Source organism: Terrapene carolina, unplaced genomic scaffold, assembly GCF_002925995.2.
Source record: "Terrapene carolina triunguis isolate 2854851 unplaced genomic scaffold, T_m_triunguis-2.0 Scaffold58, whole genome shotgun sequence".
In the NCBI taxonomy this organism is placed as follows: Eukaryota; Metazoa; Chordata; order Testudines; family Emydidae; genus Terrapene; species Terrapene triunguis.
Window position 1 is genome coordinate 99,547,156 of NW_020664409.1, and position 72,089 is coordinate 99,619,244.

A 72,089-nucleotide genomic window follows, 5' to 3' on the forward strand; every position below is an offset into this window, starting at 1 on the left:
GGCTTTTGATACTGTCTCACATGACCATCTCATAAATAAACTAGCGAAACACGGCCTAGCTGGAGCTACTATAGGATGGGTGCATAACTGATTGGAAAACCGTTCCAGAGAGTAGTTATCAGTGGTTCACAGTCAAGCTGGAAGGCCATATCGAGTGGGGTCCTGCAGGGGTTGGTCCTGGGTCCGAATTTGTTCAATATCTTCATCAATGATTTAGATAATGGCATAGAGAGTACACTTATAAAGTCTGAGGACGATACCAAACTGGCAGGGGTTGCAAGTGCTTTGGAGGATAGAATTAAAATTCAAAATGATGTGGACAAACTGGAGAAATGGTCTGAAGTAATGAAGGATAAAATTTAATAAGGACAAATACAAAGTACTCCACTTAGGAAGGAACAATCAGTTGCACAGATACAGAATCTGGGACCTTATTTAAGGAGGAGCGGGATGTTAATGTCATTGCTTTGGAGCAGGGGTGGGCAAACTTTTTGGCCAGAGGGCCACATCTGGATATGGAAATTGTATGGCGGGCCATGAATGCTCATGAGATTGTGGGTTGGGGTGCGGGAGGGGGTGAGGACTCCGGCTGGTGGTGCGGGCTCTGGGGTGGGGCCAGAAATGGGGAGTTCAGTGTGCGGGAGGGGGCTCAGGGCTGGGGCAGAGGGTGGGATGCGGGTGGAGGGTGAGGGCTCCCACTGGGGGTGCGGGCTCTGGGGTGCTTGGGGTGAGGGCAGCATGCAGAACCCCCTGGCTGCCCCTACATAGGGCTGGAGTGGGGACATGCTGCTGCTTCCGGGAGCCATGCAGAGCCATGGCACACATGAAGTTGGACAAGCCCCAGACCCCGCTCCCCGGCAGGAGCTCGAGGGCCAGATTAACACGTCTGAAGGGACGGATGCAGCCCTCAGGCCGTAGTTTGCCCACCCCTGCTTTGGAGCCTAGATAGAATCTGAGGTACGTTGTGATTTACCACTTGCTAACCACTTTGTTCCATTTCACTGTGAGACACATCTAGAATAATGGATAACTGAGTTCAAAGTTGTACTACTCATGCAGGGAGAGAAGTGAGGAGTGGAAGTCCTTAAACTACAGGACTGATTCAAGGTCTGGAAAACATGCCTAACAGTGAGAGTTAAGGAGCTCATCCACTCATTTTATTAAAGAAAAGGTTAACAGATAACTTGATCAAGCTTTACAAGTACATACACAGGATGAAAATATTTGATGCTCTTTCAGCTAGCAGATATTGACGTCACAAGACCCAGTGTCTGGAAGTTGAAGCTAGACAGACCCAGACTGGAAGTTAAGTGCACATTTTTTACAGTGAAGATACCTAACAATTGGAACAACTTCGATTTCATAGCGTTTAAGGCCAGACGGGACCATTAGGTCTTCTAGTCTGATCTCCTGTATATCACAGGCCATTCAATTTCAGCCCATTACACACTGTGTTAACGCCCGATAATGTGGGTTAGACTAAAGCATTTCAGTCTTCAGGACACTAAAGGGTCGTGCGCCACAGGCACAGAACAGGTAATATCAAGGTGCCACCAGTGCCCAAGGCCCCTTCAATGGCAGGAAATTGATTAGGTGGGATATATGCCCAGAAATCCCATCAGGTCATCTGTGCATCAGGCTGTGGAGGAAGGCAACCCCCCCCCCACCCCCACCCCAGGGCTCTTGCTAATCTGCCATGGGGGGAAAATCCTTCCTGACCCCAAATCTGGTGATCAGTATGACCCTGAGCATTTTAACAAAACACACCAGCCAAGCACCTAAATATAGGATTTTCTGGACCAGCTCAGAGCACTGGTCCACCCCAAATGGTGTCCTATCTCTAACTGTGGCCAATCTTTGAAGCTTCAGAGGAAGGCGGGGGAGGGAGAGAATAACCTTAGGTAGGCATGTGGTAAATTCTCCATCACTTGAGGTCTTTAAATCAAGATTAAATGTTTTTCTAAGAACCATAGCTCTAGTTTGACCCCCAGTTATTCAGCTCAAGGCAGGAATCCCTGGGTGAAATGCTATGGCCTATGTGAGGTCCGACGAGATGCTCATAATGGTCCCTACCGGCCTGAAGAGCTATGAAAACGCTTAATGGCTCTTGGCAGCAGGTGGCAAACTATGAATGGTTGCCGTCTGTTTTAAATGAGAACCTGAATGTCCTAGTCATTGTCTGTTTTAATGGATAAACATAACCAGTTACTGCTTATGCTGACTGAAGCATTCATACACACACACATCAGTACATTGAAAATATTGGTAAGGGGGCTGGATGCCCCAGGGGATTTGTAATGGGGTTACACTGGCTCTAATCCTAGCCAAATCAATAGAGACAGAAAGTTCTCACTGAAGTATGGTTACCATGTGATGACCATCCACTGGTCTGTGTATGCTGGGCTGTTGAGTTCCCAGTGAACAGTTGTCCACATCAAAAAAGCTGCCGTTACCACTGGCAGCCTCAGGAGAGATGCAAATTAATGAACGATCCTGGAGAATGAAACACTCAGGATGAATGGTCAGAGATTAATAGAATGACCAAATGCCCTGGAAAACCTATGGCCCAATATCTGGGGTCTGTCCTAACCAGCTGGTTACATTCACAAAAATGGTTCTTCTCCACACACCCCTGATTTTGTAATCCAGGATGGGGACTGGGGCTCAGTGTTGCTGTGTTTCCTGCATCGGCTCAGGACTCTCCTGCTGAATGCTGTTGGCATTGCTTGCTGCCACGTCTGGGAGCAGAAGAGGGGCACTGCTGCTGAGGGCTCGGAGGTTTGAGGAGGTGCAAAGACTGTGGGCTGCTTCTCAGACCTGGCATTCTGGTCACCTGTGTAGATCTTATCTCCTGGCCTCAGATGAGACAAGGGCTTGGGTCAGGTAGGCAGGTGGGAGTGAAAATGCAGCAAGACAAATGAAAGGAATGGGGGTGACTGAGAAGAAAAGAGGGAGTGTTGCTGGTGGATGAGAGGGAATGTGGGTAGGTGAGAGAGTGGGGCTGGCCGCAGAGAGAAGTAAATACTGAGGGGGAGAGAGGACAGATGAGTAGCGGTTGACATGAGGAATGGGAGGAGAAGAACATAGAAAATGGAGAACAGGAGGAAAACGCAGGTGGATAAGAGTCTGTAGCTAGAAACTGGTAGCAGAGGAGACAAATAACAATTTTAAAGGAGGAAGCTAATACAGTCACAACAATGAGCTGCTTCTCCCACCCCACTCTTCCCTGTGGTGTGCCTGACTCTCATTGTGGAAGGGGGAAGGAGTGTAGCTGGCTGAGGAAAGGGAGAGAGGAGAGGACAGCTATTTTTCCCAAGTCAGCGGCCAACTCATAGATGGCTGAGCTATCCCCCAGTGCACCAAAGTGTCCTAGTATTTCACAAGGAAAATCTGTTCCCCATATGGAGGGAAGCTAACAACTGCTCCTGGTCCCCATGCTCTACCTGTCCTGGCCCCATGCTGGCCATCCTGCACCTTTCATGAGCACAAAGCGCCTTTTACAACACACTTAAGTGCACCGAGGATTCCATCTCTTCCTGCAATGCCCAGATTAGGCCTCTCCGGCAGCAATGGAGATCCTGGGCCTTGTTCTCTTCTCACATATGCTAATGCAAACCATTGAAGTCCATGGCCTTACACTGGTGCAGATGAGTGGCGTTAGGCCCCATGTTCTGAGACACACACCTGTCTTCCCTGCCAGAGGGCTGCAAGTGCAGCCACACTAGGGGGATGGAGGGCCAAACGCTGCAGCAATGCTCGCATGAAAGCCGGACCTTTTGCAGCTGCATTGAAAAGAATGGCACTGCTTGTGGAGGAAGGGGCTAATTGTAGGGCTGCAGGCTCTGGCTCAGAGTTGCTATCTGGATTCTAACTCCTCTGGCTTTAGTCAGTTTAAGCTGGATCAGTAAAAGCTATTTGAACCTGGTTCATCTTTGGGGGAATGAATTGACCATGTACTGTTCTTCCTCACTTTAAGGAAGAGGCAGACTCTGAATTCACACAGGCACAAATTAGGAAGCGTGAGGGAATATTGTGCCTGGCCCTGGTGCAGGGGCATCATTGGCCGCCCCCCAGGCTTTTCATGGCTCCTCGCCAGCTGGTGCTGTAGTGTCTTTCCTGGTCCTGCAGAGGCTGCTGTGGGGTGGGCCAGGAAAGACACTTGCATTGTCAGCCCCACCCCCCACCAACCGGACAGGAAGCACCGTGGCCTGCCATTGGTGGGACAACCGCCCTGACCCACCGTGTCCCCTACTCCTCATGATAGGACTTGCCCACCACCTCCCCACCCCTCTCTGGCATGGGACCAGCCTGCTAATCTCCCATGAGCAGTAGCGGCCTCTGTGGGGAGAGGGAACTAGGGATGCTGACACAACTTTTCTCCGCCACCTCTGAATTTTTCTGAAATGACACCTCTGCCCTGAGGAAAAGAGAAAGATAACAGGGATGGCATCGCACTAGGGAGCCACCACACCAGGAGCAAATGGACCAGGGGACCAAACTCCAGGCATGGTGGTCAGTCCTATCTGGGGAGGTTTGTACCTAGTGGAGATCCCAAGGGCCTGCCTCTCTCGTGGATACTTTGGCAACCCCTAGTACAGCTCATCATGCTGATAAAATCTCACTGAATTGAAGCAGCGGGGCAATAAAATGACAGGTATAAAACAGGGCCCAGATCTCTACTTGAAATCAATGAAGCGACACCAGCATATAGCTGTGTGGAGAATCAGACCTCGGCCCTCCCCATGCATTCACATGTGGGTACCTGTGCAGGCGAATCGTGCCATTGAACTTGGCCGGTCTCCTCCCATGTGTGTCTGCAGGATGGAAGACCAGAACTTCTCCCTGACTCTCAAATAAAAAATAACCAGAATTTTTAAAAGAGCATTTTCAGTTGTGCGTGGGGTGGGGGGGTAATTTACTGCAATCAGCGAGACTATTGCAGATTCTTATGGCCATGCCACCTAGCCTGCAAGCCTGGGACAGCCATAAACGTAATGATGGGTAAACGCTGAGTATTTAACTCCCCCTGTTCAAATTATAGCTTGATGCACCACTGCATTGTAACTTTCCCTTTAAGAAACCCCTGGCTAAAGGCAATATAGTGAAATGCAGGAGGTGGGGACAAAAAAAAAAAAAAGAAGAAGACGTGAAGGCAGGAAAAGTTTCTTCAGAGGAAAAATGCAGGGTTTGTCCTTTGCCCTGACGTCAGATCTGTCTTTAATAAAATCCCCGAAGAGCCAGGAGAAAAATGCAGATCTGCCTGACTCGCTAGGCTGCCAGTTGAGGATTGCTCTGCATTCCCAACGTGGGGTTTTTGTACAAAACGGCTCTAAATCTGGGTTCAATCAATGTATTTAATCCTGGCTTCCAGTGATGAGGTGGCTTCTGCCCTGGCTTCTAGCAGCAAGCAGCATTTTGCAGGTGAGTTGGCAAAGTGGAGGAGAGAAATGTTTTCTGCAAACTATTATTGGTAGGATTTTAGTGTTCATAAATTGGTGTATGCTGGAAAATGCAAGAGCCGCCTGCTAAGGATTGGGTAGATGGGATCTGAGAGTGCCAAGGGTAAAGGTGAGATGAGGCAGGAGGGGGAATATCTAGAGAAGAACAGAGCTGCCCTTGTGACCCTAATCCTTCATCACCCCAAAATTGGGACCGGTTTTTGAGGCCAGAAAAGCAGCAGCAAATGCAAGTTGCTCAATCCTTTTGCACTGAGCGAATAAATTCCTGTTTGACAGCTTAAATGTGCCAGTGGAACATCATTGTGGGAATTGGATTAGAAGCCAGTGCGGGAACTAAGAAAGAGTCTGAGGGAATCAAGAGCAAAATGTGTGTGTCTTAGGAAAGGTCCAGCAGTAACGCTGAAGGGGGTGGGGAGGAACAGCCGGCTGAGTGAATCAAGAGATCAGAACAGACCACACGTGGCAGCAGCTCCCAGTACACAAGAGAGCAGAAGAGATACTGATCAAGGGGGGCAGGCCCAGACTGCAAGCCCTGCTGGAGGGGCCAGGGGAGGAAAGGAGAGCAGCTAGCAGAGATCAAACGAGTTTGCAGAGCAGTGTAAAATGGTTAAAGGCGCAGGGTCTGGCCTGTGCATCGTGCAGAAGCCACCTGGCTGGCAACGAGAGAGATGGCCAATGATTGAGGGAGTGGGACATCTGTGCTCTGCAGCTCTGTTTACAGGTGTGCAGGGAGTGGGCCTCGATCAAACGCTCTCTCCAGATCTGGCTCTTTTGGGTAATGTTGATCGCTAATTTGGCTCCTGAACCACTGAGGTCTGAGTGTCACTCATCTAGTGTGTCCAATGTGCCTGTGTGAGACCAGACACCAAGGTGATAAGCGTGGTATAAATCAATAGACAGACAGATATGAGGTCCACCCTAGGAAAAAAATTCGACTTGCCTGTTCATCTAAGGGCTGGTCTACACTTACCCCCCAAATCGAAGTAAGGTACGCAAATTCAGCTACGTGAATAACGTAGCTGAATTCGACATACCTTACTTCGACCTTACCGCGGTTCAGACGCGGTCCACACGCGGCAGGCAGGCTCCCCGTCGACTTCGCGGTACTCCTCTCGCTGAGCTGGAGTACCGCAGTCGACGGGGATCACTTCCTGGTTCGATTTATCGCGTCCAGACCAGACGCGATAAATCGAACTCGGAACTTCGATCCGCAGCCGTCGAACTAACCGGTAAGTGTAGACTAGCCCTAAGGCAAGTAACTTGCTCTGATGGGCAAGTAACATAGCATGAGTGAGTATTTTCCCTCCCCACTCTCATGGTAGCTGTAATGAGGACTATAGGTTTTGTACCTGCTGTAATCCACTTTCTTGATGGTGAAAGGCTCTGTATTTAAAAACACAACACAACATAAGTCTGGGGGGAGGGAGGGGCTGGCTGGTGGTGAATGTGTAAATGTTATTTGTTTACTGCTGACAACGTGCTTGGGTCTGATTAGCCCACAAAAGTAAAGCCAGTCCCTGGCCAGGAGACCTTCCAGTTCGAGGCCCTGATCCTTCAATCAGATCCTGGCAGCTGGACCCCTGTGCCTGTGGGCAGTCCCACTGAAATCGTTGGGGCTCTAGGTGGGTCTGATTGTGTGGATCAGATTGCAGGATCAGGCCCTAAAAGGCAGACCCATCAAAGACAGGCTGTATGTGGAAATCCAGAGGTGGGGAAGACTTCCTTTTAATAACTACTACTTTCATAATGCATTTGCTTCTTACAGAGAGGGTCTTGAATGAAAAAGGAAGGGGGTTTGGCAGACTGTGACAGGGAAGATATTCCCTGCATAGGGGGCAGCGTGGTAAAATGCCGGGAGCATAGTGGGACACCAAGGCTGGTATGTCAGTGTATGAGAGAGCACATGAGGATGTAGGGTTGCAATAAAGTTCTGATTGGCATGGGCTTGGGATGACTGCACTACTGATAAGAGCAGCCTCAGGTGAGCCAGTAAAGGCCGTCCCAACCGAGTGCTAATGTAACCCTCCCAGCACGCCACCCTGGATCTTAGTCGATTTTTAGCAGTGACTGTCAAGGCACATGAGTAAAGTAAGTCCCGGCCCCAAGACACCTGCAATATAAGGGCCTGGGTCTACAGGATGGACAGCTGCCTCCACATGCAGCACCCCATTGATTTCACCCGCATTGTGCCCAAGCACAGCGGACTGTCCACATGTCTCAGTTTCAGGATTGTGGCCTAAAAAAGAGAGAGCAGGGTGCTCTGGAAAATCCAAAGGTGGGCGTGATTTTCTGCTTTTAGTCTTCCTAATCAGACTAAATTTGCTGGCTGTGGGCAGTGCGGAGAACTGTTTTTAAGAAGGACTGGCATGCCCAGTAGGGCATACAAAGCACAGTGGATGTATTCTGTAAATGTATCACATTCTACTCCATCTTATAAATGTTTTAGTAAATTCTTAAACATTTTATTGGGATTATCTTTTTCTCTTCCACTTCTAAGACCAAACTCTCCTAGTACTAGGAGTGCAACTGTACAGGGAGAGAGAGAGAAAAATCTACTGACTTTAAAACTTCTAAATTTTCCCTCAAATATTGTTCTAGACATAGGCTAAAACTTCAAAAAGCACCTTAGCTACTTAGCCTCCCAACTCCCATTAACTTTCAATGAAACTGATGCTTCTAAGTGTCTGTCACTTTTGAAAGTGGGACTTATAATGGCAGGACTTTGGAGTTTGATAACATGACCCCTTTCAGGGCTGGAAACAAGTGCTGTGCTTCTCACTGGGAAACCAAGAATCTTCCCTTTCTTCTGATTCTAGCCCTGATGGGTCATGCGATTTGAATCTTGTCATTCCTGCAGGACTGAATATTTCCTGTCTTGGGCCTCAGAGCAGGGTGATTTTGGGGAGGGGAAATTCCACGCATAAGGAGAAATAAAGCAATCAAAATTGAGGGGGTGGGGGGATAGGAAGCTCTTTGAAGTTGCTCAGAGGTTTGGAATGTTAGAAGTTGTCTTGTTGGAGATGGTCAGCGGTCTCAGAGTGCAATGGTGTGTGGTCCATGCTGGATATCACCACCATGTAAGGAGGGAGGGGGTGCGCTTGGGCCTTTTTTTTCTCAAATCACATTGGTAAACAGTCCCACAGCAAAGAGTAAATGGTGCTATTGCTCCCCTAAATAAGCAGGCAGTTATGCGAGCAGCAGGAAAGATAGTAGTTTATTTGAGGGCATCATCACTTATAGCTGGTGTGGACAGCAGAAAGAGAACCAACCAAACACTGACTTTGTGGTTTTTGTTGGTGGGGAACAGGGCGTGTATGTGCCAACCTCCCTTTAAATCCCTAGGTTTTCATAATCATTGCCATGGATCTGAGCTATGGGCTGCCCTAGACCTGTGGGTAGGATGGTTTGAGAAGAGTAATGTGTAGTTTTTCCTTCTCCTTTTTCTAGGATTTACCGCCATGGGTTTAGGTCCAAGACGTTTTCATTTGTAAAATATTTGGAACGGGTGGCAGGAAAAACTGATTGTGATTTCTTGGACTCCGTCTCCAAAGGAAACCACGTTTTGACCAATCTTGAACCAAAAAAACAGCCTGGATTTTATTTTTATTTTTTTTCACTGGCAGCTTGTCTAGTGTTTAATCATTTCATGAGTTCCAGGGACCTGGCAAAACACAGATGTTAGGAGGAGGTGAACTCAGGTTGGGTCACCAATAATTTTGTATTTGGAGCTTACAGGCTGATGGTTCCTGGGACCTGGATAATTCTGTGTGGTGTATATTCAAAGTGAGGACAGCTTGATGGGTCACATTCACCCCAGAGCATCTCCACTGCCACTGCTATTCTGTCGGGGACTGTCCTTTTGTTCTGTGTTTGTACAGCACCTAGCACAATGGTCTGCTAGGCATTGCTGCAATGCAAATAATACTGCTTCAATAGTGACTGCTTCCCAGGTACATACGGCAGTTAGGCTTCACTTCCTGACAACGGGTCTCATCCTCAGCTGGTATCAATTGACAAAGTGCCATTGGGAGCTACACTGAGTCACACCAGCCGAGAATCAGGCCTAATTTATTCAGCTGCCTTGAAAATGTATGTGCTGTAGTGGAAACCTGGTCAATGGCATCCCGAAAGTGCACCTACTAACTGCACTGTGTTTATTGCTTTGGATTAAAAAGCTTTTGACTTAGGCTATGTCTACACTACAGCCTATGTCGGCATAATTTATGTCACTCAGGGGGTGAATAACCCCACCCATCCCCCGAGCGACGGAAGTTACATCGACATACGCGCCGGTGTGGACAGCTTCTCCCAGCGACATAGCTACCGACACTCGCAGGGGCTGGAGAAGTTAAGCCAACGGGAGCTGTCAGCTTAGAGCAGCTACATTAGAGAGCTTACAGCAGCACAGCGGCACCACTGTAAGCTCTCTAGTGTAGTCATAGCCTTAGAAACTCCCCTCTTGCACACCCACATGCACAAGCAAATAATTGCCCTTTCAAATGCAAAGTCCTGGAAGTGTCACTGCCTGGAGGTTAAGATGGTTCCTTGAAGTTCAATTAGGACTCAGTCCTGTTCCCACTGAAACCATTCACAAAACCCCCACTGACTTCAGCAGCAGTAGGGCTGCTTTGTACTTTTCATAACGTCTGTCGTCCATCTCCAAACTCCGGATTGTGCTGATTGCCTTCAGCTTCATTCTGTAGCAGCTGGAGCTCTGCAAAGAGTGTGACAATTACAGTGAAAGAGGGTGGGGTAGGCCTAGGAGCCAGGACTCCTGGGTTCTCTTCCCAGCTCTGCCTCTGACTACTTGTGCCTCTTTGGGGAACTCCTTCCAGGGGTCTTGAGATTCTCTGAGGAAACGCGCTAAGAGTGATTGGTTTTAATAATCCTGCTTTCACTTACCTAGCATGTTCCTGGAAAGATCTCAATGACAGTTTCCTAGTTATTGTTCCCATTTTACACATGGGTAAATTGGGTGCAGAGAGATTAAGGACAAAACTGCTAAAAGTGGCTACTGGTTTTGGGAGTCTCCATTTTTGGGAACCTAAAATAGGAGACCTAGGACAGAGTTTTCAGAAGGGTCCAGACCACGCAGTTGGGGTCTGACTTTTTTTTTTTAATAAACACTGGCTCCCCTTTAGGGACCAGAATGAATGGTCAGATTAAAAAAAAATAAAATAACAAAAAAACAAAAACAAAAAAACCCCTCAGCATTTTGAGTGCTGACCTTATTGAATCTGGCTCTATGTATCACAATGGGAACTGCTGGGTACTGAGCACACTTGTCTGCCTGTCTCTTGCTTAGGCTTTGTCTACACTAGCACTTTTGTTGGTGAAACTTTTGTCGGTCAGGGTGTGAAAAACACACACGCGCACCCCCGACACGACAAAAGTGCCGGTGTGTGTAGTGCTATGTCGTCGGGAGTGAGGCTCAGAACAGTAATAGCCCAATATAGGTCTATTAAAAATAATACATGGCACAAGAAGTTCAGAGACCCCTGGAAACACTGCCCGCACATCAGCAATAAGCAGCACCTAGCACATCTAAGAAGGAGACCCCTAGGGCTAGGATAGAAGCAGGAGGAGGAGGCAGCAATAGGGAGAAGGCTTTTCAACAGCTTTGGGGCTAGGAGGGTAGGTAAGGATCAGGGCTTCCAACTCAGAACTAGCAAGGAGATCAATTACCCCGTCCCAGATGTGGGGGGAGGGAGAGAAGGCTTGTGTGCGTTAACAGTCCACATGAGTTAGGGTTACCATATTTAAACCTTAAAAAAGGAGGACACTCCACGGGGCCCTGGCCCCGCCCCTTCCCTGCCCCCGCCCCAACCCCCAGACACCTCAGCTCTGTGCAGCTGAAGAGCCGAGCTGCCCGAGCGCTACCGGCTTCACGGTTTGCCGGGCAGCCGCCAGACCTCCAGACCCTGCGCCCCCGGCCGGGCGCTTCCCCTCCCGGGCTCCGGCTGCGGTGGGGAAGCACCCGCCCGGGGGTGCAGGGTCTGGAGATCTGGGGGCTGCCCGGCAAACCGTGAAGCCGGTAGCGCTGGGGCAGCTCGGCTCTTCAGCTGCACAGAGCTGAGGTGTCTGGGGGGAGCAGCAGCCGCCGCCGCTGCGGGGGAATCTGCCTGCAGCTCACAGCCTGCCGGAGCTAAGGTAAGCAGGGGACTGGGGGTGGAGAGGGAGTATTTTCCCGGACATGTTCGGCTTTTTGGCAATTCCCCCCGGACGAGGATTTGAGTACCAAAAAGCCGGACATGTCCGGGAAAAACCGGACGTATGGTAACCCTACATGAGTAGACAGGGGAGGGGAGTGCTCAAGCTGGAACAGCTGCAGGAGAAAAGTGACATTAAGGATACGTTTTGCAACAAAACCCGAATAATGAATTTCTAATATGGACGTTCCCCGACTTACGCAAGCGTTCCGTTCTGGAAGGCCTTGCGTAACTCAAATTTTGCATAAGTCAGGAATGTATACCTGACCATTACACCAAAAAAAAAAAAACTTTCTAGCTTACGGAACTTACGGAACTTTTTCTGTAAGTGCAGATTTGCGTAAGTCGGGTTTGCATAACGCGGGGAGTGTCTGTACTCAGGTTGCTAGCACATTCCAGCCCCATGCAGTCATCTATACATCAGTTTTCCCTCTCTCAATAGCTCCCCATGTTAGTTAGAGATGGCGTCTCTTCTATTCATCTGGGTCTATCATTATACTTAGCCTAGAAGGAGAATGATAATGGGAGATGAGCAGGCGAGGAACCTATGGTTGATGTCCTGTGGGATGTCTTGTGGCAAGGCCAAAGAAAGACTTTCGGGGTTTGTGCAAAGAAACTCTGCAGGGTCTTGAGTGCATCAGGGACTGAGTCGGCTCAGCACAGGAAGTCTCACCTTCTGCGCCAAGCTTCGTGCAGGCACAGGGGACCGTCCGCCTGGTTTGGCATCTAAGAGCTTATCGTTTTGGAAAAGTCATAAGAGAAAATTACTTACACACATTCAGTGATGGGCATGTATGGCAGAGTAATCCAGTGCCATTTATATTCAAGTGGACAAAATTTACAGCACCTGGAATGCTGTGAATGGCTTATACAGTACACATGTCAAATGTCTGCTCCTGCCGTTCACTGAATGATCACAAATATTTTAGATGAGGTTTGTCTTTATTTTCTTGGTTTATGACTAAGAAACCAGACTGGATATGAAGTATTGACTTTATTTCCCCCCACACCCAAATATATAATGATCTAACCGAATTTACCCAGGTATTCAGTTAGAGTTAGATGTACAAGACTACTGCCTACAGTATTTACTGACTTCAATACATTACTTAGGCCTGGTCTACACTGGGGGGGGGGAAGGGGGATCGATCTAAGTTACACAACTTCAGCTACGTGAATAACTTAGATCTACTTACCGCGGTGTCTTCACTGTGGTAAGTCGATGGCTGATGCTCTCCCGTCGACTCCGCCTGCGCCTCTCGCCCTGGTGGAGTACCGGAGACAATGGCAGAGCGCTCGGCAGTCCATTTATCGCGTCTAGACTAGATGCGATAAATCGACCCCCGCTGGATCGATCGCTGCCCATCGATCCAGCGCATAATGTAGACAAGCCCTTAGTTGAGCAACAACATTGTGCTTAGTTCTGTAGAAAACCCCTCAGAAAATATGTTCCTCGCTACCAGGACTGTTACAATCTAAGTAGACTAAACAATTTTGACACAAACTGCACTGAATGACTCAGAGAAGGATGATCTAGACTAAAATGTAGCAACTTTTTAATGAGCTGTGTGTGTGAGACAGCACTTTCCCCCCTCTCTAGGAGTTGCACCACCAAATCAAACTCTATTTTCTGCTTTGCTTAAAGTCTTGATTCCTTTATGTACTGTACATTTTCTTAGATTACGAATGCTCCTGTTTATTTCATGTTTTCACACTGAAACTTCTTTTTGAGTAAAAGCCTATGTAGAGCTGGGGGTGGGGGGTGAGGGGGGGACTGATGAAAATTTCTTCAAAATCTGAAAACATTTGACCAGCTCTATGCCTAGATGATTCTAGGGAAAATACGATACCTTTCACATTTAACTAATAGAACAAAATTCCTATTTGCTTTACACTAATATTATGTTGTAACAAGCTGGCTAATGTTGTGTACCACTGTCTCCAATCAGAACTGCTCAACAGTATGGCATGGCCCTATACAGCTAACTGCTGGGAGAGAGTCTCCTTCACCTTAAATGGAAGAGGAGTCTACATTTATAGCAGGAGAATCAGAATTCTAATACCAATGTCGCTGTAATGTTCCAAGAGGTCTTTGCATTCACCATGATACACTTGGTTGCCACAAATATATTAGAATATTAGCTGGTTATTTTGAGTGAGATGGTAAATGACTGTCTGTACCACCAGAGAATTTTTAAATCTTCCATAATCCTGCTGGATGTAAATCATAACTAATTAATTGTTATCTTGAATTTGAATTGTAATTGGCAAAAGCAGATCTGCTACAGCCACTAAGGAGTTTTCTGCACTCTCTAGGGTGTATTTCTGGTGTGATAAGCAGGCAGAGAAATCCGAATTCATATGGGAAAAATTAAATGCTGTTCAAGAAAGCGGGTACATGTGCTTGGCTGGCTGTGGGGAAAAAAAGAGGTCCGAGTTTGACAGAGTAACAGCTGTGGAATTTTAGTGGCTGCAAGAAGGAGTATAGCACAAAACGTGTAGCCAGTGCTACAATGCCTAGAGTCCTCAAATGTATTACATCAGGGGTCGGCAACCTTTCAGAAGCGGTGTGCCGAGTCTTCATTTATTCACTCTAATTTAAGGTTTTGCGTGCCAGTAATACATTTTAACGTTTTTAGAAGGTCTCTTTCTCTACGTCTATAATATATAACTCAACTATCATGGTATGTAAAGTAAATAAGGTTTTTAAAATGTTTAAGAAGCTTCATTTAAAATTAAATTAAAATGCAGAGCCCTCCGGACCGGTGGCCAGGACCCGGGTAGTGAGTGTGCCACTGAAAATCAGCTCGCGTGCCGCCTTCGGCACACGTGCCATAGGTTGCCTACCCCTGTATTACACTATAAACCTTTTGGGTTCCACTGTAAAGAGTTAAGTGGTGGAATATCAGCTAGGAAAATATCCCTATTCCATTAATCAGAGCTTGGCCATTAACAAGTGAGATATAGGCCTTGCCAGCAAACCTCCTGGAAATTGACTAGCTTGTTAACTGAGGATTTGGATAGTCACCCAAGGCCAGATCATACCAGAGGTGCTGGAACTAGGGGTCCTGGGGGTGTGGCAGCCCCCCTGGCTTGAAGTGGTTTCCATTATAGACAGGATTTATAGTTTGGTTCAATGGCTCTCAGCACCCCCACTATACACATTGTTCCAGCACCCCGTCATTGGCTTTAGAGTAATACCCTGTATGTTTAATCCCTATTAAATTCTATAGGGCTTTTCTATAAGGGAAGGCTCTCTGTGGATCTGGGGGCATGAGAAACTGGTGTGCAGGAGATGAGGGTGTGCATGTCTCTCCATGCCTCACCCAATTGAAACATAACCCCAGAGTCTGTATTTAATTCTTTCAGCAGTGCCCCATCTGCACATGGGGATCCCCTGCGAAGGGAAGTTCCAAGGTGCACCATCAGGCTGTTGACTTCTTGCTCATCTCTAAGTTCAAGGACTTCCCTGAACCTAGACTGACTTCTGCATTTGTAATGTGTCTGTGATACACAGCTGCTTTCAGATTCAGCTATGAAAGCTTCTGCTTCTCACAGATGAGATGCTTAATGAGCAGATATATATTTAAAAGGCCTCCTATGTAAACCTAAAATAGAGCCAATCGCTTTTCAGCAAAGTCACTATTCGTGACTTATTTTTGGTTGTGTGTGTTTTGAGGTAGATCAAAATACTTTCCATGATGCCATCCTGACATGCAAAGCTCTGCATTCTCCATTCAGGGAGTGAAGCGGCAGCATCTAATTAGATGAATGAAAGGAACATGCAGGCTGCACAGCCAAAATCTCTCTTGTTTTTTCTCTAAAACCTTGTCTATGCTAGAAAGTTGTACCACTTTATCTGTATAGGTCTAGTTAAAGTAATGCAACCCCTCACCCCCACTGTGGACTCAGTTATATCAGTAGAAAGGTGTTTATGTTGGTATATCTTATTCCCACATGGGAAGGGCAGTAAGATATATAGGCATAACCACATCCTCATTATACTGTTGGTATAAATACTGCAATAGCCGATCATACCCCTAACCAACATAGTTATACTTGTACAATTTTTGAGGGTAGCTCAGGCCTTAGTCTAAGGGTAGTCAATAGGCATACCACGGGCCAAATCTGGACTGCCAGATACTTTTGAATGGACCCCAGAATCTTTTTATTTACTTATTATTATTATTATCATCATTATTGTTATTCTTTTTTTATTATTTTACTCTGGAGTCTGGACCTTGCCTATACCTTGACCAAGAAATTTGGACCTTGACAAAAAAATAATTGACTACTCCTGTCTTAGTCTATAAACTATTAGCTGGGAAGAAACATGTTAGTCTCTAAGGCAGGGATCGGCAACGTTTGGCATGTGGCCCGTCAGGGTAAGCCCCCTGGTGGGCTGGGCGGTTTGTTTACCTGCCTCGTCCGCAGGTTCGGCCGATCGCAGCTTCCACTGGCAGTGGTTCACCGCTGCAGGCCAATGGGGGCTGCGGGAAGCTGCGGCCAGCACATCCCTCGTCCCGTGCCGCTTATCTTGGCGGGCTGCATGCCAAACGTTACCGATCCCTGCTCTAAGGTGTCACAAGGACTCCTCGTTGTTCTTGGTGATACAGACTAACACGGCTACCACTCTGAAACCATTCAGCATTCTGTCATTCCTACCTCAATACTGCCCCCTTGTGTTTAGGTGTTGTGAAATTAAGAAACAAAGTGATCTGGTACAACCAAAGGTGTCGATGCATAGACTCTCTGTTTATAATTGTGACTGCAACATGAAATGCTGAGGGCTACTGACAGCCAGCAATAGCCAATTTTACAATAAAGTTCCATGTTAAAAAAGAAAAATCTCAGTGCTCGTGTGATTGAGACGTTTTCTTTACTAGGCTAGGACAAAAACACAAGTAGCCAGCGCTGCTTGTCTGTCCCTTGGGAAAGTTTGTGAGTACATTAACCATTTAAATACTGAGATATTTCCATTCACTTGGAACGTGGCTATATAGGGCAGTGGAGAAATGATAGCAATTATGAATGTAGTGCTTTTTAGATGTCCCAGTTGAACAGTCTGAAGACCTCTGTTCATAGCACAACTGATCCAAGTGATCCACCAGTGTGCTTCAGTTCTGACCTGGAGGGATCACTTACTCTAGAGGCCAGGTCCTCAGCTGCTATAAATTCACACAGCTTGTTTGAGCTCAATGGAACTCACCTGAGGACGTGGCCCTTGGTTTTTATGCCATGCTTGTCACCATGGCATCAGAGTATTTCTTGCGCTGGGAGGGGAATTCATCTCCAGGTCCATTTAACCCTGGGCCCCTGCTGACATTACTGACCTGTGCAGATTGTGGTGGACGCATGTCTAACAGGAAATGGACTAAGCGCCCCTCTCTTCCCCCATTTCACATAGCCATCAGGGTGTAAACTTTTTTGTTGTTGCCAGTTTGTGTTGGATTTGAATCAGTGTTGTGGTGCTGAATGGCTCTAATCCATTCACCATTCAGACCCTCCGATGCTGTTTGTTTACAAGATGCAAAAATAAAACAATTTCCTCATTGTGCTGCACATAAAATTTGTGAGGATCAACTGAGTGGATCTATTTTCTGCAACTAGTAGAACTCAACAACTTAGTTTGTTAAATATGTGTGGGAGGAAGGCTGGTATTGTGGGTAAGGCATGAGAGTGAGAAATCTAGGTTCTGCCACAGACATCTGATTTCACTTCTCCGTGCCTCAGTTTCCCCATCCATAAAATAGGGGTATTTAATACTTCTTCCCTCAAAGTTAAGAGTGACACGCCTGGAAAATGTTTATGAAGTGATTTGAATTCCTCCAATGAGAAGACACTAATAAAATGTGAAACATTTTGATGTACATTAGTCACCTTTTCAGATTATTCATGCACAGACCTCTCTGGAAGGCAGTTATCCTCCTTGTCTAGTTTGAACTTCATTTTGGTGTTATCACCTTTTATTTTGGGTTGTCTGATATCTGGCATCTTTTTAGTTAAGTGCCACATTTCAGTTCTGTTTCCACTGACTTCACTGGTAGTGGGAGGGGGTCTCCAGTGCTGCTTGTCCTTTCCAACTTTGCTCCTTTTTCATGAATTTATTCCAGGTGGTATTCTAGTTTCCATTGTATTTAATCGAAAAGCAACCGTTTTGTCCCCAAAGCCACATGCAAGCCAAAGGCTAATCTACAGTTATATTTTTCTCAGTGTGTCAACTTTCATTTGTTTGGATGGTTTATATATATATATATATATTTAAAATAAATACTTGGTTTCTCTGTTGCACACAGAAATAAGATCCAAATTCAAACCAGCTCTGGGATAGCATTTGTCCTGAGCCTTTGAATTTGAAAGTGAAGGATGGCTTGACAGCCTAATCTGGCCTCTTCTTAGTTCCCTCCTTCCCAGTGTCTGTTTGTTCCTTTGCTGTTTCTGTGCCAGCTATTCAGGAACAGTCTGTTCTGTCTCCCCCATTGACTCTTCACCTACCTTTTTAAAAACAAATTATTACACAACTCCATGCTGTCTGCAACCACCAAACTGATGATTGTTGCCCCCAGCGGTGGCTCCAGGCACCAGCACACCAAGCGCGTGCCTGGGGCGGCAAGCCGCGGGGGTGGCCTGCCAGTTGCCATGAGGGCAGCAGTCAGGGAGCCTTTGGTGGCATGCCTGCGGGAGGTCCGCTGGTCCCGCGGCTTCGGTGGCAATTCGGCAGTGGGGACACCGAAGCGCGGGACCGGCGGACCTCCCGCAGGCATGCCGCCAAAAGCTGCCTGACTTCCTTGCTTGGGGCGGCAAAATACATAGATCCACCCCTGGTTGCCCCTTAATGGTGTTTACTATAAAGTCTTGTCTCTCCAGTTCTAAGGTGCAGGGGGAACGGTATCGTTTTAACACTTCCTCTGGGCATTTCGAGCGAGCTGTATGAATGGCCTAGACTTGGAGACAATGATTCTGTCCCAATAGTGATAGGGGAGCCCAGACTTTTAAACACCACAAGTGCTTACTGGGAAAGTGTGTCTGCTCTTTGCTAGCAGGGTAATAATCTATACTTACACAGGAGCTTGACAAACATTATTTAAGCTTCATGGCAAACATAGAACATAGGTTTTATTAGGGGCCAAATCCTGCTTGTTTTACTCAGTGAATTAGATTCGGTGAGGTTACCTGCCAAGGTTGCCAACCCTCCAGGACTGTCCTGGCGTCTCCGGGAATTACAGATTGTCATGTGATGAAACCTCCAGGAATATGTTCAACCAAAATTGGCAACCCTACTACTTGCCTGTGTAAGGCCAACCGGATACGGCCCAAAATCTGTCTTAAAGATGCATAAGCTGAGCAAGGAGAGGTTGCGTTGTCCAAGGACACACTGCAGAGTGGGAATAGGGTCCACGAGACCTGACTCCCAGTCTCTCCTCATTCTGATCCTACTCCCCTTGAAGTTAAACTCAGAACCCCCCTTGATTTGTAACTACTTTGAAATCATGAACTGTGAACACAAGAGAGGCACAGTAATATATTTGAACATGTTAAGATTCATCTCATTTTAATATTGATCCCTTTGTAAAAACATTTCTTCTCCTGGAGAGGCTGGGTAGGAAATAGACTCACAGTGCCATGCAATTGAGTGAGAAAATCCATATGCGATGCTGCCTTCATGATAAATCCAACAACAGCCAAGTGCATCTCTTGCCTTTCACTAAAATGTTCCAGGGATGTGTAGGTTTTAAAGAAACAGTGAATAATTACCCTCCTTACAAGTATACAAGGAGCATTACCTATTATTGGACCAACAAGTAATTTCCAGTAGAAAAGCAGAAAAAGGCTTTTGTACCCTAGAAGCTGGTGAATTACAAATAAGGATAAACTGAATTTAGACCATCTTTTTGGGAAGTTAATGGAAGCTCATTGCAGGGAGTAAATATCATAACAAAACATTAGGTCAAGTTGGGCAGGGAGGAACAGAGATCACAGTCCTGAGATTATAAAGGGACTCGGCAAAGGGTGTATGTGGCTGGGTGGGTAGGTAATTTTTATTGTGAATAAAATTCTTGTTTGACTTGCATATTGCAGGAGTCATGGGGGGAAGTGGATCTTAATGAGTGGAAGGTCGTGTCTTGGCAGGTCACTTCAATAATGGCATGCCATGCTTTGGGGGAAAGGTCCAGAGGTGGCTGTGGAAGAAATGGACAAATGGGCCGTTGAAGCTGGCATCGTTAGTAGAGCTGGGGAGCAGTGATGCACTAAGGGTGTATCTGCCCTGCAGCTGGGACCACGTCTCTGAGTCTGGGCAGACAGGCTCTCACTAGTGGGGCTTGAGCTGGTGCACTAAAAATAGCAGTGTGAACGTTGTGGCTTGGGCAGGGACTTGGGCTAGCCACCGGAGCGCAGACTCAGGGAGTTGGGTGGGCTTGAGAGCCCCAGCTGCTGCCAGACCCACAACGTCTACACTGCTATTTTTAGGGCACTAGCTCAAGCCCCATGAATCTGTCTACCCGTGCTGGGAGCCTCACTACCAGCTGTGGTGTAGACGTACCCTAAGAGTCCTAGCAGAGTGGATCATTGATGGTTTACTCTTTGGTATGGACAGGACAAAATATCATCTCACTTGGTTTTAACCTATTTGTTCATTATGTGTCTGTTCTGGGCAATGATGCTGAGCCTTGCAAACTCTGCTCCTGGTATCATATTGGCATGTCTGATACTAATCCAAATCTTCCATATTGCTCCAAACCAGCATTCATTCTGTAAGGATCTGAGAGATCTTTTCTCTTCGCCTTCCTGGGAAATGGGAAACGTTCAAATGGCACCCCGCAGAATTTGATGGGGAGCCATCAGAGAAGTACTGGTCTACTGCCTCTGCTAGTTCTGAATCAGTCGCCAGGCCAGTAAATTCCCAAAGTAGGTTTGCCTGACTGTTACAAAGCTTTCTTTCTTAGTTCAGATCTAGAAAACAGAATCCAGTGCTGGTGAGTACAGTCCAAAAGCCACAACTCTGAACCTTGGCCTCCACCCCCTCAGGGCAGCTCCAGCACAGCCAGTATTGCTGCTGAGTTTCCTGTTGAATATCTCTGTTTTAAATCTCCATTGTTAATTTTTTTAAAGGGGGAAAGAAAAGGACAATTTTAAAAATGTGGTTTTGACTCCAGAATCCATCTTCCTGTTGATACAGCTGTATGAGTGCCACTTAATATCTTAGCAAAGTTACAACAGGTCAGAAAGGGAGTTTAGCTCTTAATTCCTCTTTTTTTGCTACTTTGCGACTCTCTCATTATAGTGATTTCTTCTTTCTCTGTCCCTCCTCTCCCCTCATCCCTCTTTCCCTTCTTGCACATCCCCACACCTGTTACATCATGCTGCAGCTCAGTTTGGGTAAAACCTGATCAAAATGTACAGGATTTTCTCTTGCAGTCGATAAAAATGCTTCCGTCCTTTGATGAAAATAGCTGCAGCTCTCATTCTTTGGTGTCCTGTTCCCGGAGGAAAAATGTAATTAAATTAAATCACATTTGTTCTTTAAACAATTCACTCATGTGAGGGGGGCAGCAAGAGGCCTATGAGCTATTGAAGTTGACCTGAAGCCATGTGAGGGTTGAGGCCATATTTTGAGGACTTGAGTGGTGCATAGATCTTATGCCAATTTTAGCAGTTTCATACGAAAGGGAGCTCTAGGGGGCTAGATATTTCATAGACCTTCATCATACCAAAATGAGCTTAATTATGTAGAGCCCTGGGACCTAACTACAGCTGTTGGGTATGAGTTATGTGGGAAGAAATCTGGACCCTCTTGGGCTCAGGTGGGGTCGGTGCTCCTCCTCCTGCCTGTGGGGTCGGTACAGCAGCGGCTGCATGTCCTACTCCTGCCGGCCACCACCACCTTGCTGTGTTGTGGCGTGAGTGTGCCAAGGAGCCTCTCGCTCGGCAGCACATGCAGCTCAGCAGGGGGCAGCGGCTGGTAGAAGCAGGGCATGCGGCCACTGCCATGCCAGCCCCATGGGCAGGAGGTGACTCCAGCTCAAGGGGGAAAGGGCTGGAGTCACCTTGGTGGACTTGGGTCTGGTTCTGGCTGCCGTTGCAGTATCCACACACATTTTGTGAGCAGACCTGCCGTGGTCAGCTTGAGCATCTTACTAGAACCGACCCGTCACACTGCTGTTGCTGTGGAGCTGGGAGTGGCTGCCGTGGCCAGCGGGAACTTCATGTTTCCTACCCTGGACGAGTGTTGCTACTACACGAAAGGTTGGAATTCTGGATGGGAGACGGGAGACCTGTCTTCTGCCTAGAGCTGAAAGTTTCCAAAGTGTCCACCTTGGGTCTGCCTGCTTCTGTTCAAGTCCATTGAGCACCTTTGCAAATCACACCCTGCACAGATTAGCTTGCAAAAAACGGAATGCTGGGTCTAATAGTGGTGTCCGTGGATAAACAGAGACGGGGGGTTTACTTGTTTGGCATGTGGCCAACATAGCTTCACATACAAAGCTTTTTTTTAAATAGCTCAGGGATTCTCACTTTTTGACAGTGTGAGCGTCAGATCTGCTCATGAAAGGTTCTGTATAATAGATAGATATTACAATATGAATAGGGGTTTTGTAGGCACCTCCCCTCCTAGTCACAGTAGCAGGAGTCACCTCCTCTCACACTGGTGGTTGCATAGTGTTCCTGTGCCCATTTGTCTATTGGAGACATCACAGTCTTCAAAGAATTTGTCCTCCCAACTCCTTGGCGAGGTAGGGCAGTGCTATTATCCCCATTGTACAGATGGGGCACTGAGGCACAGAGAGACTGACCTGCTCAGGGTCACACAGGAAGTCTGTGGTGGGGCCAGGACACGAACCTGGGTTTCCTGAATCCCCAGCTAGCTCCCATCCTTCCCCTCTGCCTGAGACAGCAAAGGAACATTAAAATAGGATTTATGTGATGAATTCTTAGCTTCTTTACTGCCACTAATGGTCCACTGGCGAAAGTGGTGGTATCCTTTGTCTTCGAATACACGGATGACTTTTTTGCTTCTGCTCCCCAGTTGGATATTTGTTCTTGTGGAATATTGTGGTGTTTTCTTTCTAATTAGAGAGTCACTTCTGACATAAATAAAACTTAAGATGACCCAAAATCCTGTGCCTGTGTCACTAATAGCACCCGGTAGGAGAGGGTTCACCCCTCACAACTGCACAGATTAGAAGCTATGTACTGAGCCCCAGTTGTGTGGGTGGCTCTTTAAATCTCTTCCATTTGAGAGTGTGTATTCCCTTTTCCAGCCTCTGCAAAGACAGGAGTGGGGGCTGCTGCTCTGGTAAAGTCATGGGCAGGATGTGTCAGAGCAGACAGGAAGAGAAATATCTTCCTCACTCTTTCTGCTAAGGGGCAGCAGTGGCTCCCATTGGCTCGCCTCTGTGAAGGGGTAAATGAAGGGGAACCTGCTGAGAACTGCGCTGGTAGGGAAAGGGAGACAGTTAGTTGCTGAGGGTGGGACTAGACCCACACATGGGACGGCTCTTCCCCAGCATGGCTCTTCATCGACAGCACCAGGCTGCCTGTACCTCTGTTCCACTCCCTCCTTCTAGTTAACATCCGAACAGGCCCGTCTAGTGCGATACTCAGCTAAGAGAGCAAATGTGATCCTGCAAGCAGGTGCTTGGGGCAGCCAAGGGGAAGGGGCGGCACGTCGGGCTCTTCAGCGGACAGTTCGGCGGCGGGTCCCTTGGTCCCTCTCAGAGGGAAGGACCTGCCGCCGAATTGCCGCCGAAGAAGAAAGCAGCGCGGTGGAGCTGCCGCCAATCGCGATCGCAGCTTTTTTTTTTTTCACCCTGCCGCTTGGGGCGGCAAAACCCCTGGAGCCGGCCCTGGATCCTAGGATGTATAAACAGGGGACTATCAAGTAGGAGCAGAGAGGTGGTATTACCTCTGTATGCAACTTTAGTTAGTAAAGCTGAGGGAATAACTGACTTTTTTCAGTTCAGTGCCTGACCCCTCCACCCCAGCCCCAAAAAATCAGTTAGTTTTTAACCAAAAGTAAATTATTATTTTTTTAGGTTTTCTCGCCAAAATGAAAAACCAAAAAAAAATTATTCAGGTCAAATGTCACTTCAAATGATGGAACAAATTGCACTGCAGAACGTTGTGTGACCCAAAAACTTTGCCCTTCCAAACGCTCCCCTCATAACCAAGTGCCCTTTCCCAACTGAGATGTGGAGGAGTTTTTTCTTTAACTGAGAGACAGCTAATAATGACATTCAGAAGTTTCATAGAGAAAATGGAGCTTGATGTTCTTTCCCTACTGTCAGAGCTGTGTCTGTGTTTCATTTTTTTGCAAAATGATGGCCCCACAGGGCCTAGAAAAAGAAGCAGGAGTATTTTCCTTCATGCTCTAACTACCCAGACAAGTCATAGGCTTTAATGAGGGATCGGTCATGGAGCCGCCTTCCAAAAGGAGTAGTAGGGGCAAAAAAGCTAGCCAGCTTTAAAATGGGATCTGATCGGTTTAAGGACAGGATTATACAGCATGGCTGCCTGTATTAGCAGAAGGCTAGACTTATTGACCCAGCAGATCCCTTCCAGTCCTACGTTCTTATGTCAAGAGGCTCCTATGGTTAAGGCATTGGATTGGTATTTGAGAGATCTGGATAAAGAAGCCTAGTTCTACCATGGACTTCCTGTCACTGTGGGCAAGTCATTTAGTGTCTCTGTGCCTTAGTTCCCCACCTGTACAACAGGCATAACACTTCCCTCTACCTCCCTTTGTCTGTCTTGTCTATTAGACTGTAAACTCTTTGGGCCAGGGCCTGTCTCTTACTACGTGTCCATACAGTGCCTAGCACAATGGGACGCTGAGTTTGGTTGGCCTCTAAGCATCCCTCACAATCACCCCCTTATGGTTACAAAACTGTTCTGTAAACAGCTTAGGGATGTTGCCTGCTACAGAGGAGGCTTTAGATAGCACAGTTCTCAGAAAAAAAAAATCACTGTCCATATGGCTTTAACCCACGTGACTTCCACCATAGTATGTATGGACACACTTCGTGCAGACCTCGCAGCAGGAGACGCATAAATCTCAACACACTTAGATAACAGCCTCTCTTAGTAAGGCCATTTTAGTATTAAAAACTAGGACCAGATAAGCTCTGTGGAGGGAAATAGAATCACGAGGGAGGTGGTTTCCAGTTAGTCATGACAACCACATTGAAGTTAGTGGGTTAGTTTCATAATCAACTATGTTTGGATCTCATTTTAATTTCTAACTTGTTCCAGCAACGATTCAGTGTTTCCATAGTTGCCTTGCCAGTGTGGGCCGGAGGAATATTTAGGTTGATTTGATTTCCGATGTACCTGGTGAAAGTGAGAGCAGAATCTGGTACAATCAGGTTTTGAATAATAACTGGGACACCAGATGTCAAAGTGCATTAATTCCACAACTGCACTGTGGAAGGAATAAGCAGTAGAGCAAAAAGATAGGGGCAGAGGATGTCTTACCTTGCCCAGTGCTTGCACCAGCATTTTCAGTGGAACCTCAAATCAGAAAATCTCTCCCAGATTCCATTGACTTGACCTCTTTTATGTTTTCATGAGTCGAAAGGCAAAGAACTCAGCAGACTGTATGCTTCACATTCTACAGCTTGCTGCTTCCCTGTAATATCAAAGACCGGAGTCACATGGGGCTTCATATTTCCTTTTTAACTCTTTATTTTGGCATGTACTAAAACAGGGTGACAAAAAAATTAATTAAATCCAGCAGCAGAGACTTTAAGAGGCAGGGGTTCGACATCGGTATCCTTGTAGTACAACAGAAAGCTTGTTATGAGATCTAGCCGCACAGCAGATTGGGAAGATACATTGCCAGGAAATCAAACAATGCATGTTTTCAAGGAAGTGGTTAAAGCAGCATCCACGTCATGCCATACCTTCTCTATACTGTTTTATGGATCATTGAATCTTCAGCGGGTTCTTCTAATGTAGCAGATGCACAGGGATTCACAGAAATTGGGAAATGGGATAGAAATACTCAGCAAGGCTCTGAAAGCTGTAGGGAAAATTTACCTGTGGCGCTAAGTTAGAAAAATGTGCAGTCAGAAGGAATTTAGGACATGGAGCCTTATGGAACCTGAGTAGAAAGTACAGTAGATGTAGGCTGCAACCTTTCTGCTCCAACATCTAAATGAACCTCCTGGTTAGTCCAGAATAATCATTCTGCCCATAGCAACACAGTCATTTTGTTCTCTTAGGACTTGATGCAAACCCTAAAGGTCCTTTGGAAGAATCTTTTTTCTCTCCTGTTACCAGGCATATGTATCTGTGAAGGGATTTTTAATGACATAGAATTATATGCATCTTTTTCCTTCTTGAAACGTCTAATTTGGTCATCTCATCCATCCCCATATCACATATTTTACTATCTTAGACTAGTCTAGTTCTAGGTGTTACCAGGCATTGCAGCTTCTATTGTTTCCCTTGGGAGACTATTCCACAGCCTAATATTCTCAATGCCTGGAAGTATTTCATGCTTTTCGGCTTACGTTCTTCTTTTGCTTAATGGAATCCCATCACTCCTAGTTATACAGCCTTTTAATACCCTACATACTTCCTCTCCCTCCTTGAGCTTTCTCCTTCCAAGTTTCGGTAGACGGGACTGCATAGGCATTGCTGAGCCAAGGGGTGCATACTGTATACAGAACTTTCAATCTTCCTCATCAATTTATCCCCCCAGCCAATCAATCGCTTTGACTGGTTTTCACTGAACTCCTTCCCGCTTGTCAGCGGACCTGATTTGAACTCACAGTAAGGCCCCTATACCCCATTGACATGCAGTTTGAGGCCCCTTTACATTGCCAGAGCAGTGTAACTGAGAAGCAGGCCTTATATGGGGTGAGGGATAGCTCAGTGCTTAAGCATTGGCCTGTGACGCCCAGGGTTGTGAGCTCAATCCTTGAGGGGGCCACTTAGGAATCTGGGGCAAAAATCAGTACTTGGCCCTGCTAGTGAAGGTGGGGGCTGGACTCGATGACCTGCCAGTTCTATGAGATAGGTATATCTCCATTTATATATCTTTGCAATAGCATGCAGGCTGACCACATGTAATGCATTATCAATACTGGCTGCAGGAATACAGGCTTGCTTCTCCACCTTGTATCGTCGCTTCTACCTGGGCGCAGTGAACAATTTTGGATTTGGTAGCATGTTACAGTGTCCTTGCACCGGTGTATATGGCTACAGAAAGTGCAAGGTCATGGAGAATCGAGCCCATAGTCTCTGGACATTTGCCTGGCTAACCCTTTTATGGGCTCTAGACACAATCTGCAATCACTCATCTCCTCCTCTGTTTCATTGGATCCCTTATGCTGCTTTCTAGCTAGTAGCCTAAGGTGACAGCTGGATGCTGGTTTAACATTTGGCTTCCATGTTTGTGTGATGAAAACTGCTTTCATCTCAGGAATGTGGCCAGACCACACCAAGGTCAGATGTTCGAGCTGGTGTAGCAGTCCATGTGGATGCCTGTGGTTTGTCTTGTTTCAGACACGTTACTGCTGTTTTACAGATCTCTCTGCACTCACAGTTAATAGAAGTCAGCTGCTTTGAAAGACTGCTGCCACAACTCTGCCTGGTGCAGGATGGAATGAGCCATGAACTTCAAGTTGGGTCTCGCAGGCTCAGATTCTGGGTTAGTTTCAGGGCCTCTTGATGTATAATTTTATCTTGGTTCCAGATAGTTTGCTGACCTGCATGTCTCTTTCATCCTCCTCCTCACTTCCTCCAGCTATAAAATACTATCCGAGCTTGACTTACAGGTATCAAAACATGCCACATTTAATGGAACTGAACGTCACAGTTCAGGGCACTTGCACCTGTGTTCTCCCTCTGTAGTCCACCTAAGGCTCCCACTCTAGGCTCCTGGCTCCCCAGCTGTAGCTTCTCTTGGGTGCAGTCACCCATCTCTCTCCCTTCTGACCAACATATTTCCAGGCTGCATAGCCCCCTGACTAACTGTGATATCCCAGCAAAAGACTGGCTGTTTTGTCTTCTGTTCAGAGATGGTGCACAGTGCAAATAGTTAAGCAACACAGTTATTTCTAAGCAAGAACATTTTATTCTGAAGGTAAAGGCAATACCGAAAAATAATATTAAAACAACACAAGAACCTACACGCATGCTAATAAATTTAGCAGAGATCATCTCAACTCCAACATGGGCTCTGGGTGGTGATGAGTCTTTCAAACCCCACACAGGGGTTTTTCCTGTGGTCACAAGTTCAGCTCAGAACGAGCACACTCATGACTCTGAGTCACTCATTTATCCAGTTTGGGCCTTTGAAGACGCCATGAATAGGTAAGCAGCCAGACGATGGTTTTCTGCTCAAGGTGAAGCTTCAAAGAGATTTCATTCACTTGCATTCCCTTCACTCCAAGTATTGCCTGGGTAGGAAATCCACTTCATATGTATTGTCCCCCAAAGACCTTTGAACTTCCCAACAGTTCCCAGAAATTGCATTAATCGCATCTCCTTAGAGAAGCTACATTCAATTCTGTGATGCTGGCAGAGCAGGTGTCAGATCATGCCAAGCCCCCCAGGCCTCACTGAACACTGACAAATGCACAGCTGAAAACCAGTCTACCTTATATCTATTGATATTGTTAAAATAGATATTAGAGTTATAAGAATGTGTTTAGATTTTCATAGATGTTATGAAATGCTTGTAGGATGCCAAATGTATTAAATCGTTCTTATAACATGTGTACCCCATGTTATAAGGTAATATTTAAGGGTTTGCTCTGTAACTATAAAAGTGTTTGCTCTAAAAATGTAACCCCCCCACCACCACCCCCACACACACACACTCAGGAGAGAAGTGTTACCAAGTATGAAATACTAGATTACCACAGGAGGTGTCATCTCCAGGCCAACAAAAGAAGGCCTATAGAGGCCAGACAAACCAATGTGGAACATCAGTGAACAACATCTGTTGTTGATTGCTACCCCCACACCCACAAAGGGGAGACACGCAGAAACACTCGTTTCATCACAGCTTGAAGGCTGGGGGAAGGGAATAAAAGTCCCTGTCAAGAAGAAATTGTTATCCTTATGCTGCATGGACATCAGGGAGAGGGCAAGACTTCTAAGCATAAGCTAGGGATCCGCAGCTGTTTAGTTTGGGTTAGCCCTAAAGGACATACAGAGCTTGCACATTACAGCAGCTTATGTTACTTTTTGAAACCTAAGAATGTAACTCATTTGTGTGTGTGTATTTCTCTGCTTTAACCTTGTAAGTAAGTCTCATTTCTTTCTCCTAGTTAATAAATCTTTAGTTAGTTTATTATAGGATTGGCCACAAGCATTGTCTTTGGTGAGAGATCAAGGGTGCACTTGACCTGGGGTAAGTGACTGGTCCTTAGAGATTGGGAGTAACCTGAATATTGACATGATTTTTGGTGTAAGGGACCATCTATCACAAAAGCAGGCTTGCTTAGGTCTCAAGATAGACCAGAGTACCCAAGGGGGCAGTCTGTGACTCCATGATAAGGCTGTTATGGTGCTTGAGGAGTTCACACGTGATACTGAGTCAGTGAAATCTAATTATAGAACACACAACCAGTTTGGGGTTTCTGCCGTGCTTCTTAACAGTCTGCCCTGAGGTTGGCACTCACGGTCATGAGCTACTCCAGATAGCTTGACAAACTCCACAATCACACACAAACAATACAATGGACTCCTAAAATACTTAATCCACAAAGGCTTAATGTAATTTCATAAGGTTTGTCCAGGAGATTGTCATATCTCTCCCACTGAGCAAGTCTCCCTCTGGAGCTCCCATCCCAAAGGTGTTGCCGCTTTTCAGTCAGAAGTTGCAGACTCCTTTTGGTTTCTACTCTCTGTGCATCTTTTGCCAAAGGGCCTTGAGATGTCTTTGGCATGGGGATAAGGCGGGCAGCCTATTAAATTGCAATTGTGCTTTATGGAAGAACACACACATGCCCCCCCATTCCAAAGGGGACCTACAATGAGTAATAGCGTAACACTGAAATAGTTTTGTTTCCCTTTATTAGCCCAGCAGGCTTCTTGTGTTCTTTCCCATCACTGTCTGACTTACAAAAGTTGCCACTGCTGGTTTTTAAGGCATGTTTTCCACCGTCTGCCTTTCTGCTGTTTGCTTAAAGCAGAGGATTTCAGGGTCTTTGTGGAAAGTATACGTTTGGCCAGTGCTGTATCTCCCATTCTGCATAGAAATGATACCCCGAATAAGGCATTCCGCAGGTTTGCAACTAGCAGTGAGTACAATGGGGGGAGAGACTGAATGTATGTTTATGTAAACTGTTGAGGTAGTAAAGTCATTTAAGCATCTCTCCAGTCCCTAAAAGATACAAATTCAAATCCTAGTAGGAGCCAGCTCATTCCATGTTTTCAAGCTTTAAAAAAAAAAAATCTGAGGCCAGACCTGCACAATTTCTTGTGTTTGAGCACACACACTGGAGCAGATTTAACCAGACAGCAGGGTTCCATCCACTGGTGGCAGAAGTTGCTGTGTTCTGCCTCAGCCAGGATTTGAGCGAGGCTATCGGTGACCCAAAGACAGCAGCTATTCTCAGGGAGCCAAATGGGAACCTCTTCCCAGTTGAAGTCAGGCAGAATCTGTGCACAGCCTGTGCCAGGCAGACATTCCTCTTTGTGTAGCTCTCTTAAACAGCAAGCTATTTATTATTTGTATTATCATAGTGCCCGAGAGCCCCGTCATGGACCACGACGCCATTGTGCTACACACAGAGAAAACAAAGACTTTGCTTTTATAATGAGTTTTTTTTTTTCTTGGAACATCAGTTCTCTCAAGAGAGACCTAATGCAGAGGCTGCATTGTGTCTTATCTTTTGAACTAAGTCTATTGTACAATTTAACAGAAAGGATTGTTTTACGGTTCTTTGCAAGACCCACCTTGCAGATGATGTCATTCAAGGCCAAATGGCTGATGATATTTTGTTGGTTGCTTTGGGCTAGACATCACAGTGATGGATGCGCTCCATATGCATCTTTAACCAGTCTCATCATGGCTGTGTTTTTGCAGTCTGTAACTTGACAGTCTATTCAAAGATGGGGGATGGAAGGACTGTCTGAAGCTGTGCCCATCAGTGCCTGAATGACTAAGCCACTTGCAAAATGAGAGCAAGCTCCCTGCTCTGTGAATAGCCATCTGCAAGGAAGGTATATAGACAATAGCAAAGCAACATGGGGGCAAGTCAGGAAACCAAAGTTGAAATAAACTGACCAGTGGTGGAAACATGGAGAGAGAGGAAAATTCCTACTAGATGGTGCCTTGATGATTTACTACCTGATGGGGTGATCTGGAGGAATAATTCCTCTGGCTTGTTGAAACTGGAGAGGGACAGTGATTGCAAGACAAAGGGAGAAGTAAATGCAGCACATAGATACTGTGCAAAGGATCCTCAGGCACCAATGAACTAGCAGTGTGGTTTAGTTCTGGAGCTGGAATTAGGAGGGAAACCCAGCATCTGCCACTGACTCATTCATCAACCTCGTGTTCTTGGCACGAGGAGGGCATTTGTAACCTATTCATAATACTTGAATCGCCAAATGGCACCAAAGTTTGTGCTGCTCTCCACATTTAGTATGTGATTCACCCATCCCTACTGGAGACTTTTCTTTGCTGCTTCTCAGACTTTCCCAATTGACTTGTATCTGTCAAAGTCATCCTGTTACTGAATAAATAAACTGTGCAGAGCAAATATCTTATAATCTCTGTTGATTTTGCCAGACGAGCTCATAAACCGAACAAATCCAGAGATAGAAACGTACACGTTCTTATAGGACATAAAATATTCCATCTCATATGCACATTAAGTGTGTTCTTTCTTTGGCTGTCAACTTGCCAAGGACGCCACAGAATTTTAGGTGACCCTGATCTAAGAAAATGCTGCTCTTTATTGGGAAAACCTATAGGAGGCATCTAGTCACCTTTTTAACGGCCAAGTTCTTTCTGTCTAAACAATTAGAAAAATAGGCAAGGATACTTTTCTGGGAAAATGTGAAAGAATTCTGAGGCCACAGTGCTTGTGCCAGCATAAGCAATATTTTTGGCAAACAGCTGAACATATGTAATCCGTACATTTTAAATAGATGAGTTCCAGTAGGGATGAATACTTCTCAGCATTCGCTTGCATTTTTCACACAGATATCTTTCCCAGCTCAGGCTAGTGGAAATGATTTGTGCATTGCTATCAAATCCATGGAAATATTAATCACTGGCTTGACAAGTGATTTTATTTTCTCAGCCTAGTGAGCATTTCATTTCAGTAAAGACAGACACTGTTTCTTCTCTCCCCTCCCCCTCCCTTCTACTCAGCACAGTGGCCAGTGCAGAGCTAGGATAAATCCTGTTGCCATCTGAAGTCAGATAACTCTATACGACTGCCCCTTACCTACTGGGTGACAGGCTTTGGAGTCTGGGAATTAGGTGCCTAAATACCTTTGGAGGCTCTGGGCCTGAGTGGTTTGGCCTTGTGTAACAGACCCACACTTGCCATGAAAAGGCTGCAAGGTTAGGTGCAGAAAACGGTGTTGTTAACTTAATGATTTTGTTGCTAGACTTAGCAACTTTTTGGTTTCCCTAGCGAGGAAATAAGTGCCAAGATGACCAGTGACAAATCTAGCGACTTCCACTGCAGATTACAGTGATATTCAGAGAAAGAAGTCGCCAATGTGTATAGTCACAAAATCATAATAAAATCCATTCCACGCTCGTCAACTACATGATCCTGCCGGCGGCCCTCAGCCCTGAGCCAGGGGGCACAGGGTCTGGACAGGATACAGCAAACCCGCCGAGCTGAGGGAAGCCTGAGCAGCGGCAGCCAGCGATGTCAATCTGCAGGCACAACCTGGCCCAGAGTCAGGTGGGGAGGGAGGAGGCTGGGGTGGCTTGGCTGCAGGGCCGGCTCCAGGCACCAGCTCAGCAAGCAGGTGCTTGGGGCAGCCAAGGGGAAGGTGTGGCACGTCGGGCTCTTCGGCGGCAATTTGGCGGCGGGTCTCTTGGTCCCTCTCGGAGGGAAGGACCTGCCGCCGAATTGCCACCGAAGAAGAACCAGAGGTGGTGGAGCAGCTGCCGAAGTGGCTTCCCCCCCCCCCGCTGCTTGGGGCGGCAAAAACCCTGGAGCCGGCCCTGCTTGGCTGGGCATGCGCAGCAGAGCCGGAGCAGAGGAGATGGCATCTAAGCCATCGCCTCCCAAGCCCTGGGAGAACCGGCGCCTCGTGGGTACCGCGGCCTCCCCCTGCTTCTGGGGATAATCCCTGAGGCCCTGCCCCGCCCCCGCTTGCTGGGGGGGGAGACTCCCTCACATGACCCCTGCCCTACCCCCCCACAGATCCTACCCCAGCTCGCCCCCACGGGAGAGAGACTCCCTCACTCAGAGGGTGCTAGGGTGACCAGATAGCAATAATCAGGACCGGGATGGGCGGTAGTAGGCACCTATATAAGAAAAAGCCCCGAATATCAGAACTGTCCCTATAAAATCAGGACATCTAGTCACCCTAGATGGTGCCCTGGGCGCCCCTCGTTCATTGAGGGGAGAGATATTCCCCTCATGTGAGATGGGCACTTCTTATTGCATCTCTCTGAAATGTTCCCTCGTGTAGGTTACATAGCGACATCTAGTGACTTTTCAGGGTTTCTCAGATGACTTCTTGCTATGTGGAAGTGCTTCTTCAAGGGGGAGCAGCCTACGATGATGTGTTCTCCGTTTTATCTTTCACTCTTTTGAAACCACTGAGCTGCCCTGATGTGAATGTGAAGTTAACTCTTATGTTTATGCACAGTTGATGTAAGCTGGCCATGTGATACTTGATTCAGCGTCTTTGTCACCAAGTGTGGAAAAAGTCTGTTTAAGTTGGCATCAGTATTTACAGCAAGCAGGTCATCTATGGGTATGTTATATTCGTGCCTTCAGTCTCACCCTTAATCATGGTGAAGCTGATGAGTTCATCCTTGTTAACAACTTGGGTGGGAGTGAGGGACTGATGGGGTTATTTTTGCTTTGTTTTTGACACATTCAACCCCATTTTCTGTTTTCAAATCATCCTTGGTCAGATTTTAACTGCTCCAAACGTATTCATTATTTGACATGATTAGGTTTATACAAACATATTTCAGGTTCTAGTGGTTTGCAACCAATTTGCTATGATTATTGATTAGAGTGGTCACTATTTGTAATTCATTATTCATGCTGTGTGATTGATCAGCTAAGTCACATGGTATTTCTTCCGCTCCTTGACTGTGGGAGTGAATGCAAATATTGCTAGTCTATAAGTAAAACAAGATGACAATGATTGAGTCCCTGCTATATCAACTAGAGAGACCCTTAGATAGCAATACACTTATACTAAATTATTTTCCCTATCTAGCACAGACTTTCCTGAAGTTTCACCCAAACCAATACAAATGCGCAAAAAATAGCATCAGTCAGTGCCAGATACGAGTGCACATATTTTAGAAAGTGACTATGTTCTGACTTTGCTGTCTTGTTTTCTACGACATCTATCACCATCCCTGTTTTGAATAATGACACAAACTCCTTTGCAAATATAGATTGGAAGTGGAAATCTAGATCTTTAATTTTAAATGTTAGTAGGGAAGGAAGGGACTCAGGGTTATGCGCTGCCAGGCTTTTCCTCCTGTTCTGGGCTGAACCTGCAACCTTTGTATATTGAGACCAGTCGTGCTGGCTAAGTAATGGAGCGCTCCAGTTGCTTTGTTTCATTTTATTTTTGTCCACGTGTGTGGTTTCAGTTCTTGGTTTAGATCAAGCCAGAGTTCCACTGATTCTGTGACAGTAGGGTGCTCGGACATTCTGTAATCTGTATAGTCCTACTGAAACCTCCTTCATTCATTAGCTCTTGCAAGTTTCTTAGTATTTATTTTATTATTTGTATTGCTTTTCTGTTCAGTTCCTTACTGTGTAACAGGTGTGGTATATCATGATCAAAGCCCTCCTCATACTTAGTGCAAACGCCAACATACTTTTGGTAGTTGGGTGTATAGGTATAGATGCAATGTTCCTGAGATCCACCAAGCGTTCCTGGGGAATCTGGGACAGCTGTCTCCTGACCCTGTCAGACAACCACAAGGCGGCTGGTGGAGACGGAAGAAGTTTTGAATCACAACAGTGTACTTTAGGACTGTGTTTGGAGAGTTACTCCTCTCCCAGCAGGGTTTAAATAGTTGTACTTGTCTTGGAGCAGATGGACTGAAAGGATTAGCCTTCCCATCACCAAACCACCACCAAAATTAGCACTGTTGTGGCCACCTTGTTGCCTGAGCAGAGAGGTTGAGACTCTAGTCACGGGAATAGCTGGTAATAATAGATGTATTATGTCATCAAGTAGTTTGACCTATCCGTCCATTTTAATATTCCAAGGAGCAACCCTGTTCCAGAGGGGCCAAGTCAGGGCAGCTTTAGGAAACATGCAATTCCGTGAGTACAGAAGGGCTGTGGTGCTTTTTTACCAACTCTAAATCATCGAAGACCTGGCTTGCAGCTGCTGCGTCACATTAAACTTTCTGCACATATATTTTAGGATATTTCATTCCACTAGGTGGAACCAATAGCAAAGGGATACAGTAGTACCTCGTAGTTACGAACACCAGAGTTATGAACTGATCAGTCAACCACACACCTCATTTGGAACCGGAAGTACACAATCAGGCAGCAGCAGAGACCCCCCGCTCCTCCCCCCACCAAAAGCCAAATACAATACAGCATTGTGTTTAAATGTAAACTACTAAAAGAAAGCAGCATTTTTCTTCTGCATAGTAAAGTTTCAAAGCTGTATTCAGTCAATGTTGGGCTGCAGTCTTTTGAAAAAACAACTATAATGTTTTGTTCAGAGTTACGAACATTTCAGCGTTACGAACAACCTCCATTCCCGAGGTGTTTGTAACTCTGAGGTTCTACCGTATGTGGTGACTAGTGGATATACAGCATAAAAACATGGACCTTTTTTGAGGTTTCACTTGCCTTACTACCTTGAATGATTTGAAATCCCAGGCTTATTTGCTTCATAATTACTTAGGACAGCAAATTTGGAGGAATACAGAGTAATGTCTTAACTAATAACAGGCCTGATTCTGCAAGCCCTTGGCAAATGCTCCTCCCATTAGGAGTTCTATAGGTCAAAGGACTTGTAGGATCCAACCGCAAATCAGTCCAATTAAATGAATAGTCTCTGTCGGGGGTCTCAAACTCCTTTATAGTGGGAACCACAGTTTTATTAGAGACCCCACTATTTACCACTTCGACTTGTGATTGTCCGGACCACCTCCTCTCCCATTCCCGATCCCATAGCAGCCCTCTATCAACTATAGCAGGTGCTTACATGGAAAAGGAATAGTAGAAATGTAATGTGTTTTATGAGCTCAGTTGCCTGATCAATTGATTGTTTATTTATTAGGTTATTGATTTAGTTTGCCCTATTAACACACTGTAAATTTGGTAGGTCTTGTCCCAAGATCAGGCCCAGTATTATCAGAGTTACTGCTTTGGCAGCCCCATGGGTACAGCAATGACAACAACACTCACAGCAGACCTTTTGTATTTGTGAAAGTTTTAGTATTACAATGATTAGTCCAATAAGTTAAACAATCCAAACACGTAAAGTGAGATAATATAACACTGTCAAAGCAACGGGCACCATTACATGTATATGCTCACTGTATCCTTTGGGAGAGCGCTAAGGTTGAGACAGATCCTAGTCCGACTCTGGCATGTCTGTGAAGAACTCCAGTGGCTGTATTGGAGACCAGATGTGCTATAGGCCTTCTTCTCCCCGATACATATGTACGTATAGCTGTTCCATCCTTTACCATAGCTTAACTTCCTCACCCTTATAGTGTTGGGGAGTCCTTATTCTATAGCTTAGTATGTTAATTAGCTTATGCTTGTTAACATAGATGCCAATTGGATTAGTATGGTTACCTACAGTTGAGCATCTGCTTATATTTCCCTCCAAAAACACTCTAAACTGGTTCAAACTGCCTTCTTGTGGTTACCTACCTGCAGTTTGCAGCATTTGTGATTATTACAAAACAATAAACAAACTCTTGTGCCATCTTGTGACTTAAGGTCACCGTTGGTTTACTTACTTATGCTAATTTATTGAGCAGCTACTCCTACTCAGGCTATAAGGCCTTATGCTAACTGTGTAAACTATTCTTATAGGTCTAGGCCTGCAGGTCTCTTGAATTCCCGCTATTGGTTCCTTACTCTTTATCTACTAATTCCTACTATAAATATTACCTGGCTACAGCTGGAAATGCATGCAGAGCCAGCTCTCCACAGATCACCAGCAAGTGCTCCACAGACCAGTTTGGGAACCTCTATCTAGTCTTTACAAAATTCACAGGTAGCTCTGGAAACATCCTCCTGTTAGAGCAACAAACTGCACCTTGAAAGGAGTGTCAGTAACTTCGGAATGTTTATTAATATTTACATCCCAAGGAGCAAAACAGGAGAGGGGTCTGAGGATGTGATTTGAGCAAGGCACTGTCAAGCTCCGTCCAGACTCCTGGATCCTAGTCTCAGCTCTGTCAATGATATGGTGAATATAATCTAGGGCAAGTAATGCTAACCTTTCTATGCCTCCATTTCCCCATCTGTAAAATGGAGATAAAAAGCCTTGCCTTCCTCACAGTGATATTACAAGGCTGAATTAATGTATGTAAAGTATTTAGAGATCTTCCCATGAAAGGGGCTACATATATAGGGTGAGAACTTTGGAGTTCCCCCACTTTACACTAGCTGAGGTTTTCACCCAGTCAGTGCAAAGTATTAATGTTCTTTAGGTAAACAGCCTTTCCTTGTTAACGCGATCGAGAGGCACTGCAGATTGTTATATCTCACTGGTCTCCCATGTGACTCAGGGTTTGGTCTAGGCTTATCTCTAGAAATAACAACATTACAGAAGAACACCTCAAGCGACACGGAGGCAATTGAGTGAATAACGTTGTTTTAAAAGGCCATAACAACTTACAGCAAAATGATGATACTGCAGTAAACCTGGGACTTTGCTACTGAAGAAAGAAGGCTGGAGATTCCCTTATGCTTGGTGTAAAAGCCGCCTGTTATTGCTGTGACTGGCTTGAAAGCCAAGCTATACAGTAGTTTCAGCACAATAACCCAGACCTTCAAGGTTTCAAAAACAAAACTAACTTACAATAACAGTGCTTCCTAGGGAACTGGTAAAAAGCAACGCCAGTATGTAAGACATACCACTGAACGGTTGCCATCTACTTGGTTTCTTTAAATAAGACTTGTATATAAAAATGCTTGGCCATTATAAACACTGAGGCTGTTATGCTATCAACATGTTATGCTATCACTTATCATCTTCTCTTTCTTCCCTCCCGGAATGGGCACATATTAAATACTAGCTGTTGTTGGCTGGAGATGTGTTATTCTCTGCAGGTGCAAAAGGCAGTTGGAGCCTGCCAAATAGAAGTCACGAGTGACCTTAACAGAGAATTATCAGCCATAACAGGGTGAGAGGCGCCTTGTGTTTTCCTTACATGAGCACAGGCTGGTAACTTGGAAGAAATAAAATCAGAAGTCATCATAAATAACTAGTGTTGAAATATTTTCTCCTGTGCATCCAAGATGGCGTATTCCCAGACTACAGGATTGGAGAGGAATCATGCAAAATAATTACTGAAAGCTGAAAACAGAAATTGCTTTTGGCATGCTGGGGGTTCCAGAATATTCTTGACAAAGAAATCAACCCTTTGGGACTTTGGAGTCAACCTTATCCCCTAGCCCGCCTTTTTAAATCGCTCTGTAACCCAATCTTATGGACACAGCATGTACTGATGTTCTAATGAAGGGATTTCTAAAAGCTCAACTAGTATCTGAAATTGTGTTGTGTTTTATTTTTTTTAAATCAAAATATGGCAATGAATGAAAGCCAGAACCATCATGATGCCTGTTGGGTGGAGTATGTGAAAGGAGTTCTGTCTGTCGAGGTGTTCATAAAGTGTCACTACCCACAGTATCTAGCCACAGCCATTATTAGTGGGTCACTGTCTGCATCACAAAACATGCCCCCACTGTGGGGACTGAATCGCATCCTTTATATTTCTCAAATGCTACAGGGATGAGTATTTGAATAAATGCTTAAATGCATTATAGATAATTTGCTGCAGCAGCTGACTGAACGGGCTGGAAGCTGAGCTCCTCTCTGGTCCCCAGAGCTGGTTTTTCCATGGTAAGGTTGAGGTGTGTTTTGGGGCAATAGGAAGAAGATACCTGTTCTGTTGTTTGACATCAGTCTCCAGAGAGACAAGGTGGGTGAGGGAATATCTTTTATTGGACCAACTTCTGCTGGTGAGAGACAAGCTTTTGAGCTACACAGAGCTCTTCTTCAGGTTGGGGAAGGTATTCAGAGTGTCACAGTGATAGTAAAACCTCAGCGTTACGAACACCTCAGGCATGGAGGTTGTCCATAACTCTGAAATGTCCGTAACTCTGAACAAAACATTATGGTTGTTCTTTCAAAAGTTTTTACAACTGAACATTGACTTAATACAGCTTTGAAACTTTACTGCGCAGATGAAAAATGCTGCTTGTAAACATCTTAATTTAAATGAAAGAACAGAAACAATTTCCTTACCTTGTCCAATCTTTTTTTTTTTTAAACTTTCCCTTTACTTTTTAGTAGTTCGCATTTAACACCGTACTGTGCCGTATTGGCTTTTTTCCCCTTCTGCTGCTGCCTGATTGCATACTTCCAATTCCAAATGAGGTGTGCGGTTGACTGGTCACTTCGTAACTCTGTTTATAACTCTGAGGTTCTACTGTAATTCCTCACAGGAAGTATAACTGTAGCTGCAGAGCAATGCTCCAGTCCTAAAAAAAAGAAGTGTCGGAACACACTTCCAGTAAGTGATAGTACCGGACATACTGTAACGCCATTACGGCTCCCTAAAAAAGTGTCAGAACGGTGTTCTGGAGCATTCCATTACTACTTGAGCCCTGAATCAGAGTGTAGCCCACACACTAACACAATGTAGTTCTGTTCCCCTATAATGGCATAGTGACGTTTAAAAGTCTGCTACTGGCTTCAAGTTAATGGCTCTGGTCATGCTTTCACATTCATAGGTCCCAGGTTTGAGTCCTGTAAACAACCCTGGTGACTGGGTGAAATTCTGTGGCCCGTGTTACACAGCTGGTCAGATTAGATGACCTAATGGTTCCCTCTGGCCTAAAATGCTAGGAATCTACGACCTGAGCAGGGGAGTTGTGTCTTATATGGAGAATTGAACTGCTGTGGATCTCTGTCACTCGGGACAACTTCAGACACATTAGCAGACTCAAAGCTCTATCTGTGGCCTAGCCACAGCCACCTTGCGTTAGCATGGGTTACATCACCACCTCACATACACTGGTGGATTTATCTTCACAACATCCTTGAGAGGTACTGGAGCATTCTTAGCACCCCCATTTTACAGAGAGGGAGCCGAGGCAGAGAGATTGAAGTGATTTGCTCAAGTTCAGGCAGAAAGCTGGCAGCCTCTCTTTTGTCCCAGTCCAGCGCCTTCACCACATGATTGTCTTTGGAGACTGATGTACTTAACTCAACCTTGTATTTACAGTCAAACCTCAGAGTTATGGATAACAGAGTTACGAACTCACCAGTCAACCGCACACCTCATTTGGAACTGGAAGCACACAATCAGGCAGCAGCAGAGACAACAACAACAACAACAACAAAAAGCACAAATACAGTACAGTACTGTATTAAATGTAAACAACTAAAGAAAAGCAGCATTTTTCTTCCGCATAGTAAAGTTTCAAAGCTGTATTAAGTCAATGTTCAGTTGTAAACTTTTGAAAGAACAACCATAATGTTTTGTTCAGAGTTACGGACATTTCAGAGTTACGAACAATCTCCATTCTGAGGTGTTCGTAACTCTGAGGTTCTGCTGTATCTACCTACCTTATGGATAGATTCTCCTGAATCTGGCATAGCATCTCCAGATCCCAGGAACTGGAGCCTGTGCTCAGACCCACTGCTAATGCATCTCTTTCAGCACATTCATGCAACAAGGCATTCTTAGAACTCTGAAGGAATTCCAGCATAATCTGTATTTTACTGATGGCATCTGAGCAAACAACTACACCTCTACCCCGATATAACGCGACCCGATACAACACGAATTCGGATATAACACGGTAAAGCAGCGTTCCAGGAGGGCAGGGCTGCGCACTCTGGCGGATCAAAGCAAGTTCGATATAACGCGGTTTCACCTATAACTTGGTAAGATTTTTTGGCTCCCGAGGACAGCGTTCTATTGGGGTAGAGGTGTACATATGCTTCAGCTCCACACCTGATGCTAGGAGCCACCCCAGTTATTTCCTATCCTAAGGATGGCCAGAAACTATGATGCCACTGTGTGATACCTATTGTCAGAGGTGGACATTTTTAATGCCCCGCTGTGGGGGACAAAGAGAGGGGGCGTGCACAAATTATAACATAAAAATGATCTTCTATGAACTAAAACCAGCAGAACTATGGTTTGAGGTTTGTTTTCCCCTTTGCTATTTATGTTGACTGAGCTGTAGTTTCATAGCTGCACAGGATGAAACCTTTGTCAGCCAATCTGCTGGCTCACTCTTGTCTAAACCAGCAATTCGCTGCAAATGCATTTGCTTATAGGGTTGTGCTGTGATAATGCACTCATTGAATTGCTGTATCGGTTCTTTTCATATCTGGATGTGACCATTAACAGTTCCAATGATTAACAACAATGCAAATAGACTTATCTCATTTGAAAGGATTTTTGATAGCTTGCTGTACATATTGAAACTATGCAGGTTGGAATAGGCAATGCTAAAGTAAAGGGCCTGCTTTGTTTTGTTTTTTCATTTTTGCTTTGATGCCACTCCGGCGTATTTTGTATTTTATTTGCATGGGTTTAAATGTAATTTATACCAACTCTAAGAGCAGAGCAGTGTAAAGGGATGTTAGTAGAAATGGGAATTGGGCCCAGAGCAAATACATTACATATATTGACTGTGATTAGTGATGTGTTAACTGGGCCTCTAAATAAAGTGTAACTAACATCTAAGGGCACGTCTTCACTACCCGCCGGATCGGCGGGTAGCAATCAATCTATTGGGGATCGACTTATCGCGTCTAGTGAAGACGCGATAAAATCGATCCCCGATGGCTCTGCCGTCGACTCCGGAAATCCACCGCGACAAGAGGCGGAAGCGGAGTCGACGGCGGCACGGCAGCGGTCGACTCGCCGCCGTCCTCACAGCCAGGTAAGTCGACCTAAAATACGCAACTTCAGCTACACTATTCACGTAGCTGAAGTTGCGTATCTTAGGTCGATTCCCCCCCCTCCCCGTAGTGTAGACCTAGCCTTAGATACGTATATGTATATTCACATGTATCTACAACAGACTTATAAGTGTTTAATAAATCTTGAGATCATGAACAGGCTACCCTGGCAAACAAATTATCCCAAAGCGAGAAAAGACTTGCTGAGGGTGGGCCAAAGTCCATAATGTGGAGTAATGAGATGCAAGGGACAGGAGAGTCTGGTGTTACTCTTGAGGAAACTCTCCAAACAGTGAGATGGCTTTAGCTGTGGGATTGTCTGCCTCTAGAGGAGTAGTGGACGATCCATTACTTAAAGCTAGGGCTGGTTGGGGAAATAGTTTTCCCCTCCCATGAACATTTTTGAGATTTTGAAATTTTTTCCCTTCCAGATTGGGATGAAAAGTCCAAATCTCAAACTTCTGTGAACTAACATTCTGAAGGGTTTAAAAAAAAAAAAAAAAAAAGTGGTTCTGGTCAATTGATAAGTTTTTTTATTTCAATTTTAAAAGCCCCAATGGTTTAGCTTTAATTTCGAAACAAAAAGTGATTGTGAACCAGAAAAAGGGGGGGGAGGGGGAAAAGGAAGTTTTTGTTTCCACAGTTTTGAAACTTGAGAAATTCATCAAAACTGACCCTTTCCGCAGCAAGGTTCCGTTTTGCCAAATTGGCATTTTCTGATTGGGAATTTTTTTAACAAAACTTTTTCAGTCAGCTGTACCTGAGGCATTTGAAACAGGAATATACGTAGGGAACAATCCTGCCTGGGTACGGGACTGGGCTAGATGGGCACAAGTGTCTGGTTTCCTTACCCTGCCCTTCCCTTGTGCCAGTGACGTTCTGTGCACATGCACGCACTTTTCCAACAGCGCATTTGTGTGTTGAGCTGCTTGGAAAGCGTTTGCAGATTGGCATGTGCACAAATGGAGGCTGGGTTTAGAGGCCACTAAGAGCCAGGCCCAGTGAAGCTTGTCCAGTTCTGATTGGTGGGAGACGTTTTTACAAAGCCACCATGTGTAGTGATGAAACAGAAGAGAACTGAGCAGGCGGATGCCAACGGGCTGTTTGAGAAGGCAACTCGCTGAGATCAGTAAGTTGTAGAGCAAGGAAGAGAGCAATCTGTAGGCCCAGACAGCTGTGCAGAATTTCCTTACCAAAGGGTTGGCTGGGATTTGGAATTGCCATCATTGGTAATAGTGGTAATTAATATGTCTTTTCAAATGGAAAGTACAGCGGGCTGGGATATATTAGATACTTGTCATTAGAGTTCTGTGGGACAGCGGCCCTTAATGCGCCATGCAGCCATCTCTCAAGGCTTAACTTTGCAGCACAAACACTTTTTCATAGTCTCTTCATTGACTGTCTCCTGTTCTGATTCTGTCTTGAGTACCTTAGTGCAGTGATCTTCCACCTTGTAACAGCTGAGGAAACATTCAAGTACTGTAGTAGCCGAGGGCCTCTCCATACTCTCGGGACAACCAGATATCGCATTGCAATGTGAGGTTACATTAATACATTACTGCAGTGAGACATCATTATATAATAGAGCAGTGTCGAGATTTACACCCATCTCTTCCATACCCCATCCTCTCTCCTGCTTGAGGAAAGCGATGTCACCCTCCTCTCCTTGGCTGTAGGAAGGCTTACAGACTCTCGGTTTTACACACTCACAGGATATTGGTTCAACTCTTACCTGTAAGAGAGGGGGAGGTTGGGAAATGGAACCCTGGCAGCACCTTCACTGCACGATCTGTTGCCTCAGCATGCCCCATTTTGGGAGGTCTGCGTATTCCCAGTAACTTGGGGAGCTCTCCAAACAATGATACTTGTCTATTCCAACGTGCAGGGCATTTCACCCAGGTGCCAAGAGGCAGGGGCTGATGCTCACCTCTTTAATGTCCCAACGGCTGTTTGTGGAGCCTTAGGGGGAAAAGAGAAAACAAGGCAACATCAGGTGCAGTGTGAGTGCCTCAAGAGCCCATCAAAAAGGAATATGCAATTGTGACAGCAACCTGACTTCAGTGTGAATCACAACTTGGCAGAGATGGCTGCAATACACCTATGGTATTTTTGACACTGACACGGATGAATAAGGGTTTAAGTCACACAGGCCCAGCTCCACAAAAGGAATCACAGGAAACCACTGTAATCCACAAAGCCTGAGTCAGGCAGCGAGGCTCCCTATACAAGGAATGGGGAGAGACAGGCCTCTCAGACTGCGCTCCACAAAGCCATCACGGTCTACTAAGCCCCACCCCTCGCATGCAGCTAGGCGCCTAAGCCCAGGCTGCAGGGAGGTGCCTCCCCTGAATCAGGGGAAGACAGGCGCTTGGCCACCCAAGTTGTGTGAGGGACCCAAAACAAAACAGTGGGGGTGGTGAACAGCGTCCTGTATAGCCGTTAGCCCAGTGGTAGGGTGCTCACCTAGGATGTGGGTGACTCCCAGTTCTAGTCCTTCTTTCTCTGGGGAAAAAGGGAGTTAGTGCTCTAACGACTGGCCTACAGAGTCATTTTCACTGGCCCAAATGATATGTAATTGTTGACTTGTTTAGCTAAAGTGGAACAGCTTTAATAGGAAAGAGTGAGGAAGCCCTACACCAGAATATCTTATAGCCCCCATGGCTAGGGCACTCACTTGAGGTGTGGTAGAGCCCAGTTCAAATCCCTTCGCCCCCTCTGGAAGAGAGGAGACTTGAACTGGGGGGGGGGGAGGTCTCCCACATCCTGGCTGGGTACCCTACCCACTGGGCTAAAGGCTCTGATGGGGGTTGTCTGCCTACCAGGTTGGGCCCCTGCATGTTACTTCACTGGCCAAACACCCATCTTTCCTGGCTTATGAATAGCTCTGGGGCTCAGGTGGGAGATAGGTCTGGATACCTAGAGTGAGGCAGCAGTGCGCATGCTCAGGCAGGAGATAGGCACCCAGGCATTCCCAGAGGAAAAACTTGGGTGCCAAGTAGCAGCACAAGCAGAGTTTTGTGGATCGCAGTGGTGTCTATCAATGGGACTTACGTACCTTCATGGAGCCCACCCATAGGGTTTAAAGTAAATGTTACAGCAAGAGTAAATCAAAGCCGCATAGATGTGGGATGCTGCCAAGGAATTTGATTGTCTGTGACTTGTTTTACAATTGGGACGGGGGCTGGGAGGGAGAGGAGCTAAGAATTCATGGACCAGCATGGGCGAACCAGCGTGGTAAAACAAGAACCAAATGTTTGGGTAACCGAGAACTAATGAACATATCTTCCCCTCTCGCTAGCCAATGCACTTCCCACGGTGGGTCAGTATTGGAGGCTGAAGTCTTGAAATACTGTACAAGGGGAAATTTGAAGCTTTACTGTAAATGAAAAATGGCAGGGATCCCAGGAGACCAGGAGTTTAATATAAGCCAGGGCTCCTTGATCTTCAGATCATGAAGAGGTGTCAGGGGGTCACAACCTCTTTGCCCTCCCCCAATTGCTAAATGGAGAGACATCCCAGCTGGGTCGGAGAAGCATCTCAATGTGGAAAAGGCTGAGCATCACTCAGATAAGGCCATCCAAGCTGGGTGCTTCTCCAAACTCCTGACCCTCTACCCAAGGCTGGTGATGGAGATTACACAACAAGAGGGAGGTGGCTGCTCTCCAAATGAGGTCCACCTCCATAGCTGTTTGCTGTGATCCCGTCATTCCTTCTCGGTCCCTTTGAACTTGACATGGGTTAATTAGTGGATAAACCTTTCAAAGCCCTTCCTGAAAGGACTGTGAGCCTTGTTTGTTCGTTTGTAGGCTGTGTCCCAGGACTCCACCACCATGCCCCCTGCTGTCACCGTCGTGACTGAGGGCTACACACGGACTCAGTACTGTAAGTGGCCATGCGAGTGTCCCACGTGGCCACCTCGGTGCCCAGCAGGGGTCAGCCTGATCACTGACGGCTGCGAGTGCTGCAAGGCGTGTGCCAAACAGATTGGAGAGAACTGCACGGAGGCTGATACCTGTGACTTCCATAGGGGCTTGTACTGTGACTACAGTGGAGACAGACCTAGGTACGAAATAGGAGTATGTGCACGTAAGTGATGTACATATATTTTTGGCTTAGATAAATAGCATTGGCAGCTTCTATTGCTCTGAATGTACCCAAGACTTGTCTATTAACATAGAATCATAGAAGTGTAGGACTGGAAGTAGGTCATCTAGTCCATTCCCCTGCACTCAAGGCAGGACTACGTAATAACTAGACCATTCCTGACAGGTGTTTGTCTAACCTGTTCTTAAAAACCTCCAATGACAGAGATTCCACAACCTCCCCAGGCAATTTGTCCAAGTGCTCAACAACCCTGACAGTTAGGAAGTTTTTCCTAATGTCCAACCTAAACTTCCCTTGCTGCAATTTAAGCCCATTGCTTCTTGTCCTAGCCTCAGAGGTTAACGCAGTGGTCCCCAGACTTTTTACCTTGCGTTTCCACCCTGGCAGGGCCGGCTTTAGGCCAATTCCACCAATTCCCCCAAATCGGGCCCCGCGCCTAAGAGGGCCCCGCGCCCAGTGGCAGGGCCACCCAGAGTGGGGGGCAAGTGGCAGAGAATCCCTTCCTTGGCTAGAGGTGCCTTTTTAATTTTTACTCACCCGGCGGCGTTCCGGGTCTTTGGTGGCACTTTGGCGGCGGGTCCTTCACTCGCTCCGGGTCTTTGGTGGCACTTTGGCGGCGGGTCCTTCAGTGCCACCGAAGACCCGGAGCGAGTGAAGGACACACCGCCAAAGACTAGGAGCACGGCCCGGTGAGTACAAGCCCCACATGTTGTTTTTACGTGGTTTTTTTTTAAGTCATCCCTGTCGGGGGGCCGTCGAAACTGTTCAAATCGGGCCCCGCACTTCCTAAAGCCGGCCCTGCACCCTGGCCTTTGTCCGCATCTCTCCTCCCCCCCAGAGACCATTTCTCCAGTTTGTCCACATCATTTTGAATTTTAATCCTGTCCTCTAAAGCACTTGCAACCCTTGCCAGCTTGGTATCATCCGCAAACTTTATAAGTGTACTCTCATGCCATTATCTAAATCATTGATGAAGATATTGAACAGAACCGGACTCAGGACTAATCCCTGCAGGACCCCTCTCGATATGGCCTTCCAGCTTGACTGTGAACCACTGATAGCTACTCTCTGGGAATGGTGCTCCAACCAGTTATGCACCCACCTTATAGAAGCTCCATCTAGGCTGTATTTGCCTAGTTTGTTATGAGCAGGTCATGCGAGACAGTATCAAAAGCCTTACTAAAGTCAAGATATACTTGACTGTAAACATTCCATTCTCCCTGCCCCTGAAAAAGATCTGCTGGTCCTCCAGCCTGTTGGACAGTTGAGAGGTGACCATAGGGGTCTTGCTCTTTGAGTTGGCTGTGGTCAGGAGTAAGAAGGACACAGCATTTGGAGGCCCAGTCCTACCCTCCGATTTGCAGCCGTATGCTCTTGCATTACCTGGAACAGCAGGTGACGCTCAGTGTGTTGAGTAGGCAGAGAAGATGTCTTGACTGGCTAGCAGATACACATAGCTGGCTTCAAACTGAAGCAATACAGGTGCATGCTTGGGACTCTGGGCCACAGGGAGACCCGCTGCTCATCCCAGCCAGTGGGGCCCAAAGGGGAATGCAGCCTGTTGCCCTGCCAAGAGGACCAGAGAGGCAGTCATCTCTTGGCCTGATTCCTCACCCTTGGCACATTGAGGTCCCAGTTCAAGTCTCACAAGGGACCCTACAAACCCTGAGGCTGGCCAGGCAGAGGGAGGTTAGGGGTCTCCTGCTGACCAAGGAGATTAGGACACAGCTGTTTCTCATGTGGCAGTTCCCTTAAGGGCTTTCAGGCTCCTTCCCTGCTCTCAAGGCACTTGCTTCCTTATTTGGGATTGTCTACCCATTCGCCATGCATTTCAGCAAACACACTTGGGGACCGATCCTGCAGAGAACTGGGGGCCCTGGGGACTAACCGCACTCAGCACGTTCCAGGAATCGGCCATTTTACGCAAAGGCCATGCAGAGCTCCTTATTCAGCGGCAGCGCCTGTCCCTGCTCATTGAGAGTATTATGCATCTGATCAGTCATGTCCGTCCAATGTATATAGTATAATCTTATAATAATATAACACCTGAAGGAGATATACGGGTGTTGGGATGAGTTTGAGGTTTGGGATGAAACCTATGGAAAACGCAGTGACTGTGTGTGGTTTCAAGTCAAAACCTTCACGATTCTGAGGGTTTGGATGGGTTTTTCTGTTTGAGCTTTGGGATCAGTCCAAATGAAGCTCTCAGTGTGAGGGGTACAGGGTGGTGTGAGCTTAAATCGGGGGGAAAGGTTTGCAACAAATCCCCCAGCAAATTGAAACCACGGACTTGCTCCCCGATAGTGTGTATGCAAGGATTGCAGCATATCACTGGAATTCTCTGTCTGAGTTTTGTCTCTGTGCTCTCACTCAAACACACCCTCTTCAGAACTGCAGGTGGGCACAGGACACAGCATTTTGAATCTGCATTTGGATTTCAAACAACTCAAATTGAGGGGGGACCGGGGACGTTGGATTCAGGGATTTTGTTCAATCCATTCTAAAAATAAGAGGCTTTTGCAAAATGTGAATCTAAAGTTTCAAATCACCTGGCAGTTGAAGTGAGGTTTGGTTCAGGCCCATCTTTAACCAACATTAAAACTGTGTGATAGTTCCAAAGCAAGAATATCTTCATCAATGAAGAGAATAGAAGGGAGACAGCAATGCTTTATGTAGCACACTGCCTCCCTGTGACTAATTATGAAATTGCAGCTTTAACGTGCTATTACAAGCTCCTGACTGCCAATTGATTCCGATCAGAGCCTTGTAGAGCTAGCCTTCATTACAGAATGAGAGATCTCCCACAACGTGCCTAAGTCTGCTTTTCATTGCAAACTCAGAATTTTGCCCTGTTTCCGAGAGCATCTGTGTTGATTTGTTTCTGTAAGAGCTGCGCGGAGCATTCACGAGGCCAGGTAAAACTCAGCAGTTCTATTGTTCCCGGCTCTCAGTTTGGGAATTCCTTCACGTCCTATAAAATAATAGAGCACTCAACAGTCACAGCCCCAAACTTTGCAGTTCTAAGCTGCAATTTTCTGGATCATTATTACAGTCCTTTTGTGTCTGTTTGCTTGTTTGTAAAGGGAACTTGAACCTCAAAGAAAAGCTCCGTGGCTGCATATGTGACTCCTGGCAGATCCAACAAGGAATAAAATACGTTGTTCAGATCTCTGAGAAGGAAACTGCCACATTCATGCTTCATAAGGGGGAGCTACCCTATTAGTAATAATAAGGCCTAAAATTATATGGACCTGCTTTGTTCTGCAGCAGAATAGTGCTGGCACGTAAATTTTGTCCCTGTCAGTCTGGGGAGTTCCCCATTAAAAAAACTTGTTATTCTGAATACCGTTCATGATCTTCAAGGTGTTTTCTCTCTTTCTCTCTCTTTCTCTCTCTCTCTCTCTCTCTCTTCCCCGCCCCCCCCCCCTTTTAGAAATTATGGGCGTGGGCTGTGTCCTTAATGGAATCCGGTATAAGAACGGAGAGACCTTCCAGCCCAATTGCAAGTACAATTGCACATGCATTAATGGGGCTGTGGGCTGCCTGCCATTGTGCACCAGCTCCCGCCCCCCGCTCGTCTGGTGCCCAAACCCAAAGCAAATTAAGATAGCAGGCAAGTGCTGCGAGCAGTGGATCTGTGATGACTCAAAGAAGATCAGGAAGACATCTCCACGACATATCTCCTCCGCAGGTAGAGTGTGTGTGTGTGTGGTTAATGGGCATCGCCTTGGTCATCACGGGGAATGGAACCCGGGACTGCCAGCCTCTGCAGCGTGAACTAGTTGGTAGCTGCAGCAGGTTCCTATCCTCTGTGAATCAGGCAGAGAGAGTGCTGTGTAACTCACCCTGCAGAGTGGGTTACGTGCAGGCCACTGCTGTGTTCAAACCCTGTAGCACAGCTGCTGGACAGGTTTCTGCAAAATGCCCAAGTGCTACTGACAATTGCATTCACCCCAGCAAAAGAGGGGGGAGGGGAAAAGGGGAGCGGTCACTGAAGCTAATACTTCTAGCACGGGGAAAGTGCAACAGACCTCTTCCTCATTTAACTCTGCCCATGTCACATTCACGCTTAGGCATCTGAATCCAAGAGTTTGTCAACACAGGGGCCTAGGGTCTTGGGCAGAATCGTCCAGGTGCAACTAGCCCCTCCCGCCGCTCGCACTGCCATGGCTGCACACCAATTCTTAGCACACGAGCTCCATCAGAAATTACACCTCCAACTCCAGTGTAGACATACCCGGAAACAGGCCCATTCCAAAGCCATGCAGCCTTGAATTTTGAGACAATCTGGATTGGGATTGGTGCCCATCACTATATTGGCCTAGCGTACACCCCATAATCTGAACTCCCCCTAGACTTCAGGACAGCGTGGGTCCAAACTGCAGTACAGAGCTCCCCCCTCCAATTAACCCTTGTGGTACTGCATTCTGCTACTGCCACATGAAGCAGTGTAGTGTGCCGCACTCCCATTGCATTGCAACATCACCATGTCTGACTAACCTGCTCTCTGGAGTGCATGGAGCATCCTGCCATAATAGGCTGGATTGTACGAGCACCAGCTATAGCATGTTAGCTGAGAAAACAGGTGGAGAGGTGACTGCCCAAAGCTCCCTTAGGTACTGATAACCCCCATTAACATGGCAGCTGGATGCCTCACCGTCTTTAGTAGTGTATTTATCCTCATAACACCCAATGAGGTAGCATAGTGCTATTATCCCCATTGTACAGATGGAGAACTGAGGCACAGAGAGGCTAAGGGACTTGCTGAAGGTCACACAGGAAGTCTGTGGTGGAGCAAGGACTTGAGCCCAGGTTTCCTATGGATTAGACTAGTGTCCTTCCTTTTCATCAAACAACCTTGAACCCCAAAAAAGTGTGATTAAGGTCCTGGATGGGTCTCTAGATCTAGGTTCAAATCCTGCCTCTGTCCGACTCCTTGTGTGGCCTTGGACAAGTCACTTAGTTCTCCTAATACAGCCTTCCTTTGTCTGTCTTGTCTATTTAGAAAATACATTCATCAGGGCAGGGACTGTCTCTTACTTTGTGTTTGTACAGCACAATGGGGCTTCTCTCTCTGTTGGGGCCTGGAGGCTGTACTGTATTACAGATAAGACCAGCCCCAGTTCTGCAAAGTGCGTGGAAACCTGAGCTAAGGGTTGCGAATACATTAAACCCTGAGCCCACCATAAATCTGAGTGCCTTCCAAGTTCTCTATGGACTATTCCCTCAGCCCTATCTACAAATGAAAAGCTCTGGGCTACACCAGCCCTCCACAAAGACTGCGGACCATTCCCTGAGTCAGCTGAATCGGTACAGAAATAAACTTTCACAATAAGCTCAAATCTCATCTCACTCCTACACTGACTGGTGCGTGTTTCCATTGTTAATTGTTCGTATTGTGGCAGAATGTGGGAGCCCCAGTCTAGGACCAGGGCCCTATTGTGCTAAGTACTATACAGGCAAATAAAGGAGGCAACCCTTGTCCCAAAGCATCACAATCTAGGAGGTCACCTGGGATGAACAAACAGAGCAGAGCAGGAAAATGGAGCCCTTTCCATTTGATTTAATTGTCATTCAGTGTATTGGCCTGGCAGTTAGAATGAGCCTTAGAAAGGATGTTTGTGGGGTAAATTGATATCATATGCATTTGGTCTGTAGCTTACGAAGGAGAGAATGAATCCTGGCAGAAAAACTGCATCATTCACACCTCACCCTGGAGCCTCTGCTCGAAAACCTGCGGGCTGGGGATCTCGACGAGAATTTCCAATGACAATGACCAGTGCCGGCTCCTGAAAGAGAGTCGCCTCTGCAACTTGCGGCCCTGCGAGGTGGATATAACCAAACACATTAAGGTGGGCCCATTTCACTGCTCACCTGTTAGTTCGCTGATTGGTCGCCCCTCCCTGCCCAGGAGCGGGGCACTGAGAGCTACTTGCTGGAGAGCGTAATAATAAGGTGGATCTTCTGACAATGAATGGGATGAGGAATAAGGAAACACCGACCTGCTGATTAGCAGTTGCAGCCTGTGGCCTAAATACACTCTGGCTGGTGCAAATAGGTGTAATTTCTCCTCCCTGGACCAGTAGGGACCCCATTCTTCCATTGCAGGATGGAAATAACTCCCACTGGGGGAAGATGGCTGCCAGGAACTCCCTACAGATGACAGCAGCATGCCAGCCACTCGTTCAGATGTGCCTGTGACTGGGCTAGCAGGAAAGTGGTGATGCAATGCTCTCTGTAGGCGTAAACCAGTGGTTCTCAACCCACAGACCAATCACACACAGCTGCGGCCCATGTGACATCCTCAGGGCCCTACAAGTAGTGTATATATTGTGTGGGTGCAGCCCACATAACACACAGACATCTGCATATAATAGGCTGAGAACCACTGGTGTAAGCTCTGCCATTTGGAAGCATCCAGCTTGTCACGAGTGAGTTTGTAAGTCTATGCACGTAAATCTGGAGCACCTGCAAGAGACAGGTGTGTGGAATATTCTGTGAGAAAGTGGTGGGGTGGGGGGGCACGATGGAATTAAAAGTCGAAATTAGAGGGGATTTTACATTTTACTTTGATTTTTCTGTGTTGTGAAAATCAAAACGAGCGGTGAATATTTTTTTTCACACTCAAGGGGTATAGCCCTAGTTTTCAGCAGGAAATGTCAGCATTTCATCACTGAAGACTTTCCCTTTGATTTGTCTTTGTAATAACACATGGAAAGATTTTTATGCTCTGTGAACAACTTTTGAGCAGCTAGATCTTTGGGCCTTAAAACGGCTTGAAACAAAATATGTGCTTTTTTTTCTTGAGAAATGTTGCAAAAAACATGCAACCATCGGCAAGTACCTATGTCCATATGTTGAAATGAGGGCTTATGCAGGATTTAAAGGGTGTTGGCTCTCTGCATAGGGCGGTATTTGGTATGGCAATGCTAACCTCACTCTGCTACTTAAAGTTGGTAGAAATGTATCAGTAGGAGACATTTTCCCATTGCTTTTTATCAAAAGCTAGTTTTTTCATGACAAAAAATACTTTGACTAAATTTTTCAATTGTTTTCTGTGGGAAAATCTGAAATGAAACAAATGCTTGTTTAGCTTTGACTCAAATTTTGTTTTTTCAAAAGCTGAAAAATGTTCAAAATGAGGAGAGTTGAGATGTTGAGTTTCTTTTTTGTCTCTTCATGTTTTCCTTTTCCTACTTGAACTTTTCAAAATTTCTCCAACTTTGGAAAAGTATCTGAGAAGCAAAAATAAATAAATCGGTCACTTTTCCAAAGTAGAAGAAGTTTAGAAAAATTAGAGTGGAAAAAGAAAGGGGGAAAAAATGAAAAAACGAAAAGAAATGAACCATAGGCATTATTCATTTCATCACACTCTGGGGGATGGGTGAGAAAAAGAAATTTTAAAAATTGGAATTTTTAAAAAAACATATTTGAAATGCAAACTTGTTTTGAATCCTGTGAATTTGAAACCATTTGGAAATGTCAATATTTTTCACTAATTGTTTTCTATTTTTGACCATCTTTATTGCCACCCTCAGGGAAGTGCTGCCTACGGGGGACAAAGTAGTATCTGGGAGTACCAAGCAATGAAAATTAATCTTTGCCTCTCTTTCTGTCCTCTCTCCCAATCTAGCCTGGGAAGAAATGCTTGGCCGTGTATAGGGCAGATGAACCAATGAACTACACCATATCGGGCTGCGTGAGCAAAAGTACATACAGGCCAAAATACTGTGGTGTCTGCACAGACAACAGGTGCTGCTCTCCGTACAAGTCGAAGACTATTGAAGTGAGGTTTGAGTGCCGAGATGGAACTGGATTTTTCCAGAAAATCATGTGGATCAATGCCTGCTTTTGCAACCTGAGTTGCAAGAACCCTAATGACATCTTTGCTGACTTGGCACATTACCACGATTACTCTGAAATAGCGAATTAAATTGGCCAAATGCTGGGGTGAACCACTGCTCTGATTTTACAGAGGTTTTAAAATAAAGGAGAATCTTCCATCCAGTGCCAATGTAACATTTGTTTCTCAAAGTCAGGATTAAGTTACCTTTGTTTATCCTACTATATTTAGAGACTTTTAAACAGGCAGGATTTTCCGCTATAGCAGACTTCCGTCCATTAATGAGGGCCAGAGGTTCCCCTTCATTGTTAGTGCCTATATGATCAAATGTATCTATTGAGCCACGTTGCTCAGATGTCATGACTTAAATAACCTGCCTGTTGGCATTGGTGCACCAGGGATGGTGAACATGTTAAAAGAGCATCAAAGACATGCATTGTGCCAGCAGTTTAATGCCCAAAGGGTGCATATAGGCTAGGGGAATTAGTACATACTACACCTCTACCTCGATATAACGTGACCCGATATAACACAAATTCGGATATAACGTGGTAAAGCAGTCTCCGGGGGCGGGAGGCAAGGCTAAACTCTTCAAAGCCGGTTCTCATTTACATGGAGGGCTTTTGGAGCAACTGTGAGTAAATGTAATTTATACCCACATTACACTTCCAGTCTAGTGTAAAGACGGCATAGCCTATGGGAGAATCTGGTTCATCACATTATTATCCACTCCACTGATGAGTGTACATGAATGGAGTGGAAAATGTTTTGACCCAGGCTTCACAGCTGCATTGGCTGCTGGCTGTTGCTTGGAGAATTTTAAATAGATTTTTATTTTAAATTTGCAAAGGTGGTGGAAAGCCCAAATACTGGCGGAGAGAAGAAAAGGCCAGTTACTAACATTCCAGGCAACAATGTCCGTCATTGGCGCATGCTCTAGCCCTGACTTCCAGTCCCAATACACCAGGGATTTTAGAGAACTCTCGTATATTGCAGCAGTTCATGTCTTTTGCATTCGTTTGTCAACAGTCTCTCTGCATCTGGCTATAAATGACAGAGTGTGAATAGGCCAAGGTAGTTTAGCCAGAGGGGAAAAAAAATCTCATCCTCAATGCCAAATCTGTAAATCCTAGCCATAGTGTCCAGTTGATGCAATTCCTATGTAAATAATATTTTATAACTAGAAATAAATTGCACTTAGGGAAAAAAAAACTGTGGACACAAATTAAAAACTGGGATGAATATTGCACTTAGAAAGACATTCAGAGGAGAGACTTTTCTGGGACTCTCTAGAGCATCTCAGTTCAAAGCATATCCCTGTAACTTCTCTCTTTCTCCTTCTCACTGCCCTGCTGCTAACCTTTTATAACCTTTCTGCTGGGGAGGTGTCTCTATTGCCTCAGACAGTTTTCGCCATCTCCTTGTCCACAGCACCATGATTACTTAAGCTATCAGTCCCTACCCTCTCTGTGATTCGAGTTCCTTATAGCCTGTCTGTATTTGAAGAGGTGACTTCCAAGGGCCAGATTTTAAAAGATATTTAGGTGCCTAATTCCCAATGAAATCAATGGGAGCTAGGCAGTTAAATACCTTTAAACAAAATCTGGCCCCCAACCCACTGCAAATCCCAGCCGGAGCTGCTGGGGCAGATCCTTCAGCCAGATTGATGGAGCTATACCAGGCTACACCAGCTGAGGTGCTGCTGCTGGCTTTTCACTGGGCTCAATCCTGATGCACTTACTTTTACTTAACCCTTATTCAGGAAAAACTCTCAGTGCCCTGCAATAGGTGTTCTTCTGGGACAACTGGTCCATACATTTGTATCAGGAAGTGAGGATTAGCCCCAATCTCAGTTCTCCTTAACAGTCAGTCATTCCTCAATATATAGACCCCGCTATTAGTTCTTTCTGAGGCTTCACTGTGGCCTGGTCTACACTAGAAAATTCTTGGCTTAACTATGTCGCTCAGGGTTGTGAAAAAGCCACACCCCTGAGCGGTGTTATGCTGACCTAACCCCCCCAGTGTAGACAACATTAGGTTGACAAAAGAATTTGTCCATTCTTCCAGACTTCACCTGTCGGGGAGTTGGATTCCCTCCGCCGATGGGATAACCCCTCCCAGCAGCGTAGGCAGTATTTGTAGTAGTGCTGCTGTGGCATTTCTAGTGTAGACAAGCTCCAGAAAACTAACCCGCTTGCACCTGACTCCTGCCTGGGTGCACTAGCTGAGGAGCAGGTGCAAAGAGCCACACAACCCCGCCACCCCCCATGAAACATCCAGGGGCCAAGGAATGTCAGAGTCCTAGAAGTCAGTGACTGCAAGGGCTGCTGTCCGGGGGAGCTGGGGGACAGGGGGTGTGAGTTGTGCCAATCATCCCAAATCAATGCTCATGAACCTTCATACCACACCCACATGAGCATGCATTTTTCCACTTAACACTCTATAACGCAGAGTGGCCAGAGCCAAGAAGTTGAGCCCTGATCCAAAGGCCTCCAAAGGGTGAAGAGGTTTGCGTCTATGCTTCCAGGTCATCTCTCGCACTAGCTGTACCTGAGCTATGAAGTGGAGATCAGGAGCTAAACTTTCCCAAAGTCTGAGAGAGTTTGAATCTAGTGTTCTGATTCAGGCTAATCTGTAAACCTATGTACATAACACTGGGCACTTGTTTGTGGATATATACACACACCTATGTAGTGCACCATAATGCATTTTCCTAGACACTTACAATGGCAAAAAGAGGACCAGGCAAAAGGATCAAAGGATATAACATAACCAGAATCATGCTCCAGGGTGCATTTGTTTCACTTTTTTTCATGTTGTGATTAGCTAAACATTAGAGATGCCAGAATGAACTGTTGGCTGTGGATGGGACGCACTGTTTACATCAATGGCTGAAAGATGCGATTGTGAACTGATACACGCCCATCATCTCCAGGATATGGCTGTTCTCAAGTGAAGTGAATGCCTATCAGCCACAGAGCTTTTGTCAAGACAATTCTGTGTTTCATTTGTACCAGAACTCCAACTGAGAGAATAACAATGGAAGCAGGTAAACTCCAGTTGTGGTTTGAGATGGAGACCTTCTCCTAATATACTTTCAAGAGAAAGATTAACCTTGGGGTGTAAGACTGAGGACATCTGGGTTCACTTCCTGCCTCTGCCACAAGCATCCTTTGACAAGTCACTTAATCACTCTGTGCCTCAATTGCCCCATCTGTGAAATAGGAACAAGAGGAATCTTATTCTCTATGCTTTGTCTGTCTAGTTAATTTAGACTGTAAGCTCTTTGAGGCAGGACTGCCTCTTGCTATCTGTTTATACAGTGCCCTAGCACAATGGGATGCTGATCTCAGTTGGGACCTTGAGGTGTTACAGTAATACAAATAACACAATAATAATGCTAGGGAGGAAATACCAATCTCTGAGCTGGTGCTAGAATTCTTTTGGTGCTACATTCTACAGCAAAGATAAAGCTAAAATACTCTGTGCTGGGGGAGGGCAAAGACAAGGCCCTTTGGCCCAAACCCTGTTCACTCCATGCACATAATCCCAGGGACATTCATGTACTTGTATGAGGAGAGGTGTGTGTGGAATTTGAGGGTCTGTTCCTGCTGCCATCAGCAGCAAACCTCCAGTTGGCTTTGAGGTCAGTAAATCGTGATGTCTTGCCCTCTGTGGGCGCTTTACCTCTGTAAGGACTGAAGGCACAAGCCTCAGTGGTTTGGAACCATTTAAAGCAATAAGTACATCTGATGCAAAAATAAAAGTACCAAATATATAACTTAAACGAGGTGCCTTTGCACTGAGTCAATTATAACTTAAAAACACTGAGAAATGTATATGAAATTGTAACCCCTGCTTGATGGAAGTGGTGCTCTGTCCCCCTCTAGTGGTGGCTAAGCCACCTAGAGATTCATGAGCCTGCTACAGCCTTGGATAACAGACATTTGTCGTTTAGCTCCAGAGGTCCCAGGTTTGATCCTTGCTGCTGAAGCCCCTGTATGGGTCTTCTGTGTTACATAATTAAAATGCAAGCACATTGCATTCGGTTCGTTACTGTCAGTAATATGATCACTAGCATTGTATTGTATATAGGTAGTGTGGGAAGTTACAGCGCTCAAATACTATTCAATATTTTAAATTAAGCCACTGATTCCCCACCCCCCGCGTTTTGTTTTGTTTTGGAAGACCAAAAAGTGCAAGGTACTTTAAGAGCAGCGTATTAAAATGATGGGAATAGAATGCTCAGTATTACAAATTAAATCCAAGCACAGCCTTGTTCATACACATATATCATTTCAAACTGTGATTTCATTATGTATGTAACTGCCAGAGCTGCATTTGTAAGTATCATTTTCTGTGGTATTTAGAAATTTGTTGGGAAGGTGCAATTGGTTGGGGTCAAGAAGCCTTTGAGTTATGCTAGCTTTATAACAAATGTAAATGTAGGACTTGGCTGTACAACATGGGGGCGGGGGGTGTTTTCCCGGCCGAAATGCTACAGCTACACTTTAAAGGGAATAAATAACTGCAAAAATAATGAATTAATACACAATTGCCTCCTTATTTAGAAAGTGTGTGTGTGTGTGTGTGTGTGTGTGTGTGTGTGTGTGTGTGTGTGTATATACACACAAACATATACGTCCGTCCTGTTCCTTCCTTCTCTTCCGTACCTCTCAACCCGCAGGGCCCAAATATGAGGTGTCATGTGTGTCAAAGACCCAAAATGAAAGAGACACAAAAAATTAATCATTCAGGAAACGTAAAACACGGCGGGATCCTTTCTTCTAGCAAAAAGCCCCTCATGCCCCAAATACCCTTTGATTTGTATCCACTTGTCTCCTGCCTTCTACAATACATCTCACTGAGCCAGGACAACCCTGCCCCTACCCTTTACCCAAGCCTGAGTGGGTAGTCTGGGCTCCATAATGCCTTTCAACACCTCCCCTTGGAGGGTGCAGGGTTTTCCTCACTAGGGAGGAACGGCTTGCAATCCCCACACAAGATTTATTGACAGACAGAAAAAGGAATTAAAAGAAGCTATTTACTTAGTGTATTCAGATTTACACTTCTCCTACGCTAGAGAAGGCGCTTAACTAGAGACAAAGCTCATTACTGTGTGAGGTTTGGTCACCTTTCTCCTCAAAATCAGCTTTTACTAACCATTCCCTCCCCATCGCAAGCTAGGTTACCCAACCCAAGGGGAAGTGCAGGGGAGCGAGTGTTATATGGAAAAGCGCTTGGAAGCCAAGGAGGACAGATGCCTATATCTATAACTCTTCTATGACCGAGGAATGCTGTAGCCATTTCAGTCCCAGGATATTAGAGAGACATGATGGGTGAGGCAATATTTATTACTATTCCTTGAGGCATATAAGACACGCTCAACCCACTTTCCAACCCATAAGACTGAAAAGGGATGGGGGACCTTGCAGAATATATAACACTGTTGGGAATCAGACGCACAGGAGGAACGCACCTTCTCCAAATTCAGGGCCTTGATTGCACCACAGCATGAGTCCTAGCTGGTACCAATGGCACCACTTGGTGGCACGTACCCCAGTAGCAGTGTCAGTCACTGCCATGGGGGGAATATTCAGCACCATGGAGGTTAATAGACATGCCAGGTACGCTGTCACATGTAGATCTCCTGGTACTACAAAGGTCCTCAGTTCAGCGATGGTGCCACAATTCTCCGTGCAGGAATAGACTGCACCAGGATGGGTGGTGCTGAAGTGAACAATGCTGAAACAGACGGTGTCAAGGTGCATGGTAGCCTGGGAATTGGGTTCAAAGGGACTGGCACTGAAATGAGTTGTACCAGGGCAGAGAATGGCACTATGGGCTTGGTATCCAAGGCAGCAAGTCGTGGTGCCAGAGATGGTGCCAGAGATGTACTGTGCACCCTCGGGGCTCCAGCAGTACCCATCCTGCACCATGAAGTCCCCTTAGAGTGGGAAGTGACTTTGAATCTCTTTTTGCTGGGGAGTTTCCAATGGATCTTTGTCCCCACTCTCCCCAGAGGAGCGATGTGCCTTTTTCTCCAAGGAGCTAGCAGTCCTACTTGAGTCCCCATCATGGCAGGCTTAGAAGATGGCACTCGGAACCTAGATGCTGATCTGGAGCTCACTGATGCAATTATGGACTTAGACTGAGAAGGTCCCGGGGGGGAGGGAAGGGGGGGCATCATGCTTGGGGGAGAGGAAGGCCGCACAGAGTGAGCTAACTGGGACAGTTTAAGGCTGACCTCTCTTGCCCTTTGGGCACTTTTAATAAAAGACTTACAAACAGAGTTTTTCAGGGACATAACCTTCCCCAAGGCAGAAACAGTAACTAGTGTGGCCACTATCAGAGGGAAAGGCTGAGGACTGAGGCTTGACCATGTATCAGAGAAAATCTTCCAGCCAATAATCAAACAAAATCACTCCACCGTGAAAGAATTGCCAGTGGACACGCTGAACTAATACACTAGTGCTAACTGATGGGACCCCTGTATTTACACAGAATTTCAAAAGAAAGGGCCTTGAGAGGTGCACACTGTGGCAGTCTGGCTCACAGCCACAGACACTGAGAGGGAGCTGAGGGGTGGTTGACCCTGCACTGCCCAACCACCCCTCAGTTCCCTCTCTGGCAAAACGACTCATATCAAATCTTTCAGGTTGACCAAAGCTGCGTTTCCCCTCAAATAAATATTCATCTGGAAAACTTCCACCCAGCTTTACTGAACACTGCAGGCCAAGAGAGTCTGATCTCAAGTACATGGGGGTGGAGGTGCATGCACCCCAACAGTGGAAAACATCTGGATGCTCAGGCGAAGAAGCAGCCTCAGTTTCTCTCCCCAGGTTTTGTTTGCAGACTCTGTTCATTCATTCGTTCAATCAAGGCAGCTTTGGATTCAGTGGATCGTTGCCATAGTCAAAGCCCAGACATTTGGTCGTTGCAAGGAAAAGCATGAAAATACAACCTGAGAGCTCAGATCCAGAAAGCATCAAGCAGCCAAGCACAATGCGGGCCTGCTTTATGCCTGGGCCTCCTGGGTGGCACTGCAATACAAACAAGAGACCTAAACGTATTATTTATAAAACTATCCCATGATTTTTTTTTAACATTTGGGTGGGCAGAACTGCTTTGCAACAACCGCTCCTGGAGCTTGCCCCAGCCAATTGATTTCCCAGACAGTGAACACGTAGCCCTGGCTGGCTCTCAGCCATTTTCACTACTGTTCATGTCACTACTAGGTTCTCAGCTAATTTATCTGTCAGTTCCTCAGACGAGATGAGAAACAGCTGTCCACTGCTTCTCCCTCCCCGACACGTGGCATCTCCCAAAGCGTGCGGCTTCCAGTTGACAGCCGCCGGCCTTTTGTTTTACTGGCCACATTTGAACCAGATTACGGAAGCCACCGGAGTCTGGGTCGTCTCCACTTTGCATGCTAAGACCCCGTCTCAAAAGGGTGAGACACACGTCACATTTTATGCATGTGATAATGTTCCACTGAACCAAATGAGGCTGCTCAAGTGAAGCCTGGGCTAGATTCGCAAAAGGACTTGGGTGCCTCACTGCCCCTTTAGGTGTCTAAATCCCAGAGTCAGGACCCACACAACCCTCCGAACCCACAAGTGCCTAAAATCACTGAGCGCCCCGTACATTTTTTGCAGTAAAATCTCTCCGGGTGCCTGTGTTTCTGCCTCAGAGCATGTGCAGTGCAAAAACTCATGGGCACAGGGGCCTCTCTCTCTCTTATGATTCTTTCATTGCTTATCCAGTGGGACAGCTTCAGTGGGAGAGACTGAGACCGCCACAGCAGAATGGCCCATAGCCCAGGGCTTAGGGATCCTGCCTGAGAAATAGCATATCCCATCTGAAATCCCTTCTCCCTTCCAGGATGGGACTTGAACCAGGGGCCTCCCACCTCCCCGGTGAGTACCCTAACCACTAGGTTAAAGTTATGCGGGGTGGGGGACTGCAACTGCTGCCTCCTCCTCCCCCACCCTTGCTAAAATGGCATAGGCACCTCATACCAAGAGAGGGTTTGCAGTTGAGAATCCCAAGCAGCGGGAGGTGCCTCCCTCCAGTCCAGACTTGGGAGCCTATCTGAGAAAGGGGCCGAGCTTGACGGACACCCCTTGGCTTGGCAGCTAGCTTAGGTGGGGAGCCTCTGAGGGTGCTGGCTTTTGTGTCTCCCCTTCTGAGGTGCCCGTCTCTCCCCATTTGTTGTACGGGGAGCCGAGGCGCTCAACTCGGGCTTGTGAATCCCAGGGATTTTTCTAAGCACCTAAAAGTTAGGCATGGTGATGTTGAGCTTTCCCTCGCCTGAGTGTCTTTGGGAATCAAGCCCCACATGCTTAGGGTACATGCAGGATCAAGGCTTTATTCTTGTCTCTCGAAGTCTCATTTGAGACGTCAACTGAGAGGTGTCATTTCTTCAGCGGGCCTTGCAAAAAAAGAATTGAGTTTAGATTTTGTTTCCCCAAAACTATGCCTGTCACAAATGTGGTAAAAAACCCACGTGTCTAGCACAGTGGGATCCCGATTCTCAGTGGGGCCTTTAGGTGCTGCCAATGATATTACAATGAATTGTTTTGATCAGGACAGGGCCCACTGAAGGAGCAGGAGCTGACCGGAGTGGAGCTCCAGTAAATATTTTCAAACACCTTGGAGATTTTATAGCGTGGGGGGGGCATGAAATTATAAGAATTTAAGCCCTGCACATGAGACAAGTGTTTACTACAGGGATCAGCAACCTTTGGCAAACAACTCGCCAGGGTAAGCACCCTGGCGGGCTGCGTGCCAAAAGTTGCAGATCCCTGGTTTACCATAAGAGCTCACAATCTATATCACTCACCGTCCTCAGGATGAGCAAATGCAATGAACACAACCACAACAAAACACAAAAATACTAAGGAACAACAAGGACGAGGCCACCTAAAACAACACGGCCTGGTAACCTCTCTATTTGCAGGGCTCACAACTAGTTAAAACAGAAGAGGAGCACAGCGACATCGATAATACAATTAGTGCGGATGAGGAACAACCTCGGGAGGGGCCCTTTGGATGAGCAAGATGAGCTTTTATCCAGGCCAGCACTGTCAGGGCCAAGCGTTCAAAATGTACCAGTCAGATTCCCACCCAAAGTCCCGAGACAGATACAAAACCTCGTGGCTGTTAAAAGCAGTCTGTATAATGCCGCCTTCTGCCCTTTGAGCCTTCGGTGGGGAGCAGCCCATCTCCCATTTGTGGCAGATCCTTTCTGATTCAAGAGTCAACCTGAAATGCAGGCCCAAAATTGCAGGCTCGCTAGCTTCATGTTCAGAGGAATTTCCCCTCTTCTAATCTCTGGGAGGAGGGGAGCTGGTGCCTTCCTTATCACTCTGTAGCCTCCTTCCCTAATCTTCCAGTCACTTCCTCCCTCCGCCTCTTGCCAAGTCACATTTCCCCTTATGTTCTTCACAATCTCCTGTGCCACAGCTGCTCCCGTACACGGATTGCCTCCCTCCCTCCCGCCCTTCGTCAGGTGCCTCTCAGTCTCCCTCTCCGTCCCACCTTTCCCTTGTCCCCACAGATCCCTATCCTCGCATTAGTCCTCTACTCCCCAGACAGTCCCAGCCACGCCCCTCTGGCTTCCTGTTGCCCCCCACATTCCCTTGAACCCCCCCCCCCCCGCCTCCTTAGAGGCCTTGCTCTCCCCACTGGCTCCCGCACTGTGAAATGACAGGGGAGTTGTAACCACCAGCTCCCGCTACATGGACAGGACACTGCTCCCCATCTTCCCATCCCTCAAGACGTCACATCCTCCCTGCCGCCTCTGTTGTTGCTGCTGCCAAGTTGCCAACCCCAGGGCTCGAGGTTTTGCTGATTGCATGCGACGAGGAGCCCAAAACTCGCCAAGCGCCAGTTTACTTCCAAAAGGCCAAATTTTTGCCATTTCAAAAGAACTGCTTCTGGGTTTCTACTCCCCCCTTCCCCACTGACTGCCTCCCCGCCCAAACGGCTGCATCCCGCAGCCAATAGGAAACCTCACTTTGCCATGGCCAGAGGGACTCTGTTGCCAACAGCGTATGTGCCACATGGCTTCTGCTGGCCAAGGAAGGTGGATTTGGTCCACCTGTGTATGCACCTGCATGGCTGCTCATTCATAAGGCCACCAGGTGGCAGCAAAGAGACAGGCACCAGGGAGCAGCAGGGAGCTAGGTAAAGTTGCCCGAACATCACCACAAGAAAGTGGTGGCCAAAAAGTTACCCGTCGCCGCTTCAAGCTTAACTGGCTATCGCCAAGGCATTTTAAAAGTAGCCCAGTCAGAGGGGGGGGGGGGAAAAAATCATGGAGGTTGGCAGCACTGGGCTGAGGCCTGGGATTTCCCTGCCCCGCCTGCATCTCAGCTTCCCGGAGGACATCTCTCAGCTATTTGGGGCGGTAGGGTGACCAGATGTCCTGATTTTATAGGGACAGTCCCAATTTTGGGATCTTTTTCTTATATAGGCTCTTATTACCCCCCACCCCCGTCCCAAGTTTTCACACTTGCTGTCTGGTCACCCTAGCAGTTGCAGACCATAAGAGGTTGAGAACCACTGGGCTAGGAAGCTGTGTTGGAGACAGTGTTGTCATCTACCCCTCCCCAACCCCTCTGGGCCTAGCGGGGCTGGGTTTAATCTGAGATAAGAGCTCCATCACCAGCCATGCCTAACTCTGGAAAGCTGAAGCAGGGAAGGAAGCTTCCTTAACTATACTCCAAAAGACTCAGCAAGTCTCCTCTTTAGTCCCATTGGCTCTTGGCAGGTCAGACAGCCCCCGTGCCCACTTGCAGAAAACTGACTTCGGATGTTCAGCAGATGAGGCAAGCAGAAACTCTTTGCGGCTATTACTAGTCAGCAGTTGTGTGTGGGGGGGGGGGCAGGGGGAGGAGTGCCCATGCTCTGAGTTGTTTAAATATCAGGCATAGGGGTCACTAGTTACCAAACATAAAACCTATATTTGGCTCAGTGGAAATTCCCTATCCACATGTTAAAACCTTGCCTATTGTGGTAGCAACAGCTGTTCACATATGCAGGGGCCCACTCTGTAGAGAGAATGTCAGTAACACGTACATGATGATGATGCTAGGAAAGCAGAATGCACACGAGACATGGCAGTGCAGTGCCAGGTTATAACCTATACATGCTCGAGTCACAGCTTCACAGGACAGCACAGCTGAAATCAGAACATACTAAGACCATGTCCAATGCTGCAACAGCTGCTTGTTGCCCGAGAAGACACGAAGAGGATTCCAAACAGCAGGGAGAAAAATAAGCAGCTTTACTGAAAACGGCTTCGCCCGCTTGGCCCATCATTCACAGCAACATGTGACACTAATAAAAAAAATCACATCTGAGTTATTTATCTGGAACTGGAGCTCTCCAGCTCTATGGCCTGCAGCAACACGTACACTAGCTCGCTTCAGCACATACACCCTGATGTGTCAACAGGAGCCAGGTAACAACTCATGTCCTCCTGTTACTGTTATGCATTTAAAAGGACAGAGGGGGAAATCTGGGCCAAAAATCTATTCAGAACTGTCCAGAGGAGAGGCTCTCAGGGGGAGAAGAGAGAAAGCAACATTCAGACCCAGATTTCAGACATAACACCTTCCTTTCCTGAGTGCGGAAGGAAAGTACGATGTCTCAGCTACACCAGATAGCAACCAGTGATATCTCTCACGGGCCCCCTCAGTATAGTATCTGGGAACTAGCATAATGACAGAGCTGTCAGTAAGCCCGCAGGGCCACATTTGCCTTTGGTGCTGTCAGGTAGCAGGCATGGAAGGATTGCTGGGAAAGGGGGGCAGGAAATTGTGTGTCAAAGTTTTTACTGCTTCTCTCCAGGTAAGATCCTACCCTGTGGTTCCCGATACACAGCCCAATTTATTCCTTTCTTACAACTGCTTCTGTTCTAGAACAGACTGTGGGAGACTGGCCAGGAAGAGTGGAGCGCTAAGTGAATGAACAGGAAACCTTTGTACTGAAGTAGCCAGCCTAACCTCCACCTCCCATGAGGCAAGCAACACAGAGCACACATCGTCTGAGCTCTGGGTAGGGCCCTTAAAAATATTTTAACATGCATCCAATAACCACCCCATTACCTTCAGGTGGAGTAATGGCAAGTCACTTGAAGACCAGCACTGGGGAAATTATTATATCCCACCCTTTGTACTACTTTAGTCTTAGTTGACTACATACCCACCCTTTCTCAGAGCTACCACACATCTTCACTCTTAGGGCCCTGAAACCTCTTGCAGATGATCACAGAGGAAAGTCATTTTTCAGGCGGAAAGTCAGATCCATCCCAAAACAGTGATTTACACCACAAGAGACTTGCTGAAGGAAAGTTCACAGAGTAAGTCACCTAGGGATTAGTTTGTCTTCTTTGAGCAGGAGACTTACTTTTTAAATCAGCTCTACTAACCATCTGAAAACAAAGTAAACTTTGACAGGCCAGTCCCACAATTTGTTAATCTGATGAAAGTTACGTTCTCCTAGTAATTTAAGCTTTTCTGAAGCACTGGGGAACACTGACAATTTTTGTATACATGTAGTTGCATCATGCCATAAAGTTATTAAAAGAAAATCTATTTAAATGTATATTATCAGCTAATGTGCCTATTGAAAACTGACATCTACCAACCCTGGCATTAATGCCTGAGAGAGACACACTAAAAGCCTTAGTAATGTAGTATGACTTATATCACTATAAGATGCTTGCTAGGTAAATTCTGGTGTAGCTTAAGAGGAAAAGTCCTCTGGACAAGATTTGGAAAAATGATTGGGAATTTTGGATGCTTCTGGCCTCTTTAAGACCTGTTTATTTGGGCACTCAAAAATTGATATTTTCAAAAATCTTGACTCTGGATGAGATTCTTTAATTTTGTACATACTGAACAAAAATTCATCCTAGCAACATGATTTGTAAAGTAGGGATGTGAAAGTAGTACAGCTGCAGAGACTTGGGTGCAGGATCATGAGAAGTTAGATCTGAGTGCTAACTCAAACTAAAAGCTACAGTTCTTCAGTAGCATCAAGCCTAGCTCTTTGTATAGTTCAGCATTGTTCCTTGCCAAATGAGTGCTTTTGTTGCAAAGTTGCCATTCATCATAGAGGCCCTGAGCAGCAGGTCTCTTTTTTGCAAGAGGGATTGGATAGCTTCCTGCTTGTCTTAGGGTACGTCTTCACTACCCGCCATATCGGCGGGTAGCAATCGATTTATCCGGGATCGATATATCGCGTCTTGTTAAGACGTGATATATCGATCCCCGAACGCGCTCACCGTCGACTCCAGAACTCCACCAGAGCGAGCGGCGGTAGCGCAGTCAACGGGGGAGCCGCGGCTGTCGATCCCGTGCCATGTAATTTGATCCAAGATACTTTGACTTCAGCTACGCTATTCGCATAGCTGAAGTTGCGTATCTTGGATCGATATTCCCCCCCCCCCAAGTGTAGACCAGCCCTTAAAGTCAAACAGTTAATTTTTGTGTAACAGGCAGAATATACTCCCTGGTAGGAGTGTTTACCCATTCCTGGAAGAGATGAGAGAAGGGCACACTTGTACCCTTCTTTCATAGGATGGTTTGGCACACGTTCACTCGGGTTTTACAGACTGGTTATTAAAAAACAAGTCCAGCTCTTAGGATCCATGCTGTCTAATCACTGCTGCCTGAAATGCTGTTACTAGGCTCAGAAACATTAATGATTTTTAAATGGTTTATACTTAGACCAGAGGGAGAAAAAAAAATGGGACCAATAAAGTCAGAGCAAAGCTGAAAATCCATCTATTGAAAATCCTGATCCTTAAATCACTCCCCATGTAAGGACAGTTTATTTATCCAACATGTACTTACTAAGCTCTCTTTATCCAACACACACACCCTTCTTCTGTTAACCTACTTCAGTTCTCTACAGAACCTGCACACATTGAACTTGATCAATATTTCCCTATGTCAAACACTCACTCATCATACCATTTTTGAACTCTACTGCTAACTAGAGCTTGTAGGGACTGTACCTCAAATGGAGTGTGAAGGTCATGGCTGTCCCAGGGAGAAGGATTCCAGTTCAGGCTTCATGTGACTTATGATGCCACTACATTGCAGAATAAAACTAGGGTTTTGCAGTAAACAGACACTCAATGTCTAACATCCTATGCCCTGGAAAAACATACAATTCCAATTAGTTCTAAAATGGAGTTGGGCAGAGATTGGTTTAAGAACAGACTTAGGTTTTAGTTAACAGGAAGCTGTATTTGAGACATGTTCTGGACAGGTCTATTAATAGGACTGAGAAAAGGAGCTGTAGTTTAGCACTCAAGATCATAGTCTCTCCCCCATCCTCCCTTTGCAGGCATAGGACAAAGGGATCTTCTCCAGATCTCCACCAAGGGAATGCAAGTCCAGACTCCTGTATTCCACTCCCAGCTTTACTCCCATGTGACCTTGGCCAAGTATTTTCCCTATTTATAAAATGGTGATAACATCTCCCTCCCCCCCCAGGGGTGTTGTGGAATTCAACTTCTGTTGAGTACTTGGTCACAGGATCTCAATTTCAAATTAGAAATTCAAAGTATTATAGTGTGGGACAGTCTAAAGTCCCCATTATGCCTACACATGGAAAAACAATTCTTGCACTGAACAGCTTACAGCGACAACGGACAAGGGGGAAGAGGATCATAGAACTGGAAGGGACCACGAGAGGCCATCTGGTCCAGTCCCCTGCACTTAAGGCAGGACTAAGTATTATCTAGACCAGGGGTTGGCAAACTACAGCCCGGGGGCCACATCCGGTCCTTCAGACATTTTAATCCAGCCCTTGAGCTCCCACTGGGGAGCAGGGTTAGGGGCTTGCCCCGCTCTGCGCCTACCGTGGCTCCACACAGCTCCTGGAAGCAGCAGCATATCCCCCTTCAGGCTCCTAAATGTAGAGGCAGCCAAGGCGTTCTGCATGCTGCCCCCGCCCCAAATGCCACCACCACAGCTCCCATTGGCCAGGAACCACAGCCAATGGAATTTGCAGGGGCAGCGCCTGTGGACAGGGAAGCATGCAGAGCTGCCTGGCCATGCCTCCGTGTAGGAGCCAGAGGGGGGGGGGCATGCTGCTGCTTCTGGGAGCTGCTTGAGGTAAGTGCTGCCTGGAGCCTGCACTCCTGAACCCCTCCCATGCCCCAACCCAGCCCTGATCCCCCTCTTGCCCTCTGAACCCCTGGGTCCCAGCATGGCACCCCCTCCTATATCCCAAACCTCTCATCCCCAGAGCCCTCACCCCCTCCCCTGAACCCTGTGCCCCAGCCCAGAGCCCCTTCCCACACACTGAACTCCTCATTTCTGGACCCACCACAGAGCCCGCACCCCCAGCTGGAGCCCTTATCCCCTCCCACACCCCAACCTGCAATTTCATGAGCATTCATGGTCCGCCATACAATTTCCATACACAGATGTGGCCCTCGGGCCACAAAGTTTGCCCACCCCGGGCTAGATAGCAGGCAGGGTAAGCTTAGCCTGAGAGTTAAGGCATGTGGAAAGGATAAAACGCCATCATCATCTTGAAAGATTTCTGCGCTTAGGATACAGGATTAAGACACAAGACACTGCAAAGTTACAAATTTATTTGTTTTGAAATAAATACAAATAGTTCGTTAAGAAAACTTTTGATAGACTTTACACAATAGTTCATTCTCTTTAATATCTGTTCTTCCTACCAACCACCATGGAAACTCTGCACAAGAGTGTAAGTTAGTCAATGTGGAGTAACCTAAAATTAAGTTGTGTTCTTCTGAACACCGAGAACTACCCAAAATATTTAGGTATTAACACTTGCTATTTAATTACTCAGAATCTGATTTTTCATAGCTACATAAGAATTGTGATGTAGCAAATATGTATCAAAGCAAGTGAAAGACTGTCCCAGTATGTATGGAAGAAAAGCTGAAGAACACTATGAAAACCTGTGGGTGCCATGCCCACTTACTTCCAAAAGAAGATAACCTGGGAGATATCAGTAGGTTACACTGAGATGCAGAATCATGCATTGCTAAATTTACAGTCACTAAATATTATGTTTATCAATTACAAAGTTGCCCCTCCCACCGCTGTGGAATACACTTCTCAGCACCAGCAAATTCAAAATCAGAGGTTTTAGGAGCTAGTAATTAGTGACAGTTGAGTGTACAGTATTTAATTACAAGCCATCCCTCAGTTTTTCATCTTTCCTCAACAATTAACAGCTGCATCTGGCTTTGTTTACAGAATTCTGAGATTTACAATTGTGCTGGATACACAAAAAACCTCAAACTCCAAAGATTAAAAGCCACTGAATGTGAAAGTAAAACTGCTTCCACTGAGCAGTCATCATTGTCATGTACAGCTACTTAAGTGTCAACTACGTCACCAAGCTTTGCTGTGTTGTGAGCTCTTTGGTTCAAGATCCCACCAAAGAGAAAATATTAACCTGCTTATAAAAGTTAAACCTGGTCTTCACTTTGTTAAGCAGGTCTTAGGAATGGGGGAGGGTTGGGAGGACTAAATCTCAAAAAACCCATCAAATACAAAAAAGTTGCCTATTTTAGTAACACATTACTGTACTTAGGTAAAACAGGCTCAAATACTAATTAGAAGGCCTATAAATGCACAAGTTTAATTTCAAATAGGAAAAAATTAAACTATATACAGTTTGAGTTTAACTCCAGCTTCAACATGAGGCTGTACCATGTTTTGTTTTGTTTTTAAAGTCACCCATAAAGCACTGCTTTCCTGCCCCCACCCCAAAAAAAATTTTTTTTTTTAAACGTGTGCCACAAACTGGGTCACTTTATTTAGCCAAAGAAAGAACAAGAGATAAGAAGTGGGCATATCCTAGTTTCAAAACTTTGTTTGAACAGGATGTTAATTAAGTCTGGTTTGATTTTGAAATGTTCACAGCCATATTAACTTTTGGCAAGCAGCCCTTAAATTTTGGCATCAGTTGGAGGAGGGCACAATAGCAGCAACCATCTGTATTAAGTAATAAAAATAGAGCAATTGAGATGTTTGCTTTCTTTGGTCCCTTTTAAACTCTGGTGAACAGAGTTCATATCTTACAGGAAAGCTTGAGATTAATACCAGCTATGTGTTGTGATACACAGTGGGCAACCATTAAAAAGGTTTACAGTTTCAAACTACATCCAGGTTTTTGGTGGTTTTTTTTTTTTTTTTTTTTTAAAGGTATTTAACAGGAAACTTCCATGGATTTGGGGCTAGGTTGTTCAGCATTGCTTGCAGAGTTAGGAGTGAGCTCAACACGTGTGTCTGTGTGAGCGCGGTTCCTGGACCCATCACCAGTATGGGATCTGTTCCTGTCACCCTCACCGGTATGGGACCTGCTTCTTGTTCCTTCCCCAGTGTGAGATCTGCTCCTCTGTCCCTCCAAAGATGTGACGCTGGAACCAGATGCTGTACGGGACCTCATAAGCCTGGTCATACTAGCTGAAGGCACTGAAAGAAGAGTCCTGTATTAGTGGATTTGTTTAGAACAATTCAGTGTGCTTGAAAACAAACCCTTGTCTTGAATTCCCAAGCTGGACAGACTAAGGCCGTGATCCTGAACACTTTTGCACATGCTTATTTTACACATGTAAGTAGTCCCACTGTTCATGATGCATGAAGTTAAACAGTGCTTTGGTACTGCAGTATATGTGGGAAATTGGGTATAAACTGAACAAACAGGACTAACTTCTTAGATGTGCAAATTGAGGGGCAGTCTTTTTTTTTTTTTTTTTAACATGCCTCAGGTGTTTAAAGCAGACTAGTAATTTTACTCCAACAACTGACCTTGATTCTTCAATTCCAACTTACACACTTCAAGTCAACTGTGTCTGCTGGTTATTACAATGTAAGAGAATGTGTAATTTCTAAAGCTAAGTAATTTTAGATTCATACTACAGGTATTCTGCATGTCACAGCAGAGCCAATGCTGTATACAGAAGATGCCAACTCAAACATTTACAGGAGGGTTAAGATTTCCCCTCAATTTTTAAAATTCAGTTTAAATATCCATGCATTATGTGAATACAGGGGATATGCACAGAAACCAAATACCAAAATGTCTGCTTTGCAACCAAGTTGTGCATGTATTTTTAAAATCCGCACACATTTC

The 72,089-nt window shown here is 46.1% G+C and overlaps 1 protein-coding gene across 2 annotated transcripts; it reads left to right on the plus strand.

The window, feature by feature from the left end:
• Positions 1 to 5,217: 5,217 nt before the first annotated feature.
• Positions 5,218 to 54,745, plus strand: CCN4 (cellular communication network factor 4). 2 transcript variants are annotated; one of them, XM_024212768.3, is made up of 5 exons: positions 5,218 to 5,421; positions 45,799 to 46,078; positions 49,530 to 49,787; positions 51,755 to 51,948; positions 53,730 to 54,745. In XM_024212768.3, the coding sequence occupies exons 1-5, from the start codon at positions 5,374 to 5,376 to the stop codon at positions 54,027 to 54,029; spliced, it is 1,080 nt and encodes a 359-aa protein (XP_024068536.1). In that variant the 5' UTR covers positions 5,218 to 5,373; the 3' UTR covers positions 54,030 to 54,745. The 2 variants fall into 2 exon arrangements, with proteins under 2 accessions (XP_024068536.1, XP_024068537.1); XM_024212769.2 differs by lacking the exon at positions 5,218 to 5,421 and adding an exon at positions 27,245 to 27,323.
• Positions 54,746 to 72,089: the final 17,344 nt, after the last annotated feature.

Bases quoted from the DNA above. Each gene is read 5' to 3' on its own strand.
- CCN4 (XM_024212768.3), top strand. From the start codon at position 5,374: ATGAGGTGGCTTCTGCCCTGGCTTCTAGCAGCAAGCAGCATTTTGCAG. The intron at 49,788-51,754 runs GTAGAGTGTGTG...TTTGGTCTGTAG, and splicing joins ACGACATATCTCCTCCGCAG to CTTACGAAGGAGAGAATGAA. The intron at 51,949-53,729 runs GTGGGCCCATTT...CTCCCAATCTAG, and splicing joins ATATAACCAAACACATTAAG to CCTGGGAAGAAATGCTTGGC.